This window comes from Microcebus murinus, chromosome 4 (assembly GCF_040939455.1).
Source record: "Microcebus murinus isolate Inina chromosome 4, M.murinus_Inina_mat1.0, whole genome shotgun sequence".
NCBI lineage: Eukaryota > Metazoa > Chordata > Mammalia > Primates > Cheirogaleidae > Microcebus > Microcebus murinus.
In genome coordinates, this window is record NC_134107.1 from 32,978,952 (window position 1) to 33,034,753 (window position 55,802).

The 55,802-nt window shown below is 42.3% G+C and overlaps 1 long non-coding RNA gene across 1 annotated transcript; it reads right to left on the reverse strand.

The window, feature by feature from the left end:
- Positions 1–3,886: 3,886 nt before the first annotated feature.
- Positions 3,887–28,888, reverse strand: LOC105857497 (uncharacterized). Its single transcript, XR_001147703.3, has 2 exons — positions 28,402–28,888; positions 3,887–4,611 (listed from the first exon to the last, which is right to left on the reverse strand). It is a non-coding gene; the product is annotated as an uncharacterized LOC105857497 (long non-coding RNA).
- Between the last annotated feature and the right edge of the window lie 26,914 nt (positions 28,889–55,802).

Sequence of the window (55,802 nt, forward strand, 5' to 3'; positions counted from 1 at the left end):
CTTCCTTAGGCAAAACTCCTAGAAATGACATTGCTGGGCCAAAGGAGCATGCCTATTTTTATGCTTAGGTCAAAAGTGCCAAGGTGTCAGCCTGAAAGTCACCAATTTACACATTCGTGAGTGAAGTTTGAGAGTAGCCACTTCAAAAGGAGTACTGTTTTCAAATGGTGTGTATTTGGCTGCAGAGAAAATGGGCTATTACACACACTTAGGTTGGGATCTTGGATCTGCCTCTCATAAACTTTAGATATTGCAGGTAAGATACTTAACCTTAAGGACTCAGTCTCCTCATCTGTAAAACAGGGGAGATAATAGCATTTGCCTCACAGGACTGATGCAAAGATTTAGAAAAATAGTTCGTGGAAAGCACTTAACATGATATCTGCCCAGAGTATGCATTTTATGAATATTAGTCCTATAGTTCTCTCTCTCTCTCTCAGTGTGTGTCCTGTGGGTGTGAATTTGAACACTCTCTTGAGCAAATGAAGAAAGGAAAATTCCTGTCTCCATTATCACATCTTTTAGGCATTGAATAAAGTGTTCACCTACTTTCTCCTGACAACTAAGAGAGTGATCTCCATACTCAAAGGAGAAATTTCTCCCATATGGATATTTCCTTTAGAAAGAGAAGACAGGACATCTTTGGCTAACACTATCTTAGACTCTATCTGTTTCTCACTTAAATAGTTCTTTATTTGCTCATATTATGAGCCTAAAATGTGACGTGGGAGTAAGAGCCCCTGAACTCCTGGTTAGAAGGCCAACGCTTGGGACTCACAGAAGTCCCAAGTCACTCACACTCTCTCAGCCTCATTTTCTCCTCCTGTAATAAAAGATAATAATACCACCTCTCAACATAGTTTTGAGTATTAAATGAGACCAACATAAGCAAGAGCACTTAACCTCTGCTGCATAGATCAATACATGTTGTTGCACTCACATCTCTCACCCACCTCCCATACAATGAATAGTGAGCACATAAAACTTCCTGCATTCATGAGAAAAGACATCTGCTTTTAGGTATAGTTCAGTCTTTTATTTCTACAGTGATCAATTGCCTCCCCCACTTTCTTACGCTGTCTAAAAAAATCACAGTGACCCTGACTTATAACCAAGATAAGAAAACATAAGTGATAGGACACTGATGAATCTCTGACATATTGCAGGGTTATTTGAACGATGAGGTTGACCCCCCTTTGCCAACCTAGAGAAACTCTGAAATGACCAAGAGGTTCAAGGCTGCCAGTAGCCCAACAAACAGAAGGGTGGAAGGAGTGCCTGAGTTCATGGTGGTCCTAAGAAAGTGTCAGCAAACAGAGAACTACTGTTTTGTAAAGTTTATTGTGCAAGGTACATTCAGTCCCATTGGGAGTTGATGGCCCTATTGCTACCATGGCAGAACCAACTTGAGCATACATAGATTGTATTTGGGGTAAGAGTGGGGAGCAATTAGGGTAGGCAAGGGGCCCAGATAATCAGAAAAAGCTTGGGAGGAACAGAAGTTTAAAAGTCATAGCTGAAATGAGGTTTTGAGATTTTCAATTTTTTTTTCATCCTTGTTACTTCTGGAAACCTCTTCCTCCTACCCTATAAGCAGGTAGAAATCCTCAAATTTCAAGTTCTGCAGATATTAGCCAGAGCACGGGCCTTGAGACCTACTGATCCCTGCAGCCTGGTTGCTCCGTCCCTTCTGGACGTCTAACAGATGTCTCACACCTCTGTGAGTGACAGCTCCCTTCTTGCATCAACGGGAGCCAGAAACCTTGGTGTTCCTCTTGTCTCCTATTTTTTCCTTTTATTTTTTTTTCCTCACACACCCTGTCCAATCTGCTGGGAAGTTCTGTTGCTATACCTTTGAAGTATATCCAAGCCAATACAACCCTTTGTAACTACTCTCATTGCCATCCCCTTTTCCCTCTCCCTTCAGCCTATAACCGACACAGCAAGCAGATCATGTCAGAACCTTCCAGTTGTTTCCCGTCTCCCCGAGAAGTATCCTCACTAGACCGTTGGAGACACAGGCACTTGGGACCCATTACCTGCCTGCTTTTCTTCCCACTCACCTCATTCATCCCACTTCTGCCACGCTGGGCTCTGCTGCTCCTCAGACACCTTAGCAGGCACACACCTGCCTCAGAGCCTCTGTGCCTGCCCTCCCCTCTGCCTGGAAGGTTCTCTCCCCTGATGCACACCTGGCTGGCTCTCTTACTTCTGTCACAACTTTACTTGTGACCTTCTCAGTGGTGCCTTCACTGGCCACCCCTTCTAAAGTTGCCTCCCTGGCCAACCCCCACCCTGTGTTAGTCAGGGTTCTCCAGAGACACAGAACGGACAGGATAGGTAGAGACAGAGACAGATTTGTTGTTGGAATTAGCTCGTGTGGATTGTGGATGTTCCATGATCTGCCTTCTGCAAGCTGGAGAACCAGGAAAGCTGGTGGCGTAATTCAGTCCTAGTTCAAAGGCCTCAGAGCCAGAAGCACCGGTGTGTGAGGGCAGAAGATGGAAGTCCCAGCTCAGACAGGAAGCAAGTCTCCTTTTTGTTCTACTCAGGCCCTCAGTGGGCTGGATGATGCCCAGTCATGTTGGTGAAGGTGACCTTCACGAAGTCCACCAATTCAACTCTAAACTCTTCCAGAAACACCCTCATGGACATACCCAGAGATAGTATTTCACCCGATATCTGGGCATCCCTTAGCCCAGTCCAGCGGACACATGAAATTAACCACCACACCCCTTCTCCATCTAATCTCTTCTCCCAGAAATGTCTATTTGGGTTTCCTATAATGTTTTGTATTACAGTATTATACTCTAAGGTCATTAAAATTTAATTGTTTCCATAGTTTTGAAATAATTTATAAACTTTGTATAACTATAACCTGTAACTTTATAACTGTAATCTTATTACCTCCTAAGTATTCTCTTGGAAAACTAATCCTTTTGTTCTCAGAAAATTTTGTAGAATACACAAATAAATCCATAGGGATATTAAAGACTCATAGGCTGTCCCATAATTGAAAATATTTTATCCATCTACCTTATTTACTATTGTATGAATTTTAATAATGTTTATTTAATGGTTTGGTTTTGTTTTTCTAAGTGATGCATGTTATTCACAATTGATGACATGAAAAGTAGGTATTTTTTAAACTTTATCCCTCTTATGTTTATGTTTTTTTGCATTGTATAGAGCAGGGTTTCCCAGCCTTGGCACTACTGACAGTTTGTTGTGGGGGCCTGTCCCGTGCATGGCAGGGTGTTTAGTAGCATCCCTGGCCTCTACCCACTACATGTCAGGGCCACCCCCATCTCGAAGGTTGCGACAACCCAAACTGGCTCCAGCCATTGCTGGATGTTCTATGGGAAGCAAAATTTCCACCATGTGAGAACTACGGGTCTAGACTTTTCAAAACATTATAAAATAGTAACAGTGATATGGGCATCCCTAGTTTTGTTTCTGATTTTACAAAGAATAATGCTTCTGGGTTTTTTTCCATTAAATATATCAGATTAGCATAGGCAGTCTTTATGAGGTCAAGGAAATAGAATTTTAGTTTTATGTGAAAATAAATAAAATGTTAAATTGCAACGAGTATCGATTGGCGATAACATAGGATAAATTCCTAGTGGTCTAAAGGAATTTGTACAATTCACAGACCCTTAGGACCAAGGTTGGGGTGTGTGTGTGTGGGGGGGGAGTGTTGTATAACTCTTGACTCTGGACTTGACTCATAGAAGCAGAAAAGATTACGTGCTAAGAGAACACAGCCAAAGCTTTTGCACAGGGAAGGAAAGGAAACCACATACTAGATTATTGCTATAACTGAGAACTAACCCCTGGGTATTTTGAGTAGATGGATTCTTTAGCCACTCCTTCCAAACGGTAATTTATAGCTCTTTTTGTTTTTCTGAACTCATTTTATTGGGCTTCTGCTTTCAACATTTCAAATATAATAATGAAGTGAAGAGTCCCTGTTATTAGCTTCCAGTGGCCTTGAGAAATCTGCTTGTCTGATGGAGGTGATGATGGCAGACTTGGCAAGGAGCTGGGAGGTTCTGTTCAAACCTTCAAACGCAGACTGGAGCTGAGGCCACAGGCAGACGGCACAGGTGAGAGGAAGCATAAATTCTGGGGCTTAGTTGCTCAGACTCCACTTGGCCTGCATGGCCTCCCTCTGTGGAGGGGTCTGAGGTCTCCGGGGCTGGCGGATTTATGTCAGCAAAAGCAGTGTAGTAGAAAGAGATTAAGAGCGCTTTCAAAGGGTGCGTGAGTGGGTTGCTTCTCCGTCTGAGCAGTCTGGGACACAGGGCTCAGACTGTGAGGACCTGGGCTGGTGCCAGCGAAGGGAGTAGGGCAGGCCTGAGGAATGGAAGGTCACTGGCAAATTGGGTGCTGCGATAATTATATCCTTGTTTCCTTGAAGGTACCAGCGTCCTTGATTTCCCAGCTTCAAAGTGAACTGCCTCTGAAGTAGGGGACAGTCACACCTGCTCTGCTGCCGGCTGATTTCTGCCTTCCTGGCTGCAGACTCAACAAGACAACAATACGTCTGTTGACATTTTCAAGGCCGTATTCATAAACCAAGCATGGGAAGCTTCTCTTCCACCCTTTCTAAATGAAAACGAAAAGGTTAGTGTGCTTAGTGGGAATTCAGCAACAGACCCAATTTAACGGTTTTATCTTAAATTCAGATGATTTATGGGTCAGATACTCTAAACCATTACCACCACCTTTATCCTCTGTCCCTCCAATTCTCACCCCCTCCCAAAAGGACACTCACAGGACCAGCAGATCTAGTAATGACTAGAGGTGTCAGTCTACAATACACCTGGAATGGCTTTTTTATTTCTCTACTTTTTCTTATCCCATTCATCTGCAGAGAAGCTGTGCCAACAATGTTAAAAAGCATAAGCATGGTTCTGTCTTTCATATTTTCCCTATAACACTTCGATTCCTATGTGACCTTCAGGGAGTAGAGAGAAGGCCCTGTTTGTCTACTGAGTGCAATGCCTGTGATCTAAAAGTGGAATTTTCACTGACTAAACCTATATATCGGCTGCCTTTCCACCCCAACTTTCCACTGATCATCTGAACCCTCCCATCATTAAATGGGCAAATTTAAGACCATATTCTGATTTTAAAATTCCACTTGTTAAAGATCCGATGACTGGTTTCTGGCACTTAAAGGCTTCCCAAGAAGTAAGCTGGACATGACACGTAAGTTCCTGGATCCTGTCCTCTGATGTCTTTCTGCTGTTGCCATCAGTTTTATAGACCACACTTTCCTGCCTTTTCCCCTAGGCACAAGCAGGTACTGGTCAAAATCTAGAATTTGGAAAGAGGGAATATTTCTGGGTAGTTCTTGTTCTGACCATGACAGTAATAAATATTGGTTTCATAAACAAAATATTACCTAACTCTTCTTGACCTTGCTCTGAGATTGTAAAAATAGGCACTGAATTCCCAGTTTAGTGATACATAAATAACTAAAGTCTTTTCACATTGAAGGAAGATGCTCCCCTAGCTCTGTCTTTCTCTCCCTCCCTCCCTCCTCTCTTTTCTTTCTCTCTCTCTCTCCATTGTTCTGAGAATTTTCCCCTACTTAAGATTGAGGGTAATGACCGCTATGACACCTAGAAAGGAACAAAAGCTCCATCCTCCAAAATCAGCTCCTACCTGTCACCCGGGACTCTGGGATTCTGAGCTCTTGCGTGTGATTTAATGACGAGACCCAGCGGTGCAGCCCAGGTGCTGTATCTCATACCCTCGCTGATTGCCAAGGGAACATTTAATCTGTTGACTTTATTCAGTTATGCTCGTCTGGCAAACATACCTGGAGCTGTAAATTATTTAAATGCTTAATTTATTTGGTGTAGAAGGCACTCTCTTATACCTTAGCTGTCTAATAGCAGAAGATGAAAAATCAGTTCGTTTGCAAGTCATAAAACCTTTAACAGACTTGTGCCTTAAGGAGTAAGAGAGACCTCGCTGTCCTTAAAAGTATAGTAGGGTCCAAACAGGCATCGTTAGCACATTTTTCCCTAGGAGAAAAATCACGGCATAAACCTGACTGGATTAGGAGTGGAATGGAAACAAACACTGACCTGACTGGAGCCAACCCATCAGGTGCTCAGGAGCACAAGAATAAGCTGCAAATGAGGAGTAGTGGGGCACAGCAAGGGCCTGTGTCACAGTGTCCCTGCTCCGCCATTATCACCTACTTCCCAGTGACCCAGGGGTGGGAGAAGTTTAAAACTATAGAGCTGAGCACCAGTGGCTCACACCTGTAATCCTAGCACTCTGGGAGGCCAAGGCGGGAGAATTGCTTGAAGTCAGGAGTTCGAGACCAGCCTGAGCAAGAGTGAGACCCTTTCTCTACAAAAAATAGAAAAAATTAGCCGGTCATGGTGGCTCATGTCTGTAGTCCCAGCTACTCAAGAGACTGAGGCAGGAGGATCACTTTGAGCCCAGGAGTTTGAGGTTGCAGTGAGCTATAATGATGCCACTGCACTCTACCCAGGACAACAGAGTAAGACTCTTTCTCAAAAAAAAAAAAAAAAAAGAAAAAAAGAAACAAAAACACTGTAGGAAGTTTGATGTAACTTAAGCCCTGCTAGTATACAAAATTACTACGTAATAGTCAAATATGTCATTGTTTTACTTACTGAGTTTGAATTCAGTACATTTTATTTAAAAAGAAACTTAGTACATGTTCCGCTAAAATCCAAACAAACAACAAAAATAAATCATTTCATGGAGTGACCGACCACTACCACATCAGATTATGGCGCCAACCTTTCACTATTTCACTCCTTTTCTTGATGAAAAAGGGTTGATCTGAAGCAAAAATAAGCATAACCTATAGCAATACAAAAATACAAACTATAGGAGTACAGAACTTCTTAGGAAAATTTTTCTAATTGCCTTACTTTAAAGCTACTTCTGGAATCAGGTGACATTATTGGGCTTTTGTTTATCATCATCCAAAAGTTTTTAAAATTTTTCTTCATTGGTGAGAGGGCAGTAGAGTTTTAGCTAAGACTGCTGGTTCTGCAGTCTGGCTGCCTGGGTTTGAAGTCCTAAGTTTTATTAGCTGTGTGACCTTGGAGGATTTACTTAACTTCTCTGTGCCTCAATTTTCTCATCTGTAAAATAGGGATGTCGTCTTGTTCATACTTCTTCATTACTTCTTTTGTGGTAAAATATATAAAATAGCACCTGACGTGTGATAAATGGTGCACACATGTTAACTTATTGTAACTAATCCTTTACTATGTGCTTTGGATTCCTTTTCTCATAATAAACAATTCTATGAAGTAGTTATTGTTATTCCCATTTTACTGAAGAAGACCTGCAGATCCCACAGCTAGAAATAAGAAGAGACTACTTTGGAACTCAGGTCTGTATATCTCTGTGGCAGGGCTGGGTCCCCAGGAAGCCAACCCTGAGACAGAGATCTCTGTGCAGAACATTAACTGGGGGGTGCTCAGGGGAACATGTGTGGGCAGGGGGAGAAGCTGCCCTGCAGTGCAGTAGAGGTGGCCGCGACAAAGACCTCAGCCTGTGCTGCAGGAGCTCTGGTACTGATATGGCCCTTCACAGGGGGACCCACTGGGGCCAGGGGCTGGCCGGCCATTAACCCTCCCGTCCACCGATTCTCCAGTCCTTAGATATAGGCAGCTCCAGAAAGGTATGTGGCTTTGGGGACAGCAGCTCCCTTTAGCCAAGGACTAGCTCCAGAGGGGGTCTTAGCTAAGAACCATCAGCAGCCGATATGCCCAGCAGAGGGGCCATAAGCACTTTAGTCTGGAGGGGGACGCTGGGCCGTGTGTCACAGGGTCCCCACCCCCTTGCAGCTTGGCGGGAAGGTGTTCAAAGTCATCTCATGGACCATGGGGGTTGTGCTCACTGCTCTTTTCATCCTGAATCTCTCAGACCCCATTTGTGTCGGGGAGTCCAGGAAGCACGTGGATGGACTGCTGCTTCTGTGAACTCCAGAAGGTGCTTGGTGACTGGAAACAAGCACAGCAGCTGCTAACCACCATCAAAAACAAGTAAATCACCGATAGGCCGTGGCTGCCACAGTTTATATTCTCTTTATAGCCAGGTATAGGATTGATCGTTTACAAAACACTTAAATAGCCCAAGTTTTAAAAATTCAATCCCTCTAACAAGTACTTTTTTATGGTGTATGTCATGATCCACAGGCTAGAACCACAGAATTTTAAAACTGGAAGGAGTCCGAGAGACCCGACCCCTCCATCTGAGTCAGGGTGGAGGGAAAGATTTAGTCAAGGTCACATAGCAAGTTAAGAGTTATACACAATGGGATTGGGACCATAAGCATGAAAATTGATATCTCAAGTAGAGGTTAGCTGTTTGCCAACTGCAGAGAAATTATAAAAACAAATTCTTGGCTGAAAACTTGAAAGGATAGGTTTGGAATGTTATCTTAATGCACATTACAATCTTGAAGTTTCTTGTCATATCCAAGATAAAGTACCGTGTTTATATTTTATTCATTTCCATGCAAAATGGCTTCTAAAACTAAATGCCAAGAATTCTCACTGACATAGTGTGGTTCGCATTTCTTTGACTCTATTTTGTTTCTCTTCGACAATAAAATATTTTATGGTTAAAATACTCCTGTACCCTTAGCACTATAGTTTTTCTCCATATAAATGGTACAATTACATAAATACTGTATGGTGTTGGAAATCTTTAAAGAACTTGTTTCAGATTTGAGAGTAAAGTCTTATCTTTGAAATACTTTCAGAAAACTTATCATACTTATGGAGCTGTCGGGTTTTAAACAGTACCACCAATTTTATAGTAACTTATTATCTAAAGTGCAATATTCTCTGTCGTATGGATATATGCATAACCATAAAGATTAGTGCTCAGCCAAAAAAAAAGTTTTTAATTTTTCATTATCTCCTTAATACACTACCTGGCTAAAGTTAGAGACATTTAAAAATCCCATATGATGGTTCAGCTGTTCAGAGATGTTAACCCTTAAATTTCCAGCACAAAATCTACAGGTCAATATCTGATATTAAGAATAGTGGCAGTGGCTGGGCACAGTGGCTCACACCTGTAATCTCAGCACTTTTGGAGGCTGAGGCAGGAAGATTGTCTTGAGGTCAGGAGTTTGAGACCAGCTTGGGCAACTAAGTAAGACCTCATCTATACAAAAAATTAAAAAAAAAAATAGCCGGGTATGGTAGTACATGCCTGTAGTTCCAGCAACTGTGGAGACTGAGGCAGGAAGATCACTTGAGCTGAGGAGTTCAAGGCTACTGTGAGCTATTTTTGTGCCACTGCACTCCAGCCTGGGCGAAAGAGTAAGACCCTATCTCTAAATAAATAAATAAATAAAAATGGGGTAATATATGCAAAATGCTTAGAAAAGTGCCTGCAAATAACAGTACTCAGTTGATGCCATATCATAATTTGCTTTTTAAACTACAAAGGACTGAACCTTTACAAAGAAAGTTAAAGATGAAATTTAAAAAGTAGATTCATCTAAGTGATCACATTAAATATTTTATTCTTACAATGAAATGAACTCTTTGGTGGAACAGAATCATAGACCTAGATAGACCATAAGTTTAGATTCTAAAGATTCATTCCATAACTTGATACACATAATGAATGAGACAGTAGAGTAACAATTTTTAACCAGAAGAAATTTGATTCTGGAAATCAAAGAACCATGTTCTGATAGTGAGCTCTAGAAAACCATTCTAAGCTGGTAATTCCATGAAAGCAGTGACTATGCCAATCTGTCTCACCAGAATATGCCCAGCATATTCTGCACGCAAAATGTATGCAAAATGACTGAATGATTGAATATAAGAGGCATGGCCCTTCAATTCATAGCATTTTAGAGTCGGAAGGTGCTGCCTGCTTATGATATCACAAATAAGGAACCTGAGCATAAATGACTTAAAACTAGGGGTGAGTGTGGTGGTTCACACTAGCCACTGAGGCAGGAAGGATGACTTGAGGCCAGGAGTTTGAGACCAGCATGGGCAACATAGCAATACCCCATCTCTACAAAAAATAAGAAAAGTTAGCCAGGTGTGGTTATATGTGCCTGTAGCCCTAGCTACTTGGGAGGCTGAGGTGGGAGGATTGCTTGAGACTAGGAGTTTGAGATCAGCATAAGCAACACAGCAAGATCCTGTCTTTAAAAAAAAGAAAAATCAGCTGGTTGTGGTAGGGAGGCCTGTAGTCCCAGCTACTCAGGAGACTGAGGCAGGAAGACTGCTTGAGCCCAGAAGTTTGAGGTTGCTGTGAGCTGTGATGATGTCACTGTACATTGTTCCTCCACACCCTTCCCTGTGCTCGTGAGAAGTCTGTTGACAGTCTGTCTGATTGTCAGTCCTTTGTAGATGATCTTTCTTTTCTCTCAGGCTGCTTTTAAGATTTTCTCATTGTCTTTGGTGCTCCCCAGTTTCCCTATAACATGTCTAAGGCATAAACCTCCTTTTATTTATCCTTCCAGGCATATGCTATACTTCTTAAGTCTGTGGACTGAGATCTTTTCATCAGTTCAGAAAAATCCCCAGCTATTATTGCTCCAAATATTATGTCCCCTCTAATCTCTTTCTCTTCTCCTTCCAAAACTCCAATTAAATGTATATTAGAACATCTCATTCTATCTTCCTTATCTTTAAGCCTCTTGTTCATATTTTCCATTTTCTTTTTTTCCTGTGCATCATTCTGAATAATTTCTTCTGTTATTTCTTCAATTCATTAATTGTCTTTTCATATATTTAACATGTTCATTAAATGTCTACTTTCAATAATTTTATTTTATTTTTTATTTTTAGGAGTTCTTTTTTATTATTTCTCAATTTACCCATGAGGGTCCTTCACTTACTTATATTCTACTCCTTAATTCTTTAAATTTTCGATATGTAGCCAGTCTTTCCTAGGAGGGCAGAAAGGTGTGGGCTCTAGAACCAGACTGCCTGAACCCAAGTTGTAGCTCTACCATTTAAGGCAAGTTAGCCTAGAACAAATGACTTAATTTCTCTGTGCTTCAGCTTTTTCCTTTATAAAATGAGGATAATAATAGTACTTGCCTAGTAGAGCTGTTATGAGAATTAAATAAGTTAAAATTGGGAAACAAATCTTTATAGTGTTGCCTAGCACATAATAATTGCTCTATAAACTTTTTTTATATTCTATATCTGAGAATTCCGACATCTAAAGTTCTTGCAGTCTAAACTGGTTGGTTGTTTCTCCACTGACGCTCTCTCTCCTTAGCTGGCCTCTTTCTGTGCTTGGTGATCTTCGATTTCAACTCAAACTTTGTGGATCTCGACTGCTTTCTTACTGTGAGGACTGCATCTTCTTCTGTTGGGAGGCAGGGGGAATTTACCAACCTGAGGCCCTCTAGCCCTTTTGGAGTGTCCTGGCCTAATACAGAAGTCTCAGACTCTTGGCTTCCCCACCTTCCTGTTGTTACAGGGCTTGATGCAGTGCTACTAAGGGCATTAGCCCTCAGGACAACCCAATTTTCTTATGTTCTTAGCATTCTTGACTCCCAGTTCTGGCTTCAGCTCATTTTTGGGGAGAAGGGCTTTCCTTAGACAATTCCCTTACTACTGACAAGCCCAGCGATATACTTTTAAAATGGTTCAATTCTTTTGTAGTAGGAAGACCTTTAGAGTATCTAGTTGTCAATACTGCTAGAAGCTATCTCCTGATTTGGATCAATCGGGATGGGCAACCTTATGCTGCAGGAACAAACAAGCCCCAAATTTTACTGGCTTATAAAAACAAAGGTTTATTTCCCACTCATGCTACATGTCTGTCTCAGTCAGCAGGGCCTCTGCTCTGTGTCATCCTCACTTGGGGACTCAGGCTGATGAAGCTTTGCCCATCTGGAACATCATTAGTCCATGTAGTAGGGGAGAGAAAATATGGCAATTCATATCCTGGCTCTTAAAGGCTTCCATTAAGAAATATCTCACATCATTTCTGCTCACTTTTAATTGATCAAAGCAAGTGAGGGACCACCCCTAAGTCCAAGGGGGTGAGGGCATAAGCTCAGGAAGGAGGAGACTGAAAATATCAGTAAACATCACTAACAAATACTTCATGCTTTTTTCCACCTAACATTACCACAAACATTTTTATGATCTCATATAGAATTAGTAATTATATGTTCCTTAAAAGTTATATTATGGAAATCTCAAACATACAAAATATATAGAAGGATAATATAATAAACAACCATAACTATAAATTTAAATGCTTACAGAATAGTTCAGATGGGGAGGATTCAAATAAATATTTATCATTAAATATTTCAAACATACTAAATTTAAAATGTTGAAATCGTTTAAAATTGTAAAAGTACTATACAGTTATCATTTAAACTTTTTAACTATGGAAACAAATAAACAATGACTAGATTTGCAATACATGTGCATTCCAAAGATGAAGGAAGGATAACAAGGGATGAAAGGAGGACGTTTGCAGAAAAGCAGGTAGTTCTGTTTTGCTAGCATATAGGGTACTAATGGCAAATGAGAATAGAGAGTTAAATGGCAACGTACCATAAGGGGCTCTAAATGCCAGGGTGGAACTTCATTCAGTAGGGAATACAAAGCCATTGAAATTTTTTCAGCAGAAAAATAACATAAATTCAATTCAGCCTTTACTGAATACCTACCATGTACCAGGTACTATGTTAGGCATTGGGGGTATAAAAATGAATAAATGACAGTCCATGCCTTCAAGTAGCTTCTCATCCAGCAACGTAATTGAAAATGTACTTAGGAAGACTGATCCAGACCACAGTAGGAGAGATCAGATAGCAGTGTGAAAACCAACTTGGAGGCTACTGCACCAGTCTAGGCAAGAGCTCAGGAGGGCTGGAACCAGGGAACTAGTAGTGGAGATGGAAAAGGAGGAGTGGATGGAGAGGCCTTTTGGAGGTTGAGTCTTAGAATGTTCCAACTACCCATGCATGAGGAGTAAGGAAAGGAAAGGTCCAGGGATCATACAGAGGTTGCAAACAGGGAGGCCATGGAGAATAATGCCATTAATAGAATTAGAAGTATCAAGAAGAGTGCTTGGTTTGGGGGAAAAGATAACATTGGTTGTATACACATTGAATTTGAGATTCCCTTAGTATAGTAATCGGTCAATAGCCACAGGGAGAGGCAAAGATATAAAATGTAACCAAAAAAAGAAAAAAAAATAGCCACAGTGGATTGATTCCAGGACCTGCTGCGATATCAAAATCCACAGATGCTCAAATCCCTTATATAAAATGGCATGTATGTGCATGTACCCTATGCACTTCCTCCCGTATACTCTAAATCATCTCTAGATTACTTATAATGCATAATGCAATGCAAATGCTATATAAATATTTGTTAGGCTGTGTTTTTAAACATCTGTATTATTTTTTATTGTTGGGTTATTTTATTGTTTTGTTTTTTTCAAATATTTTAGATCTGGGGTTGGATGAATCCACAGATATGGAACCCACGGATATGGAGGGCCAACTGTATACCCTGGTGGAAGTACCGGCAGCGAGTTGGATGTGAGGGAGGGCGGCAGAAATTGGAGTCTTTGGCGCAGCGGTAGTGTTTACACCCTTTGCAGAAGATAAGATTGCTGAGGGGTAGGGTGTTTCAAGGTAATGTTTTTCCTTTAAATTTCAGGGAGAACATGGGAAAATCACAGGACTTTCTCACAGGATCACAAAGTGAAGCACAGAACTACTCCTCCAGCCAGGAGTCTTTTCTCCTATCACAAGGAATGAAACTCCTTCTTCACAGACCTGTTCCTTTATGTCTTTGAGACTTCTTAGTCTCCAGTTACGAGACAGAGACCCCCAGATAATCCTTGGCCGGGGCTTATGAGGGAACTTCTATGCAGCTGGCAGAGGGGGTGCCCAGAGTGGACGCCGGCCTGGGGGGTTCTGTGGGGTGAGGGCTACTCAGGAGATCAGGAACAGGAAACAGGACTCCGAACAGAAGCTTGTCTGGTACCAGATCAAACCACTGAGGCCTTCAAGGGTCTCCTGAGGCCCAGCCGTAGGATGTGCACACAAGTGCACACGCGCGCGCACACACACACACACACAATTATGTCTTTACCAAATGTGTATGGTGGGAATTTGGAATAAACAGCTCAGCATGGACCAACTGGCACCATTACTTGGTTTGACAGTTACGATGTTTCTGTGGCAGGATGGCTGACTGAAATATCCAATCGGCTCCCTTCCCCTTCATTTCAGTCACTTGGACTGTCTAACGCTTTGCCTGGAGAATGTAGGCATGGCGAAAACCAGATGCAGCCTCTCCCGATGAAAGTTTTCCCCGTCGGTACTTAATGCCGTTGAACAGTTAAAAATGGTTCAGATGGGAAATTGGATGTTGGGCATATTTTGTTACAATTTAAAATTTGAAATTAAATGCAAAACAATTTTGTTCTGAGTGTTCTGATACATGAATGACAAGAAACAAAGATAGCATTCATTATCTTAAAAAAAAAGGTTTGCATCTTGAGGGACCATGAAGGGTGTTCTGGAGAGGGAGGGCCGAGGGGCGGTGCCTTTGAGAAGTGATGAGTTTAGAAGAAGAGCTATCCTCTCAGGGAAGAGTGCAGAATCCTCTAGATAGGATCTGCCCCCTGCTCCTTGGCAGGGCCGGATGGGCAGCACCTAATGGGGAGGGGCTGTGTGTCTCCCAGGGAGGCCTGAGGCCTGCCTCACCCGAGAGTCACCCCTCAGCCCCAGGCGAGGTACAGAACTGCCTACCCAGCCTGGAACAGAAGCAGGGATTTCACCTCTTTTTGTTCATCACTACTAATCGGCTCCTAGAGCAGGGCCAGGCATGTGCTAAGTATTAAATAAACAGTCTAAAAATAAATGAATGATGATGGTGAGGCAGGGCCTTGATGTTGCATAAAACGTCGGGACTTTTGCACTAGCCTGTGGACTGAAGAAAGGAAGGTAGATGGTTAACTTTCTCAGAAGCCTGGAGGCATCAGGACTTGGAGTCAGACAGGCTGATGTGTGGAATATAATAACATTTCTTGTACACCTGAGAACTTTTTTTTTTACTATTTCCCTGCATCCCTCATAATACATTATGTAACTCAGTCTTGCAAACAAATAGTAGATATTTATTTGCCAGTGGATAAAGCATTTTCCACACTATCTCATGAACAGAGTTAAGAGCTATAATCCTCAGCCAGGTGTGGTGATGTGTACCTGTAGTCCTAGGTACTGGGAGGGGCCCTGAGGCAGGAGGATGTCTTGAGCCTAGGAGTTCAAGGCCAGCCTGGGCAACATAGCAAGACCCCATCTCAAAAGAAAAGCTGTAATTTTCAGAATGGAGGTACAAAAGCTTGTTCTTCTTGGGATTCCCCTACATTCCTGGTAGCCAAGAACCCAGAGACAAGTGGAGAATCATACACCCTCCCCATGGGCAGCTTTGGGTGTGAGTCTAGTCTGGAATAAACCCAATCAGGTCCTGCACTTGCCTTACATGGACTTTGAGGCCAGGGGCTGCAGTGGAGAGGGTGGGATGGTGAACGCAGGAGACGTGGGGGTTTCTTCTGCAAAACTAGAGGTTGGATTTGCTGGTGACAGGTTTGGAATTCAGCCTGTGCACACTTGGTCTGGCCTGCCCCAATGTCTCCAGACTATGTCATTTGATTAGTCAGGTATCTACTGTACAGCAATTAAATATTTTGGATACCAGCCTTATACTTGGGTCTCTACCATGCGAGGACACGTCTTTTGCAGGTCTTCAGAAGACAGGTAATTTGGCTGTCCAGAAACAGAAGAATCACAGGAATTCATTCAAAGCATTGATTTATCCTGATTATAAACAATGTCCAGATGACTCCAGAGCAATTGCTATGTGCATTATACAACTGACTGTTGTATAATGTTGCTTGTCACTGGCTTTGTGTCCCCATTTTCCATTTTCTAAAATTCTTTTGTCCTTTTACTGTAATATTTTCCTTGGCTTCAAAACCTGTGGACACCTTTCCCATCAATGTGGAAAATAAGGATAGGTGGCTCGAACCCAGAGTTTCCAAGGTTCTTCCTTGAGGGCTCACCACTCTTCCTCGGGAGAAGCCAAATACAGAGAGAAGATGCTGCTTAGGACAGCGAGGCCGCCCGGGAATACAGACGGTCCCCAGCTTGCTGTGGTTCTACGTAGGATTTTTTGACTTTACAATGATGAGAAAGTGATAGGTATTTTGTTAAAAAAAAACATCCTTCTCTCCTGGTGCTGGGCAGTGGCAGCGACCCACAGTTCCTAGGCAGCGGTGCATTTTCAACTTAAGATATCTTCAATTTAAGATGGGTTTATCTGGAGGCGTCCCCACCGTAAATCAAGAAACATCTGTAATATGTGTTCTCTCGCCTCTTCTTACTTTTGCCGTTGTTTCCCCCATCTGGAAAATCCTCTCTTCTCCTTTTCCCGTGGTGAGCTGCTATCCACCCTTCAACACCGCAGTCTATGGTTATTCTGTTTCCATAACACGTGTGCAAAATGAGCTAATCATTTTGTAACGTAAGGATTATTTATAAGTCTATTTCTTACCAGAACTCCTTGAGGCAGGAACTGGGTTTGATTCTCTGTGTGCCCCGTTGCCCAGTATGACACTTGGCATAGAGAACTCAGATGTGCTAGAAACATCAGTCATGTCCTCAGTACACTAAGCCCATGGCCCTGGGCACAGCTAAGTGAACAGGCACACACACATGAACTCGGATCCACAAGTCAGATTTCCTCGCAAGATTTTGAAGCAGGAGTAAAAGGCCCAGGAGTCAGAAAACGTGGCCACTGGCAGGTCGCAGAGAACTGTGACCTCCAAAGCCTGACCTTGAGATAAGGACGTGAGTATAGGAAGTTTATTTGGGAGGTAGCCCCAGGAAGTCTAAGGGATGATGGGGAAAGTGAGACAGGGAAAAGATAAAAGTCAGTAAAAGGTGCATTAACAAGCAGGATACCACCTTGGGAACCTGTGGCTCAGTTCCTCTTGAGCCCTTTGAGAAGCCATGTGGGACACACCTCAGAATTGTCCCACCGGGGAACAAAAAGACTGGGGCATTTATCCAATGACTCCCATTGTCCACTGGCTGTGGCTGCACCTGCCTGCATCCCAGCATGCTCCCCTGCAGCAGGAGAAATCTGGCAGAGAAGCAGATAGAGGTGGATGCCTGGGGCGGGGAGTTGTCAACCTGTGGGGAACTGTCTACCACAATTGCAGGTGACCTCCAAGGTGGGCCAGAGAGACTAGGCAGGACATCAACAACACCTGCTGCAGTGACCCAAAACCAAGCCCACGTTATGGGGTGGCAGGAACCAACAGCCCCACAGAGAGGAAAATGTGGTAGAGAAGCAGGAGAAGTGAAAAGATCATATAGTCACCCAGACGAGCAGAGTCTGGCTGTCATACCCACGGTCTCCAGCGGCAGCCCTCAGGAGCCCACCTAGAAGAGTCACCATGGAGATCTGACCCAGGATTGATACACCGGCAATGGCTCTTCCATTCTCCTGTAGTCATTGCTCCCAGCTCCCGTGCATACAAGCTTTGGTCAACTCCTCCAAGCTGAGCTGACCTGTGTGAAGCTCTAAAGAATGTCAATGGATTCCTGCCTACCCCTATTTGCTTTCTGAACTAGACTCTTTGCTGCATCACCTGAAGCCTCAGAGGACCTAGGACTGCTGGAAAACCTGCCTCCTGACACCCAGCATGATACTTTCTCTTTTATGTCTTTGCAATACGTCTGGTATTATCTCCCACATCCCCTGGTCAGCTAGTCTGGGACAAAGCTGTTTGCCAGAACACAAAAGTGATGGCAGAAAGGGAGGCCAGGGCAGAATAAGCAACATGCATTGTAGGACACATTCAACACAGGTGGTGCAGTAAAGCCCTCACCCACTGCCTGGAAGCAGCTACAGTACTGTACGTTGGTGCTCATCAGCTGGGAATAGTCAGTTTGGTTTCTTTGCTCCAGCCTTCATTGGCTGAGAGCAAATGATGACACTCAGACACTGGGGAGAAGTTATACACACAAGCAGAGGATTTTTATTTTGGAAAATATTATAGTATTTCAGATACAAATGGTGCTACAATGAATTGGTATTAAGGAGGTTAATATTGAATATTAAAATTATTTCTTTTAAAAGCATCCTCTTAAATTAGTTTGAGAGGTTTTCTGTACCTTTGCCACAAGACAATCCTATGCAAATGGTGTGCCACCTGTGTTAGTTGGGCTCTTCCAGAGAAACAGAATCTCCGGGAGGGATGTGTATATTGGGGAGGTGAGTGTTAAGGATTTGGCTCAAATGATTGTGAAGGCTGGTAAGTTCAAAATCTGCATGGTGGGCTGCAGGCTGGAAACCCAGGGAAGAGGTGCAGTTCAAGTCCAAAGGCAGTCTGCTGCCAGAATCCTCTCTTCCTTTGGGGACATCAGTCTTTTTTTTTTTTTTTTTTTGAGACAGAGTCTCCCTCTGTTGCCCTGGCAGTGGCGTCAGCCTAGCTCACAGCAACCTCAAACTCCTGGGCTCAAGCAATCCTCCTGCCTCAATCTCCCAAGTAGCTTGGACTACAGGTGCATGCCGCCATGCCTGACTAATTTTTTTTCTATTTTTTTTTGTAGATACAGCATCTCACTATTGCTCAGGCTGGTCTAGAATTCCTGACCTCAAGCAATCCTCTCATCTTGGCCTTCTGCTAGGATTACAAGAGTGTGCCATCATACCCAGCTCAGTCTTTTTTTTTTTATTTTAAGGCATTCAATTGATTGGATGAGGAATAGCCACATTATGGAGGGTAATCAGCTTTACTCAAAGTCTACTAATTTAAATTTTAATCTCATCTTAAGAATACCTTCACAGAAACTTCTAGAATAATGTTTGGCCACAGATCTGGGTACTGTGGGCTAGCCAATTTGATATGTACAATTAACCATCACACCATCCATCTCTGATCCATAGCAGTGATTGCCTTGAGGACTATGTTACAAAGGATTCTGAAACCATATCTGGATTCAATAGTAAAGAACAACCTTATAAACTAGTAATGTCTGCTCTGAGCACAGAAGGGAGGAGAGGCAGCCTGTGTCACATATTTCCTATTCCTATAATAGAAGTTTGGTTTGTGTTCACTAAGTGAATGAACAAGTGACCAATCTTGCTGATTTTGCCATTAAATTTAGGCTAGCCTTGATTCAAACTGTGTTCAAATAAGCTTGACCTCAACCAGACAGGCTGAACAAATTGTCATGTGCGTCAGCATTCATGCACAAGAATGCTCCCAGAACGCTGATTAGTCACATCCTCAAACTGGAAATAACCCGAATGTCCATCAACAGTACAAATAAAAAATTACTGTGCCTCGATGAATATGAACTACTGTCACATTTAAGGTGGACAGTTCTCACAAATGTAAGGTTGAGCAAAAGAAGCCAGACCCAAAAGAACAATGCATTAATTCCATTCATATAAAGTTCAAAACCAAAATTAAACCATATGCTATATGGATACAAACTTAGGTACTAAGTAATTATTTTTAAGAAGCAAAGGATTGATTCCTATCAAAGCCGTGCTAGTGGTTATCTCTAGGAGCATGAGAGAAGCTTTGGGGCAGAGTTAGCGATATTATACTTCTGCACATGAGTCTTAACTTTATAACAATGTGTCAAACTGCATTTTTCTGTATAAGTGTTATACTTCACAATCAAAAACATTTACAATTTTCCCCAAGGTCTCCTTATGCCAATACCTGAAAAAAAGCAAAAGTGCAGGGAAAGCTACAAACTGCTGACTCAATTTCCAATTAGCCTCTGGCCAAAGAGGCCAGTACCTTCACTCCCTGGCCTTCCTCCCTGCTAAGGTCCACTTAGGACCCTTTTCTGTTTTGCCTCTTCCTCCAGAGCAAATGTCTTCATTTTAGTACAGTGACAAGATTTACAATATAACCAATTCAATAGTTGAAAGTCCTAAAATTCATCCTCAGCAGAATTTGCAAGGCAGCTGCAAAAAAGATGAATGTCACTCGCGGGATCAAAAGCCTAGGTTTTCGGGGGAAAGTTCAGTAGTGTATGCACGCAAAGCCTATTCTTAGCAGCGGCCCCGTTAGGGGATAGAGTGTCCGTCTGTCTCATAATCGGCTGGAAGCGCCTGGGATGTCGGAAGGCTCCCCGTTCTTGTACTGAAATCCTGGTACAAAGGGCAGGCTCTCATGATCCGCCTTCCAGGATCCTCAGCTTAAAATTCAGAATCCAGCTTCAAGGGAGTTAGAGAAAAAGGCAGAGTGATTTTAAGGGCAGGTGCTGGAGGTTTACTTTTGCCTCTTTCATAGCTTTTAGTACTTAGAAATGTGTAGTTCAATATGCTTTCTTCCCTCTGGAAAACAGATTCCACTCCCCCCGACCCCCATCTCTGCCTGGGGAATAACAAATTTCATATGGAAACCTGAAAACCCAAAGAGAAATATGCAATGCTACAGACACCTTGTGTCGGACTGGCTGTCACAGACCCTGATTTGGGTCAGGCTGTTTAAACTTCTTTGGAACAAGCATTTATCTACAGCAGGGTCATTTTATAGATCCATTAAATCTACATTTTCTCTTGGGCTCCTTTCCCCGGCTCCCCTCAACCCCGCTCCAGTCACACACTCTAAAAACCCCCTTAAGCCCCAGAAATAAATCTCTATAAACTGCCAAGTGTTCAATCAGGCTTTTACTATATCTCTTTGCAATTAGAATAAATTTACTGCTTGGAGAGATGGGGGGAAATATGCAAGGTACTCCTTGGATAAATATACCCGCAGTGAGAAAAGTAGAGGCTCTGTAAAAATTATCTCTGTGAATTCAACAAGAATCAAGGTCACGGGAACCGCTACGTCCCAGGGAATGTTAATTAATGGGCCTGCAGCTGGTGGTACCACTTGGCTGCTGCGCCCCAGCTGCCTGCTCCATATTTCTCTCGTTTGCAGGACCATTTTTGGACCAAATCCCATCGCTTTTTTTCCTCCAAGTACAAAAAGTACATAAGTCTATCCTGGAAGGATGCCAACCTTTCAGAGAACTAAGGAAAGTGTTGTTTCTTAGCTATTTTTATCTCCTTTTTAAAGAAAGGACACTCTATCACCTCTGGAGCTGGATTTTACTTGTAATCAGCGTTCAAGCTGTGGTCTGAGGTCACTGTTCTGGCACCGTGTCTACGGGGAGATGTCCTGAAGACGGAGAACAGAGAGGGACACTTGTAACTTCTCCTCAAACTAAGATAGAAACGCCCAAAAAGATAACACTTATTATCTTCCTTGACTACACGGTTTGCATTTTAGCCCAGGCTGAAGGCAAGGTAAAAAATGCGTCTCTGAGTTGCAGAAGGAGAGGGAACGAAATGAGAGAGTTAGGAGAAAGGAGTCTGATGGAGGAGGCAGAAAGTGTTTCCTCCAGGGTCAAGGTGGTTTCTGCCATTTACATCTCCCAGGAAGCATTAAATGAGACCATGCATGTAAGCCACTTAGCTGGCACACTTTGCTGAGACACAGGTAGCTATTGTTAATTATAAAATTCTGAGTGGAGGTACAAAAGAAATGATCAACGTAGGTCCACCCCCCTACTGCCTAGGAACTGTACTTTTATAGCTGGTTAAGCACAGACTTCAGAGTCAGAAAGATCTGGCTTGAAATACTGCTTCACCACTAAGTAGTTGTGACCCTGGGCAGCTTAGTTAGCTGTCTGCACCTCAACTCTTTCATCTGTAAAATAGGGCTAGTGATAGTATCGCTATGGTTGAGGATTTAAAGAAGAGATTTAAAGAGATACTGCATGTAGGACCTTTGGCACAGTGCTGGGCCACATTGTTAGTCTCAATAAATATTCATTGTTACAACTGGGGCTGTTTTAACTGTTTCCATGTGGCTGTAAGAGAAGAATCAGGAAGAGTTTGCCTCTGAGCGGGTGAAGGTGGCTTCAGAAGAAGTTTTCTGAAGCAGCAAAAGCAATCTCACTTGCCTCTGTTGCACCCCAGCTTTGTTTTTCTTCTCATTTGGAAACTTTCTTGCCTTGAGTGTTAGGTAGTGGAGGGACTGGGCGTTCTTCCACACAACGACAGACATGAGAATCACACCCAGAAATAACAGGAAAAATGCCTGACTCGGCTTCTTGAAGGAATTCTCCAGGTAGTCATTAGCCGTGAACTCCAGGCTCAGGGCCCCTGGGGGTGGCTGCTCCGTCCCACCCCTAAGAGAGCAGGGCCACTGTCCACTTGGGCCAGTTCCTTTATGAAGGAGACCCGGCTTTACTGAAGCTCTTTTGTAAGAAAGGAAGAATGTTCTAAAAAGCTGGAAATGTTCTCTATTACTACTTCCAAACTGTAAAATGATATTGGGGCCTTTTAAAAGACTTGGGATATTTTCTGAAATTAAGGAATATGGATTAAGGACGCCTTGGGGGATTAGATTTTTCTTCCTCTTTGAAGCATTTGAAACAACTTTAATCTGCTTTCAGAGTGCTATCCAATTTGGCATGGCATTCTGGTGAAGTAGTGCTGTCTTCTCCATGGAACTGATACTTGTGTGCCTCTTTTTAAACCCATTTGCAAAAATATTTAGGGTATAGAAGGAACTAAAGCTTGAATGTAAAGAACAAGACTATTTAGAGTGAAGAGATGTCTTCTAAAAGGCTCGAAAGAAAATTTTAAAAGTTTTGTTCGGCATGTAAGAAAATTAAACAAACACAAATCTAGTTGTATATGCAGCTACAAGAATATTACTGTTACTTAATCTCCCGGTTGTTGGTCCTCCTATCATATATATAGTGCTTTATCATATGCAAAAAAAAAAATAGGTACTGTCATGGAATAGCACTGCTCTGGGAGGTGGATACTAACAATTCTTGTTTTACTGACAATGGAATTGGAACCTAAAGAAAATATGAGGTAATGGCAAGAATCTGTGCTTGGGACTCTGAGTTTTGATCCCAATACGTTTTCCACATCACCCCATCACCTTTTACCTACCATGTGGCCCAGGCAGATGTGATCAACCCTAGGTGCCTCAGTTTCCCAGCCTACTGGATTAGAATAATACCTCTCTGGCTTCCTTTCAGGGGCTGCTAGATAAATTTTCCAGGGCCAAATATATTTGTCATATGACCAAGATCTCCAGGAACAGTGTCTGATGAGCCTAAATGAAGTTCACTTGGCAAAGACCAGTGAAATACTAATACCCTGTCCACAACAGGAGTGCTTCAGACAGAGCTCCACGGGAGATGTGGGAGATGCTTTAAAATGACACTGCAAAAGACAAGAGAGGAATGGTTACAAAAAAACAGCAGGTGGCCTGGAAGCTATAAGTCATTGTGAATAGCTCATTATCCCAGGAGCTGGGGAACCTGGAGAAGTAGCAGATAGGGACGGAGGGGCACATACTTGTCACTCTGGGCCCTTAATTTGCTGAAGCTATAAAAAAGGAAGTAAATGTAATATCAAAATGAATAAAAACTCCATAACTATGCAACTCTAGACATAGAGTCTTGAAACATCTAGGAAAATAATTATACATTTTCCCTTTCTATTTAGCTATTACAAAAGCAGTATCTGTCCATTGTCAAAATAGTCAATAGTATAGAATTACAGAGACATTCATTTGCCCCTCCTCTAACTCACTTGCTAGACTCCCCAATGTCAAAACTTTGTGTATCTCCTAGAAATTTTTCCATTCAGCTACACTATACTTATATGTATATATATGTATATGTGTATATATATATACATATTATATAGATTCACACACACACACATATATATATATATATATTTTTTTTTTTTTGGAGACAGAGTCTCATTCTGTCTCCCAGGCTGGAGTGCAATGGCCTCACCACAGCTCACTGCAACCTGGACTCAAGTGATCCTCCTGTCTCAGCCTCCTAAATAGCTAGGACTACAGGCATGTACCACTGTACCTGGCCCCAAGTCTAATTTTTCTATTTTTTGTAGATATGGGTCTCATTCTTGCTCAGGCTATTCCGAACTCCTGGCCTCAAGTGATCCTGCTGCCTTGGCCTCCCAAAATGCTGGGGTTACAGCTGTGAGGCACCATGCCTGGCCAGATTCACATCCACATTTTACATGGGGTCACATGCCATATATTGTTCTGCAATTTTGCCTTTTTTTCTGTAACTTGACAGTGCGTCATAGACACCTGCTCATACAGATCTCTCATTGTTTTTAAAGGCTTGAGAGGTTTCCATTGTATAGATATACCACAGTTTAACCAACTCCTTACAGATATACATATAGCCTATTTCTGTATGCTATTTAACTATTAAAAATAATGCTACAGTGGATAATAATGATGATTTATTAATATGGAAGGAAAAAATCTAGGGATAAATGGACTAGAAAAAATCTGGGGAAAATGGTACATAACAAAACCTTGACCACTGAGCACAGTGTGGGGAGTCAGAGATGAGCAGATTCTCCTTGGTTCAGCTCCTCATTATATTAGGCTGATAGCTAGCATCCAAGAAAGAACCCCCCAAAAGTAAGTTAAAGGGAAAAAAAAACAAAGCACAGCAGGATTTTTGAGAGGCTGGGTGAATTGAATTATATGCACATCTTAAAGAGAACTAAGAAAGTATTATAATTGAGTGTGCAGAAACTATAGAGAAACAGTATGTGTGATGTAAAACTCAGATTGATGGCATTATAAGAAGAAAAATGTTTGACAGTGTAGTCTTCATGTCAGCCCCCATAGGACAGGGGCTGTGTCTTACTCCACTTTGTAGCCTTGATAACTGGGCATAATTCCTGACAAGAGAAAGGTGTTAATAAGTACTTGAAATAATGACAAAGAATACTACTCTTAGCTGGGTATGGTGGCTCACACCTGAAGAATCAAGTGACCCCTGGCATGTCCTCAGCCTTGTTAACAGAGATTCCAGGGCAAAAGTTTAAGACATTATCCTCTGTGTGATGACCCTCTCCACTGAGGACCCATTGTCCAGTCAACCAGAGACTCAGACAGCTAGATGTGTGTGTGCGTGCACACATTCCATGCTAAGTGAAGATAAGCAAACAGATATGAGGAATTTACTCTTTTGAGAGAGAGAGAGAGAGAGAGAGAGAGAGAGAGAGAGAGAGAGAGAGAGAGAGAGAGAGAAGAGCCAGTTTGGTCACCCTCCACTTCTACATTAAGGTCAGCCAATTATTACCAAAAATATGCTAATGGGAAGATTGCTAACCCTGTTCTCCAACAACTGAACTCTCCAGAGTGGTGATTCATCCTCACTGTTACGACCTTGAGGCACTATGGGAAGAAAGACTGAATTAAATTCAACAGAATTGCTGTTATTATATTTTAATGTTCCCCATATTCATTCATTCAACAAACATGAGCAGAAGCATTAGATGCTTCAGAGATACCATTCCCTAGTCATTCCGAATCAGCAGGGTTGCTTGATGGAGCCTTTTCTCAGTTCCGTTCAGTACCCAACCAAAGCTGAAGCCTCTCTCCCCATCCTGGCAGGTGCTCTAGCTCATGACGAGGCATGCTTTAGAGCAGAGGTCCCCAACCTTTTTGGTACCAGGGACCAGTTTCATGGAAGACAATTTTTCCATGAACTGGGAGAGGTGGTGGGGGATGGAGGGATGCAGAGCTCTGTGGTCTTGTCCCTAATAGGCCACGGACCAGTACCGGTCCACAGCCTGGGGATTGGGGACTGCAGCTTTGGAGTGTTGGAAATTAGTTTGCAGACAGAATTACCTGCTGGCCTTGCAAAAGAGAGGAGTGATCTGTTTAAGAAGACATTTCAAAAATCATGTTTCGGCAGTGTGGCTCAGAGGGCAGAGAACTAGACTCGAGTTGGGGGCCTTGGGTTCCAGGCCTTTATTACTACATTGCTGTATGGCTCCGGGCTTCAGTTCCTTCACTATAAAATAAAGAGTTCAGCTAAGTGATTTCCTGGCATGGACTACAGTGCTCTCTATTAGCACATGGGATAAAGGATGCTGATAAAATCAAATTAAGGTAAGCTTCCATAAGACAAAAAAATCCTGAGGATGCTAAGAATACTTCTCTTGGACACCAGTTGTAGGTGTGGATATTTTTCCTTCAAATCAGGCCTTCCTTGTACTCAGGCATTCTGGTAAGAGCTTCTCCTTCCTAAACTGGATCATCTGTCAACCCTGTCCTTACAGAAGGCCATGAGAACCTGCAGTTTTCATCAGGGACTCACAGCCATAAACCTGGTCCTTTGCCAGTTCTCTCCAGAAAGTCCTTTATTTCCAGCCCTCTAAGCACTGTGAGGTCCACCCAGGGCAGCCAAGCCTGGCCAACCTTCCCATGGCTCTCATGGCAAAAGGCAGCTTTAGGGCATCTCAAAGAGAAGCCTTCATAGGGCCACGGGCTGGGATCACTAATTAAACTATATTTATGGTCCTTACTAAAGCCATCATTTGTTTTGTAATCATGACTATCTTAGTCTGTTTGGGCCATTATAACAAAGTACCATAGACTGGGTGGCTTATAAACAACAGAAATTCACTTCTCACAGTTTTGGAGGCTGGAAGGCCAAGATCAGAGTGTCACATGGTTGGGTTCTGAAGAAGGCCCTCTTTTGGGTTGTAGACTGCTAACTTCTCCTTGTATCCTCACATGGCAGAGACAAGGGGAGAAAACTCTTTGGGGCTCCTTTTTTAAGAGCACTAATCCCATTCATAAAGGTTCCACCCTCATGACCTAATCACCTCCCAAACGCCCTATCTCCTAATATTATTCGAAGGCCTCACCTCCTAAGACTATCACATTGGGAGTTAGAATTTCAACATACGAATTTTGGGGAAACACGAACATTCAATTCATAACAATGATCAAGTTAGAGAAGTTAAGAAAATATCAACTCCAGGGCTCTTAACATACATAACAGTCACTACCAGGCAGGTAATGTCTTGTGTTACCTTTTGGTACTTTAAGGTACTTAGAGTGGTTCTAAAGGAACAGATTCAGAAGAGCTTTTTGAATTGGTTCTGGGGTTTCTGGAATTAGTGCTCTAATCTGATCTGACTTAAAGGCACTAATGACTGTATTTTCAGTGGTAAAGAGAGCACTGAGAGTGCACGGTGTGTTGTAGCAATAGAAATACACACAATATCGCCATTGGATACGCCTAATCAAATACTTATAATAGGCAAGGCTCTGGGTGACCATGAATGCCTCTTCAAGGGAAATCCATTGCTGGCTCTTAGGAGAAAGGGTTGTCCTTCCCTTCTTCCCCTCCACCTCCCACACTTTCCTGTTAATATAAAGACTTAATACTGGCTTTGGAAACGGATGGTTTCCCTTTGCTCATTGTTATAAGCCCTGGGACTGGGAGCAGTGGCCTGGAGGCGGCACTTCTGTGTTACTTGGCCAGGAGAAATCTCTTGAGGCAAAGGGAAATGGTGTCTCTCTGGGTCATTTGCTTTTTTCCTGCTTCTCTGTCCCATTCTTAAGAGGCCGTAGAGGAATAATAACAACCACAACAATAGCGGACTCTCACACGGTCCTTACTACATGCCAGGCACGTAGCTCTCAGTGCTATAGACAGATTCATGTTATTTCATCCTTGCCACAACCTTATGGGGCAAGTATTAACCCATTTTACAGATGGGGAAACAGAGGCAAAGTCAAACAGCTAACAAGGAAGGAGCTGGGGTTTGAGCCCAGGAAGTCTGGCTCCAAAGTCTATGCTCTTAGTGTGCTTGGCTGTTAAACAGGTGCATGTTGAATTCTGGCCCTGCCACTCAGCGGCAATATGATCTTGGACTGCATCCTAAACTCCCTGAGCCTCTGCCACCGAATGTTATCATCCATGAGAAGGATGAAAGCATTCACCTGGTAGGATTGCTGGGTGATTTAAGTGGGATGACAAATGCGCAGGGCTCAGTACAGTGCCCGCCACATTGTTAGGGTGCAGTAAATGGGTTTTACATCCACCGAGATGCCAGCAGGCTGCAGGCACAGTTGTCTCAGCCCAGCCCTAAGGCCACGGATAGAAGAGAAGGTGGTTGGCAGGGACTAAGTTCCTGGTGACCGTAGAACCTAGAACAGCTCTGAACTCAGGAGCAAAATGTGGAGAGGAGGAACCCTCAAGCAAAGTGCTCCTCTTCCAAAAGAGATTGGGAAAATGTTGTTTTGGGAAAGACATTTAGTGCTTAGTGTCCTAGAGAGGCAGGTCAGGCCTGTGCCTAGGAGGCCACTGCACCTGCCCTGCCGCTTGGCAGACAGGCTGCTAGTCTCCGCTCCCTCCCACCCCACAACGGTTCGTTCTGCTGGCCTGCCATCTTGGGTGGGCCGCATGGAGACCCTCACCTGTACAGATCCTGCGGTTCCCAGTTAGTTACTCACCTAATGTAGCACGGTTATTTCAGCAGGTGATATGGGCCGCGGGAGAACTGCAGCTGATAGCCTCCATAATGCCCCCACAGGTCCGCCTTGGTGTGAATGGGGAGAGGTCAGGTCACTAGTTCAGGCTGGAGAGAGTTCACTAGACTAATCAGATGTAAAAGAGACTGTGCAGGAAGAGAACGAAGGAAATTTTTAGTAAAAACAGAAAGTAAAGGCTGGGCGTGGTGGCTCATGTCCGTAATCTTAGCACTTTGGGAGGCCAGGGCAGGAAGATTACTGGAGGCCTGATGCGGAAAATGTCGGGTGCCGGGACATGGCCGCTTGCCACCTCCCCGTGGTTCCGCATCTGGGGGGGGGGGGGGCCAGTGCTGCGCGAGGCCGGTTAGAGGCACGCCGCTGGGGCTGGGCCCCCCGGCACCCAGCCACCCCCGACACCGCGTGCTGCCGGGAACCCGCATGCCGCAATGCCTCAGGCCCTCGTGCAGCGGCCTGTTTCCGGCCACGCTGCTTGCATGATCCTGATTGGGTAATTTTTGAATCCCTCTGTTTCCGATTGGATGTTAAAGCTTGTTGCTGATTGGATGTTAAAGCTTGTAGTTGATTGGACGCTTCTTGAGCCCTACCAAGGGTATAAAAGCAGGGGCAGAAGGACAGGAAGGGGGAGAACATTGGAAGAAAGGAATAGAGTTGTATCATTAGGCCTGTTGAGTCTGCTGTAGAAGAATAAAGGCCGTTTTCCGGCTCTTCGTGTGCGGTTCTTTCCCTGGTCAAATGAATAAGAGCTGTACCAAGGGCTGTAACACTAGCTGTACACACTGCTGCAACAGCCAGGAGTTGGAGACCAGCCTGGGCAATAGTTAAACCCCGTCTCTAAAAAATTAGCTGCACCTGGTGGTGCGAGCCTGTAGTTCCAACTACTCAGGAGGCTGAGGCAGGAGGATTGCTTGAGCCCAGGAGTTTAAGGTTGCTGTGAGATATGATGACACCACTGCATTCTAGCACAGGCGACAGAGCAACAAAACAAAACTTAAGCACAACAGAATATTATTCAGCCATGAATAGCAATGATGTGTTGATACATGCTACAACATGGATGACCTTGAAAATAATATGCTAAGTGAAAGAAGCAGACACAGATGGCTGTATGTTGTACGATTCCATTTATATGAAATTTCCAGAGTAGATAAAGGGACAGAAAGGAGATTAGTACCAGGGGCTTGGGAGAGGGGAGGGCACGGAGTGACCAGTAATGGGTATGGGGTTTCTTTTTGGGGTGTTGATAATGTTCATAGTGGTGATGGCTGCACAACATTATGAATATATCAAAACCACCACTAAACTGTACACTTAAAAATGCTTAAAATGGTGTTTTATGTTATTTGAATTATATCTTGGAAAAAAATAAAAAAACAAAAATTAAGCAATAAATTCAAGTATTCCAAAACAAATACCAAAACAGTTAAGAATTTAAAGGTAGCCTTCTTTATATTTTTCTGCATATTCTACATATTCTACATAAGCATGAATGGCTTTTTGAAAACACTTTTTTATTTTGAAATAATTATAGGTTCACAGGAAGTTGCAAAGATAGTACCAAGGGATCCTGTGCACTCTCAGTTTCCCCCAATGGTTACAATCTTACATAACTATAGTACACATGGAAACCAGGAAGTTGACATTGGTACAATGTGTGGGTAGAGTTCTATGCCCTTCTATCCCAGGTGCAGGCTGCGTAACCACAGTGTAGCAAAGACACAGAACTATTCCATCACCACATGATCTCTGTCATGCCACCCCTTTGTAATCACACCCATCCCCCTTCTCCCTACCAACCCTAACCCTCGTCAACCACTCATCTATCTGTTCTCCATTGCTGTGATGTTGTCATTTCAAGATTTCGAGACTGGTCTATAAATGGAATCACATAGTATGTGACCTTTTGAGGTTGGTTTTTTCACTTAGTGTCATGCTCCTTGAGGTCCATCCATGTTGTTGCATATGTCATTGGGTTGCTGTTTTTATTGCTGAATAGTACTCTACGGTGTGGATGTACCACAGTTTGTCTAATAATTTACCTATTAAAGGGTATTTTGGCTGTTGCTGGATTTGGGCTTTTACAAATAAAGCTGTTCTGAGCATTCATGTGCAGGGCTTTTTAATTTTTTTGTAGGTGTTTTTATTTCTCTGGGATAAATTCCCAGGAGAACAATTGCTGGGTCGCATGGTAAGTATGTTTAGGTTTTTTTTTTTAAAAAAACTACCATACTAGTTACCAGAGTGTCTGTACTGTTTTGTACTCCACTAGCAATGTATGAATGATCCAGTTTCTCTGCATCCTGCCATCACTACTCTTTTAAAATTTTATTTTATTTTTTGCTTTGTTTTTTGGGTTTTTTTTTTTTTTTTTGAAACAGTATCACTCTGTCACCTGGGCTAGAGTGCAGTGGCGTCAGCCTAGCTCACAACCACCTCAAACTCCTGGGCTCAAGCCATCCTCCCGCCTCAGGCTCCTGAGTAACTGGGACTACAGGCATGCACCACCACACCTACCTAATTTTTTATTATTTTTTGTAGAGATGTTGCCGAAATGTATACAGCTAGTGTTATAGCTCTTGACCAGGGAAAGAACCGAGAGGCACACAAAGAGTGGGAGAACAGTCTTTATCCTTCTACAGAGGGCTCAGCACACCTATTGCTACAGCTCTCTTCCCATCTTCTGACCCTTCTGACATCCCCCTTCCTTGGTCTCCTCCTGCTTTTATACCGTTGGTAGGACTCAAAAAGCGTCCAATCAACAACAAGCTTTAACATCCAATCAACATCAAGCTTTAACATCCAATCAACATCAAGCTTTAACATCCAATCAAAAACAGTGGGATTCAAAAATTACCCAATCATGGTCACGTAAGTAACGGTAATCTAGGTGGCAGCACGTGGGTCCGCTGGCCACATACCAGCACAGCGGGCCTGGCCCCAGCAGTGTGCCCTCTAACTGGCCACGTGGAGCCCTGGCCCTCAGAGCTGCAGAGCGATGGGGAGGTGGCAAGCAGCAGTGTCCCAGTGCCAGACATTTTTTGTATCAGAGACAGGGTCTCATTATATTACTGGCTGGTCTTAAACCACTGGCCTCAAGTGATCATCCCTTCTCAACCTCCCAAAGTGCTGGGATTACAGGCATGAGCCACGGGGTCCAGCCCACCATTTCTTAATCCAGCTGCTCTAATAAGTGTGCTGTGATATCACCTCATGATCTTAATTTATATTCCTTATTGGTAGTGATGTTGAATATCTTTTCATGTGCTTATTTGCCATTCATACCGAGCAGTGAAATCTCTTCACACCTTTTGTCCATTTTCTAATTAGATTGTTTGTTTTCACTGTTGAATTTTAAGAGTTCTTTATAAGTCCTTTGTCAGAATGTGTAGCTTGCAAATATTTTCTCTGTAGCTTGTCTCTTCATCCTTTTAACAAGGTCTTTCCCCAAGCAAAATTGTTTTTTGATTTTGATGAAGTCTAATTTACTGATTTTTCTTATAGATTGTGTTTTTTTGGTGTTGTGTCCAAGAACTCTTTCCTCCTCAAACCCTAGATCCTGTAGATTTTCTCCTGTGTTTTTTTCTAAAAGTTTTATAGTTATGAATTTCTTTTTGAAAAGGCATTTTTTTAAAATATAAAAGAAGTGCATGCTGATTGCGGACTCTTTGGAATATGAAAAAAACTCAAAGGGAAAATTTAATTAACTATAATACCAACATCCAGAACTATGTTTTGGTGTTAGATGCCCGATCTCGAAACCTTAATAAAAGTGTGACCTCTCTTATAATGGGAAAATAGAATCCTCCAAACAGTAAACTGCGCTAGTGAGTACCAACTGGGAGTGCTGAAGAAGAGGTGTCTCTCTTAATGCTGATATCAGCTGGGGGAGTTGCCCTTCAGAAAAGACCAAGAACTACTGACCCAAACGGTAAAACTCTTGTTTATGAACCGCAGCTGTTAGTCACAGACCGTAATTACCCCACCAGATAAAGAAGCTATTTGGGAGAGCAGGTTGCTACAGCTGAAAAGAAACAGAAAATAGAGTCTTTTTTGGAAATCACTGGATTGTAACTAAGGGAAATGTCAGGTTTGAAGGTGGAATGGATCTTTGTGTATTTTTGCGGGCTTGAAGACAGACGGGCTGATCTAGCAGGATGATGGCCAAACCTGTCTGTTTTGTTGGGGAGTAATCTGTTGAGTTTCCCTTTTTTCAAGCCCTGGCATGTGAGGGCTTCTGACAGCCAGCATCCTCCTAACCTACCCACTTCTGATCCTGGAACTCTGCTTCTTACCACACATTCCTCCCCTACCTGACTTGTGTCACATGGTAACAGCTGTGATCAAAGTAGTAACTCCAGCCACAGCCCTTCCCCCTCAACAAACGTGAGCCAGTTTTAAAATGAAGCATTAGGTATTTCAGAGACATCATTCCTCACTTCCCACCCCCAACCTTGCAAGAAGCTGATACTCCGGTGAAATTTGCTATTTAAATTCTTTTGTGAAGTTATGAAACAATCCTGAACTTGATTTGGTCAGTTGAGATGTTCACATATCAAGTTTGTACCCAAGAGAACATTGTTTGAATTATTTGCCTATGTACTTGCAAAGAAAATCTTACTTTTTCATGACCAAGTAATAATCACTGTTGTTTGTTGAATATTGAAGAATCAGATGAAACCCCTGGATGGTGACAGACACAAAAAATTCACAAATATTAGGTTAAAAGTTAATTATATGGTGAAAATTGCCACGTGCATGTCCATCAAAAGGGAATTGGTTAGCATATGTTATGATATACCCATTCAAAAGCTCAGCACTTATTGCCACGGAAAGGTTCCTACATATGTTGAATTAAAAAGCAGGTCATAAATTAACATGGAGAATTTGATCCCATTTTTAAAAAAGGCATTGGGAAATAAATATACCAAAATATCATTAGTGGCGATCTCTGGGTGATTAAGTTTACAGTGAATTTTATTCTTTCCTTAGTTTTCCATATCTGATTGTATTGAGCTTATACTGTATTACATTAATAATCAGAAAAAGAAGATAAAGAGATTTTGATTAATGGGTACAAGTATTCAGCTAGATAGAAGAAATAAGTCTTAGTGTTCGATAGATCAGTAGGGTGACTACAGTTTGTAATAATCTAATGTACGTTTCAAAATAACCAGAAGAGAATAATTCAGATGTTTCTAGCATAAAGAAAAGACAAATATTTAAGGTGATGGATAGCCTATTACCTGATTTGACCTTTACAAATTATATGAATGTATTCAATTATCACATGTGCCCTGAAAATATGTACATCTATTATGTATAAATAATAAATAAATAATAAATTTAAAAGTAATCAGAAAAAGAAAAGAAAAGAAAACTAATTCTCACCAATGGTCACAGGCTGGCATGTTAAACATATTAAACTGCATAGGTAGTTTACCATTTTTATTTACTGGTTTTACAATATAACTTATAAAACGTTGATAGTTAAAAACACCCAAGGGAGACAAGGAGTATACGGTGAAAAGTAAGAGTTCTCTTCCTTGTGAATCCCCAGAACCCCCACCACATGTAATTACTGTCAACAAAAATGTGTATTTAGAGCAGAAATTGAAAAGTGAGAGCAGATGGGAAATACTGGGGCTCATGTGAAGGGACATGAGACAGCTTTGCCAAGAAGCAAGGGAAATTCACCAGCCCTCTGCTGCCATTGCCCCGGCCACTCTCGCAGCATCCCCTGATAATGACATGCCCTTCACATAAGGGAAGTCGCTCTCTTTAAACTCTGAACACATGGGTTCCTACAGACAGTGACACCCAGCCAGGCATGCAAATTAGCACGGGCTCTAAAACCCAAATGAATCAAGTCAGGTTAGAATTTCATAGCACATTTCAGCAGCGAGTCACAAAGACAGCGGACACCGCTCCCCTGCCCGCGTTTGCTTTATAAATAGTGTAATAGCTGACTCCTCATGCTCTATACTTCAGCTTAAATGTCACTTCCTCAGGGAAGAGATACATTGGCTAAATTGGTGTAGCCCGTCTATTCCCTGATCGTATCCATGGGAGAACTTATTACAATTTGTAATTTTTTATTTAATTTATTTATGTCTGACCCCTGCTTTCCTGCCCTCCCCAGATTGCAAACTCCACCAGGGCAGGGACTGTGTGTGTATGTATTTAAATTAACCTTCGTTTAGTCAGTTTAGAGCCCCCAATAGGCATTTAATAAATATATCTTGAATGAATGATAGCGCTAACAAGATGGAAATTTTTCTAAGTCCATCTTTGAAATGAAACTCTAATTTTAGTAATGTTTTTAGTTAATGGCTGACCCTAAAAGGGTAGGTCTGTTCGTGCCTTCATTCTTTCTTTCTTGGAGTAATCAACAAACTTTGATTAAGAGCCTACTATTTGCCAGACCCTGTGCTAGGTGCTGGGGCTACAGGTGTCTTGGGGAGTGCTCAGTCTAGCAGGGGAGACAAATAAAAGCAGGTGACTGTGATCTAGGGAGATGGAAGTTATGATACAGGTAGTACAGGGTTTGGGGGAGCGTCGACACAGCGCTATTTCCTGAGCTTTATGAGAACTGCAGCTGATATTTTTCTCTGCCCAAGTCACCCTGTGCCATCCGTTCAAGCTCAATCACTTCATACCCAAAATGCTGATTGGAGCTATCCGTATATCTGTAAGTTTGTATAGAAAGAACATAATCCACTTTTTCAGCAGAGGGTAAATAGTGTCAGAGATTGACACCATAACAAATAAGAAACCAAAGGGACAGTTTAAAAAACTATCTGCAAAGTAGGGTTTTATAAAGTGCAGTCTCTTTCTCTTTATTCCTTTTTCCTCCATCCATCCCTCCCTCCCTCCCTGCTTCTCTCTTGCTTCTCACACACACAGCTCAGACAGGAGACACTGAGAAGCAAATGTTTTCTGATTCGATGACTTCAGAGGATTAGTGCTCCTTTGAAAGTGATATTGTTAAAGCCATAACGTGTTTATGTGTAGCACAGACATCTTTATGTATAATGCAGACGTGTCCGTGTGGGGAACGTTAACATCCTGGCCTTGTCATTTAGTAAGGTAGGAAGTTCAGCCTAGAACTATAGATCCCTAAAGCTTTGGGGAATCATGATATGGGGGAAGGAGGGAACTAGAGAGAAGAGGGGAGATTTCTTAAAGGGTTATTTATCTTTTCTTTTCTTTTTTTTTTTTCTAATTCTCCTGGGCTTAACTCCTACTCTCTGAGAAACAATCCCTTTCCAACACAGCTGGGATGGCTGTCAGGCAGAGGTATCCTTGTTGAGGATAGAAGTAATCAAAAAAAAAAAGGGTCAGGCAATTAGAAACTGCTGGTAAATCACAGAGACACCACAGTGAAAGTTCCATTTTATAATAAACTGATGGCAAAACATTTATTTGAGACCCTGACACACCATCACAAAAGAAATAAATTAGAGGGAATATTTTTTCCAGTAATTTTCTTAGTATATCAAAATATAGCACAAAAATTAACTTTTTATTTTAACAATTTAAAATCATTTATTGTTCTTTGCAAATTATGAAAGTAACCCATGCTTACTGTAACAAAATCAAACAATACAAAAGTATATAAGGTAGAAAGGTAAAGTCTAGCCCCTTCCTCCATACTCCCAAGAGTGGCACTGTTCAATAATAATATAATTAATAACATGAGCCACATATGTAATTTAAAATTTTCTAGCAGCCACATTAAAAAAGTAAAAAGAAACAGATGTAATTAATTTTAATTATGTACTTTATTTAAATCAGTGGATCCAAAATATTATTTCAATATGTAATCAACATTATCAAGTTATTAATGATATAAAATTATGATTGAGATTTTTCATTTTTTGGGTACTAAGTCTTCTACATCTGGTGTGTATTTTACACTTACAACACATCTCAATTTGGATGCTAACGTTTCATTGGAAATACTTTAATTGGATCTGTATTTATATTTCATGAAACATTTAAAAAGTAGGTACACATGCTCAAGTTGTTGCAAACATACTTAAAAGGTTTCTGATAACTGAGCCAAGTACCAGTTTTTACAATAAATATAAAGTAATTAAAATTAAATAAATTAAATATTCAGTTCCTCTCTTTCCCCAGCCACATTCTGAGTACTCAGTAGCTACATGTGACTTGCGACTACCCTACTGAACTATGCAACTCTAGTGGGAAGCACTCTTACTTAGAATTCTGATGTGGAATCTTCTCCACCTTTTCTGCCTTTATCTCCATATAAATATATAATTTGACAAATGTGATATTGCACATATCTGAATTTTATTTCAGAAAAAAATGTGATCATACAAGATGTTTTATTCAACTATCTAATTTTTTCAAGTAAAGTTATATTTTAGATATTTTTTCCTTTTCACTACATAGATATCTGCACTCCTTATAGTGGTTGCCTAACAGATTTATTTAACCTCTTCCCTCCTAATGGGCATATAAATTGTTTTTGATGTTCTGCAGTTATAAACATCCATGTTCGTGTACCTAAGCTAGTATTTCCATAGACTACATTTCAAAAATAGACACTTTTGGGCCAAAGAGTATGCCCATTAAAAAATTTGAAAGCTAATACCAAATTCCCCTCCCAATAGTTGTGTCAATTTTTATCATATACTCTTTGCTGGTGTTCCTCTCCAGCATCTGTAGGTGCTCCAAATGCCAGAATCATAAAATATTGGAAAGAAAAAGCCTCAGAGATGATCTATGCCTGTTCTTCCATTTTATGGACCAAGAAAAGCACGCCTAAGCTGAGGGAAGGGGCTACACGCGCAGCATGTTCGGGCACAGCTGGGACACAGCCGCTCTCCAGGCTCTTGCCCTCTGTCCAGGGTGTGCAGAGGGCCTGGCAGAGCCTTTCCCAGGCGTGCTCCGGAAGGTCATTCCTCCTCCTGCTCAGCCAGCCTCCTCTTGCTCCCCCTGGTCATTATCAGCCCAGCGCTGGTGAGATCAGCAGCCTTTTCAATGGAGCATCGCACCACGCCTCAGTAAGCAAGGAGCGGGGAGCCAAGGAGCTTCTTTCCTCCACATTTGTATCCAAAATTGAATTCAGTCTGCTCAAAGGCTTGCTACACTTTCAAAGTGTGCCTTTCCTACCTCCCTTCTGCTCAGCACAGCCAAGTCATAGACCTGTGCAGAAGGAGAAGAGAAAAAAAAAAAAAAGAGGTATTTTGTTGCATGCAGAAATGACACTTCGGTGTCCAGCGTTTCTTGGTAGGCCAGCTCAGAAACACTTTGCGTTTAATAGGAGTCACTTTGGGAGGACACAGGCAGAAGGCCCTTCTGGGGCCACCCTCAAGCTGGTGGGGCCGACTCCCCAGAACGTTACAGAGTCCACGAACCCACATGCCATCTCATCTCGTGGATTCCTTGCAGAGTAGGCTGAGTAGGGAGGTTGTGGGACTTGCCATGCTCAAATGCTCGTCGGTGGCAAAGCCGGGGCTAGAAACCATCTCTCCTGACTCTATCTCCAGATGTTTCCTCTTTCTCATCAGTCTCTGCCCCATTTTCTACTCTGAACAACCACAATGGACCTGGGTCCTCTCTTCTCAGCCTGCTGCCCATACCTTTAGCCCAATCTCATTATGGGCATTAAAATGATAATAATAATAATCCAACCTCATTTGTTTATGTTACCTACTTATTTAAAAAAATCAATTAAGACACTTTAATTCTATTTATTTTTCTCCCTCTGTTGTCTTGCACCCCCTCATTCTAATTACAGTGCTTTCTTCACATACTGGCACCAAGAGGCCAAAATTCAAATAGAAGAAAAGTCTCCTGTTTTTGCTATATTTTGCCAGACAGTTTATGCTGCTATACTGGCTGCCTCTTTTGGTCCTGCTTTTTATTTTTCTGATGTTCCTTTATTCTGGAAAGAAGGAAAAGATCTATCACAGTAGGAAAAGATGGTGGAAGGGAAGGAGGGAAGCAGAAATACAAAGGGAGTTATTTCATATTGTGTTAACATGGCATTATAAAGTGTCATCGTGAGGCTTCTCACCCTGTCATCCTTGGCACATCCTCACCCCCATATGCACTTCAACAGGCCTTGTTGATTTTTACCTCTGCAATATTTCTCAAGTTTGTTTCTTTCCATTTCAACCGTCATCAACCTAATTCAATCTTCCCCCAATTGGCTCCTGTCAATTGGCCTCTCCAGTGTGTTTCCCGCACTGTAAACAGAGTGATCAAAAATGGACTTTTACGCCTCACGCTAAACCCTGTAGGGAATAATAATGATAACAATAATCATCACTGTTGTTAAAACTTCTGAGCACTTACTAACTGACAGGCACTATTTTTAATGCTTTTGTGTCTAATTCATTTAATCTTCACAATAACCCTAGAGGTAGATGTTATTACTCTCATTTTAGAGCTGAAGACATCAAAGCTCAGAGATGTATGTGATTTGCAGAAGGACAAACAGCAATTTAAGTGGCAAAACTACTTTAAGAACCTAGATCTGAGTTATCAAAAATACTCCTGTAATTAATATCTGTATATATGGCAATGTAGGTGGAGTCACAATCAAGTGTAAATTGTCATACAGACCCCACAGGACAGCAAGTGAGTTGCTTCGCACTGGTTGATTGGAAGTAGGTATCTGGACTGCTGGTTGAGAAGTATATATGGCAATGCAGGTGGGGTCACAATCCAGGGGGAAACTGGGAGGGATTAAGAGGGTGCCTGTTTGGGCTGGGTCCTGGCTGGAGTGGGGCATGTACTTGTTTTCTATTGCTGGTGCAATGCATTTCCACAAATTTACTATGGTTTATTTACGGTTATGGAGAATTTATTTACGGTTATGGAGATCTGAAGTCCCAAATGGGTCTCATGAGGCTAAAACTGAAGTGTCGGCAGCTTTGCATTTCCTTTGGGAGGCACTTGTGGGGAATCTGTTCCTTGCCTTTCCTAGCTCCCCGAAGCTGCCTGCATTCCCTGACTTGTGGCCCTTTCCGGCAATGACATCGTTCTCACCCCACTTCTCTTCTCACACCTGTGACTCTGATCCTCCTGCCTCCTTCTCCCACTTTTCCTTGGGCCTGCCCGGATAATCCAGGATAATCTCCTCATCACAAGATCCTCACCTCCATCACATCTGCAAAGTCCCTTTTGCCATGTAAGGTAACACATTCACAGGTTCCAGGGACCAGGGCAGGAGTACCTAGGGTGGTGGCATTATTCTGCCTACCACAGGGGATGATGGCATCATGTGGTGTGAGTGCCTCCCTGGAATCAGGCTCCAGCTCTGTGAGCAGAGGGACCCTGGTCTTATTTACTTTGGTATCTTTCATGTCTGCCACACAATAGGTGTACAAACCTTTGGTGAATAAATAAGCGAAAGAACTGAAAAACAAACACACAGAATAATAGGGTATCTCTCTTAGGAGTGTAGGGAAATGCTGCCATTTTTTAACATGGAAATTTGGGGAGAATCTTTTTTTAAACCTTAATGGGGTCCTACACTTTGGGCAATGCCAAAATTTATGGCAGTAATTGAGATTATTAACATTAAGCAGATCTCAGTGCTGAATGAACTTTTGCATTTGCCAGGCTTTTCTTGATATCATTGTCTTTTAACTGCACCAGAGGGCAGAAGTTTGTTAAAGAAGTAGGTGGGATCCATTTATTCCTAAAGAAGATGGTGGAAAGGAGGGGTGAGTTAGAAGCCGAGCAGAGGGCTCAGTCTCCCATGCAGAGAGTACTTCTTCTTCCCTGGCTGTAGCAGTTGTGCATGGAGCAACACCACTCAGTTCCAGATAAGTTAGATCTTCCAGGAGCTCCCACTTTGCTCCAGATTTAGTTGAAGACTCTTAACAGCATTTACAAAGTCCCATCTGCCCTGACCCTTTTTTTACCTCTCTAGCCTTGCCCCTCTCGCCCACCCCCACGCCTGTCTCACTGGCTTCCCTTAGAAGATCCACGGCCAACCACGCTCCTGCTCAGAGCCTTTTGACATGCTATTCCCTAATTCTGGAATACTTCTGCTACCTTCTTTTGGCTAATTAATTCCTACTTATCCTTGAGGCTTAGCCTAAAATCACATCCTGAAAGATATATTCTTTAACCCTCAAATCCAAATGAGCACCCTCCATTCTCTGCCCAGGTCATTAAAAAAAAAAAAAAAAAAGGCATAGTGTCAGGAACTTGGGCTGGGGACTCACACTGCTTTACTTTGCATTCTAACTCCTCCACTCGTTAGCTGCGTGACCTTGGGTAAGACACGTCGACCTCCATGACTCTGTTCCTCATCTCTAATATGGGGCTGATGGTAGCAACTACAGCAGAGGATTGTTACGAGGATTAAATGAGATAATCCATGCAGAAAGTTTGGCAGACTGCCTGCACTATTTATTTTCCTTTATGGCATTGATCAAAATTGTGACTGTAAAATTATTTTTGTTATTATTTGTTCAATATCTGTTTTCCTACATGCCATACGGTGTCTCTTGTTCTCTACTGTACCCGCAGTGCCTAGCACACGGCCTGCCATTGTTGTAGATATTTCTTGAATGGAGAGATGGATGGATGGGTGGACATATGCCTGGTTCCTGGGCTGGGTCCCATAAATATGTGCCCTTTTGTCAGGAAATAATCAATATTATTAAAGAACACTGTGTAGAAATTTTTTGATTGTCATATTTGAAGCTTACTAATGGTTTAAAGTTAGACCTTATTAGGTCCAACACTCACCATCTTTCCCTTTCTGGGGCCTGTTCTCATGCAGGGCCTCATGATGCTCATTGCCAGGCAGATTTATGAAACATCTCAACAGAGCTTACATTCCATATGTTACAATTTACACATTCCTGCTGGGGTCAGGGTGGGGAATGGCATGTGTGCTAATGGCTGCATTTCTCACATGAACTTTCACATAAACCCTCTTTCCAGCTCGTTTTACTGATGCATTATAATATAGTTTTATAAACGGTTTTTTCAAGGTCATGAATGAACTCTTCCTAATTTCCAGTTTTCGAGGATTACAAGTCTAGAAAGGGCAACTAGAGGTTTCTTAGCCTAGCCCTTTCCACCAGCTGGAACTCCGTCTGAACCATCCTAGCAGATCTCCAGGGAAACAAAGGACAATTTCCAGTGGAGTCTCACAACCTCTCTCCAGTTCTGCCTTCCTTAGGTCTCAGGGACACTACGGCTGTATCTGTCAGTCGTGCATATTTTATTCTAAGTATGCTTGAAGTCCTGGAAAAAGTGCCCTTTTGTAGAGAAATCCAACCAAATCGCCAAATCCAAAGAGCCACTGTTGAACCAGTTTGCATGTTGCTGGAAAACTCCCACGGACTGCTGGCTTCCTGGCAAGGAGGCGGACCAGCATCAGTCTTCCTGAGCCTTAATTCTCTTTCTGACCTGAATTGTCAGTCAAACTCTATCTTTGTTCCATTTGTCAAAACACCATTGTTCTCTCTCCTCCCTATGGCAGTTTCTTTTCTATTGTTAAAAAAAAAAATATATATATATATATATATATATCAAAAGTCAGAGCAGCCTTGGGTTGACAGAAACAGTCTTCGTGACCGTGCAGTCTGGTCTGTGGCCTCGAGCCAGTCTCGCTTTGGTGTTCACACACCGTGGAGATGATCGCCTGCCAAACAACTTTGGCTCCATCGGGAGACTACAACTCATAAAAGAGTTTCTGTCACCAATTGTTCTGTGTCAGGGCCACAACGTATCAGATGGCGGGTTCCTACAACAGAGCGATCCCTTCTCCCAGCTATAAGATCTTTATGTAAAATAATAAGGTCATTAGGAATAAAACATCATTTATCTAAGAGAAACATCTGGTAGTTCTGCTTTCTGAAGGGTCTGTGGCCCCAAGTTGTTATTGAAAAGACACACGCTGTTTCGTGCTAACCTGGGCCTACGTTGTTCAGAAATCTCAGTAGCGATTTTCATGTTGGGGATGGAATAACTAAGGCATTTTAGATGCTGGGGAGAAATATAATTCTGGATGCTCCCACAATAATGAATTGTTTTCTCCTCTTTGTTAATGTTATTTGCCCAAAGAATGAATTTTAAAACAGAATTTAAAATCCAACACCTATGTTAGGTTGGGTTCCAAATGCTGCTTAAGGAAAAAGTGATTTCTCCAAAAATTGGTAAGTAGTTCCTTTTCCTGTTCCTATAAATTGTCATCCTAAAATTTGCCGGGATCACTTATGAAATAGGTTGATTTTTTATTTTAACCAAGATTACTGGGAATTGAATCGGGCACTTTAGGGGACTCCTGAAGAAAAGGTCCTATCAACGTCCAGAGGGGGAAAAAATCTAGTTTCACATATGGGCTCAAGACTCAGAATGGCTTTTGATTTCCCAAAAGCAATGCTAGAAGCTAAAAGCAAAGAGCAATGACTTCAAAAACTGGGAAAAAAATTATTTTCAGTATACAATTACATGACCAGCATTAAATACTAGTCAATAGAAGGCTAGAATAAAATCATATGAAGATATACCAACCCCTCAAGTCCCCCTCCACCTTTCTTCATCCCACTCTGGGCCCCACAAGGCTGACCTGTACCGACTGCATCATGGGCTTCTTTGCTTCTGGTAGGTTTGGCCAATGGGAAATACTGACAGAGGTTGGAGGGAGAAAGAAGTATGAGGTTAGGCCATTTGTTTCCTGGCTCCTTCCCTGCCAAATCAGCTCAAGTTGACTGTGCTCCTTTCAGAAGGTCAGCGTTTCTATAAGGTAGACCTCTCCACTTTCTCTAACAACTCAGTTCCTCTGTCTGGGTTCTGGGAATCACTCCCTCCTCTTGTCCCCTCTCTCAGCCACAGGGATGTAACTGGCTCCCTGCAGCGTCTAGAGCCAGGGGACTTCACCACCGCTTGCTGGTTTCCCTTAACCCTGCCCACACCTTTTGTTTTGTTTTGTTTTGTTTTTTGAGACAGAGTCTCGCTTTGTTGCCCAGGCTAGAGTGAGTGCCATGGCGTCAGCCTAGCTCACAGCAACCTCAAACTCCTGGGCTCAAGCAATCCTTCTGCCTCAGCCTCCCAAGTAGCTGGGACTACAGGCATGCGCCACCATGCCCAGCTAATTTTTTTTTCTGTATATATTAGTTGGCCAATTAATTTGTTTCTATTTATAGTAGAGACGGGGTCTCGCTCTTGCTCAGGCTGGTTTCAAACTCCTGACCTCGAGCAATCCGCCCGCCACAGCCTCCCAGAGTGCTAGGATTACAGGTGTGAGCCACCACGCCCGTCCTGTTTTGTATTTTTGAGACAGTGTCTTGCTCTGTCACCCAGGCTAGAGTGCAGTGGCATCATCAGAGCTCACAGCAACCTCAACTCCTGGGCTCGAGTGATCCTCCTGCCTCAGCCTCCCAAGTAGCTAAGACTACAGGTGCATGCCACTATGCCTGGCTAACTTTCTTTTTATTATTATTTTTTGTAGAGATGGGGTCTCTCACTGTGTTGCTCAGGCTAGTCTTGAACTCCTGGGCTCAAGTGATCCTCCCGTCTTGCCTCCCAAAGTGCTGGGATTACAGGCGTGAGTCACCACGCCTGGCTCCTGCCCACAGGTTTTTAAATAGACCCTGTATTAAATGTTCCTCGATAACCCCATTTGAGTGTGTTCCCTGCAGGATCTTGACCAACACAGTTGCCTGGGTGACCAGTGGATGTTTTCACTCACTCCTCTAAGGCAATATGGCAGTTGGGATCAAAGGCTTTAGAAGCGTATCATCCTGAGCTCTGCCATTTTCTATCTATGTGACTTTGGACAAATGACAAGCTGTCCATGCCTCATTTATAAAATGAGGATTGGCCGGGCGCTGTGGCTCACGCCTGTAATCCTAGCTCTTGGGAGGCCGAGGCGGGCGGATTGCTCAAGGTCAGGAGTTCAAAACCAGCCTGAGCAAGAGCGAGACCCCGTCTCTACTATAAATAGAAAGAAATTAATTGGCCAACTGATATATATATAAAAAAATTAGCCGGGCATAGTGGCGCATGCCTGTAGTCCCAGCTACTCGGGAGGCTGAGGCAGAAGGATCACTGGAGCCCAGGAGTTTGAGGTTGCTGTGAGCTAAGCTGAAGCCACGGCACTCACTCTAGCCTGGACAACAAAGCGAGACTCTGTCTCAAAAAAAATAAAATAAAATAAAATGAGGATTTATGACTTTTCACCCAGGGTTTCTGGGAGGATCAAATGAAATAATCTAAGAAAACGTGTAATGCCAGTCACTTAACCAGCACTCTGTAAAAGGTAGTTATGTTTTCTCATTATTATCCTTTTGCCATTACTAGACTGCCAAGAGCTCCCTGTTCTATAAGGGAGCCAAATGACCCAAATGAAGCCTCAACCCTTCATTTGTGTACTCTGAAGGGGTTCAGAAGAAAGCTGAACCAAGTGGGAAGCTTCACACCTGGCCCTCGAAGTGTGTCTTGGCTTGAGAGCACTCCTTGGTTGAACCCTGACAGGCAGGGTGGAGTGTCCTTTGGCAGCTGCTTCTGAGTTCTGCCCACAGCCCTTACTTAGTTCATGATCATGGTGCTCTTTGCCAGATATAAAGAAGTGACAAGAACCAAGACACATTTTTTTAGAAGAGTTGTGATCCCAAATACCTAACCAAGGATGTATGGCTCTCTTCCTAAGCTTTTGAGTGTTTGACTCCCTGCATGGGGTATCTAACCCCACTCTCTCTCCTACCAACTGGATGAGAAGCCCCAGAAAGTCAACATCAATGGAAGTCTGTCCTTTAGTGTATGTGGAAGGTGCCAATTTGCTCCCATGAAGCCATATTTCCTTTTTTATGGGTAATATTCCATTAACTCAACACTTCAGGATTGCTTGTTTGATGGAAGGCGTAGAAGAGAGAAGAGAGGTGAGCATGAGAAGGCCCAGCTCAGTAAATGAGAGGTTAACTGGGAAGGGAAGAGTATAAACAGGATTCATGTTAAGGGCAGAGAGGGGAAGATAGAGACTTCAGCAATACATGATACAGCTTCTTTAATTCAGAAGTGTGTGTGTGCGCGTACACATGTGCACGTGAGAATGTCTGTATGTAATTATGAGCCTCTGGGTTTTATAAATGCAAAAGCCCCCGTGTTTTCTTCTTCCTGTGCCCATCAGAAATGGCCTAGCCCTGAGATCTTTTGAAAGCCACCTTGTTAAAAACCTGAGTGGATGCTTCAGTAGATTTGCCTTTTGCTCTGCTTAGACACCATATGGGTGTGCTCGTACATTCCACCTCCGCTCTACTCAAACCTAGCACGTGAAAATGCAAGTTTGGACAGGGAGGGAGGGAGGGAGGGAGGCGGGTCAGAGAGAAAGATGAGTGATTCACAAGGAGGAAAAATCACCTTGGGATTCCCTGAAGTGGCAAATTCTTTTTGTAACTCCCCTACAGTGTCTTGACACTGTGGTTCACTGTATTTAACAAAAAAATAATAATTTCAAGGACATAACACAGCCATTGTAGCAGCAGGGTGTGCCAGAATTTGATACAGACAGGAAGTAGGTGGGTGAGACTTGGGTTGACGTTGTATGGTGGAAACGGAATCTGAGCGATGTAATTTCACTTTGGCCTGTGGGTCTTGACATGATTGGGCTGGACAAGAATTTGATTCTGAGGATAACCTAACCCTAGGGCTGGTGCCCAAAGGGATCCCCAACATTTAGCTATCCCCATTTCACTTCCTCTCAGAACTCTGATGCTACACCATCCAAACCGATGACTGCTACTCTGGCTACACCACTGCACAGCTAACAGTGGGCAAGCCAAACCTCCCCGCATCTGTTTCCTCATCTAAGAAATGGTGAACCTCTAACTGAAATGTTTGTTGTGAGAAGTAGAGAGAATATACGAGACAGCCTAGGCATGCAATAAGTGATGGCCAGTAATAATAACTATTATTATGAAAAATAAGAGGAGGAGGGAAGAAGGAGGAGGAGGAGCACAAATTCTAATTACATAAAGAAGTCCCCCCACAGAGCCATCTGGGCAACATAAGAGTGATTTTATAGTATGCTTTAAAAAAAATCTTATTAAACATTCTCTTAAATAAGCTTGCTAACTTTCCTGATAGGGTTATTTCTTTGTTTGTAAGCTTCAGCATTTTATTCTGTTTTAATTATACAATATTTTAGCACTGACATCAAAAAGTGCATCATCTGTTTTTATCTTTTTCAGCCTCATCCACATCCTTGGTTACTGTTGCCCAGTAATCCTGGGGTCACCTAAAGTACTTATGTTCTAGAGACCTTTCAAAGTAAGCCAAGGCAGTGGTTTGAAAACTTGTTTGTAGACAAAAATACATTAAAACAACCAAGGGAGTGATTCCTCTCTGGGATAATTATTTTTAATGCCTTACTGGACACGTTTGAAATGCTTTTCAGGTCCTTTGGGAGTCAAATTAGGAGAAATTCTTTTTTGTCTTATTTTTACATCTTGGAACTTGATCTTTGGTAAATGTCTGCATGTTCGCACATTGTGTAATACTCACTTCCCCCCACCCCTAAATGCTGTCAGGATTTCATCAGTGTCAAGTAGGCAACAAAAACACAGGGTGGAGAGGATTAATAATTTCTGTGTGACTTTTGGGTCATCTTCCTTTGGCTATGCTACTAAATGCAGCTCTAAAAGACTTGTGTTTTGGGGTTTGATCAGCCAGTCACTTCAAGTCAGTTCCAAACCAGAAGAGCTCCCCCTTCGGGCATCCTTGCTGCTAAACCTCTACGAGACATTGACTAATACAAGCAAAAAGATACTGTCTGCATGTTAGATGTCTTTATATGTCAGATCCCCCATGAAGTACAATGATGCTTTCCTAATTTCAACAATGTTGTGATTAGCTAATTATTTACATACCCACCAGAGGCCCTCTCTGTAAAACTTAATGAACTGGCTTTTAGCCTCCCTAAATAACACAGGGAGGAACTGAAGAGAATTCTTGGACCTGGTGTAAGTGAGGGTTGTTTTAAGTTCTTATAGCAGAACTCGCACATCCTGTCTCGATTAGGACCAAGTCCTACAGGTACAGCCAGACTGTAAGTCAGTCGAGAGTCAGGACTGTGTATCTCTGCTTTGGTGGCTGGGTCTGTAAAAGCAAGCGTACATGAATGACTAGATCACACACTAGGTGCCTTTAAGGAACTAGGGCAAACTTGACCTAACAGATGTTCATGTTTATCCAGTAATAATAATGATACACTGTGTTTATCTGGAACAGGAGTAAATCGTTCATGCCGACTTCTAGATCCCAGTGCAAAATCCTGGATTCAGATCCTGTGGATTTATCACACCCACCGGAGGACATTGGCTTTATAAACCTCTGAATGGATTATCCTCTTCCATTAGAGTGGGCTCATCCTTTCCAAAAGATAACATCTTGCTTTTCTGGCCTGAATTTCCCTTGACTTCTTTCAAAACACAATTTGCAAAAACAATGTGTGAGAACACATGACAATGGGAAGTGCTCAGCGGGAATGCGGCAATAAATATGTCAGGTATATAAACTCGCTGATGATATTTATTTGGTTCTTAAGAAGAAAGTATTGGGATACGATAAATTACAATAATTTTTCAACATCTCAGATTTCTCCATAACACATATATGTTGGCAGACCTTAGTGAATCATACTAATTTATTTGTAAATCATCAAAGGAAAGCATAAAATATATGTCTCCAGGCAAGTGAATGGACTGGGAAGCTGAATTGGGCAACAGCAATATTTTCTTACACAGAAGTAAACATGTCGACATAGTGACGAGGGTTTTGTCCCACTCCTGGCTGAACTTTGAGGGGTGAGATGGCTAATATCAAGGGACCCAGCTTTGTAGTCCTTTCTCACAAAGCATTTCATGATTCAAGAGAGGGACAATCTGCAGTGTGACATGGAGAACAAGGCCAGAATAATATTTCTTAATGGACAGTCCTGTGATGTATTAATTACAGCAGTGGTTCCGAATTTTCTGTGCCTTGATAGGTTGTATTCTTTTTAAGTAGGCACACATTTTTAAATTTAATGTGATATAAAACTGAGTTCCAAGGAATTCCGATTATGTAAGTGGTAAAAAATGATGTGGGGGAGAAAAAGCAAAATATGTGCATATGCATAGATACACCATGAGCCGGTATTCGAAAGATGATCTTTGGGAACATAAAAGTTTATGCTGCCCTTGATTTGTGTGGTTTTAAAAAATACTAGCAATATTTAGAGATCCTGGAGCACAACATCAGAACAGAAACTCTTTGCCCTAAATTTGTGTGTCCTCTGTGGCTTTCTTTCTTATTGCTCCACATGGATTCTTCCTCTTTTCTCATTAAACCAGTTTACCTACAATTCCCTTTGTGGACTGCATGCCCGCAACATACCTTCCCTCTCCTCATCTCCTTATTGCTTCTCCTGACATTTCTTAAGCCCGAGGAGAGACATCCTCCAGCTCCACTGGGGTGGCAGGGAGGAATCTAGCCCCAGGCCTCTTCCCCCAAGAGGTTTTTCTTTTTGCCCCACTAGAAATGATGTCTCCATCCCTTTACTAACAGTACGCTAGGGCACAGGTTTCTCAACGTCCACCTTAGGCTGGATAATTCTTTGCCATGGGGGGGCTATCCTGGGCAGCATCCCTTGCATCTACCCACCACCCACCAGATGCCAGTAGCACTCACAAGTGTTGGCAATCACAAATGTCTCCAGCCAGTTGCCAGATGTCCCCTGGGAAGCAAATCATCTCAGTTGAGAACCCCTGCCCTAGAGCCCTCCCCAAATCCTTCACGAAGAACAATGGTCAGGTCCTTAGCAGTGTTTTGGTTCACGCCCAAAGTTAACTGATGATTAATGAACAAAACATGCTTTTTAAAAATTACTAATAGGGAATTTCTGAAAATTAACAAATCAGGTTAATTTGAACCCAGTCAGATCCCCCAGAAAACTACAAAAAGGGAGTGTATAAAATATATACACACACTTTATATGTATATAAAATATATACACACGGGTTTTTTTGAAGACAGGTCTTCACTCTGACACCCAGGCTGGAGTGCAATGGCACAATCATAGCTCACTGTAGCCTCAAACTCCTGGGCTCAAGCTATCCTCTCTTGTCAGCCTCCTGAGTTGCTGGGATACAGGTGTGAGCCACCAAACCTGGCTCAGAAAGGGACTGTATTATTTCCTTTGTCCTCTTAGAAATGAGTTTATAGAACTATAATTTTAATACTATGGACATTGGGTTGAAATGAGAAACCACCAGTCAGAGAATGTCTTTGCATCTTTTGAAACATCACTGTTGAAATCACTAACCATTGTCTGATGATGCTTAATAGAAAGGATGGTATAAGTTCCTTTGAGAGTTTAGTACTAGAAAAGTTTATTTCTTCTGAAAAACTAGTTTCCTTTTTTATTGTATAATGTGAGATATGTAATTAATATTATTTTCCCTTTTTGACTTGGCTATCAGGAAGCCCAGAATTAAGTTTTATGCTCAATTACAGTAACTGTCCTTCTCCTTTGATTTTTAATATTAATCTAATCTTTTCTTCTTCTCACTAGCTCCACTTAACTCTTGTCTTTCATCCTTGCTCTAATGGCTTTCTTAAATATCTTTTTTATAAAATAAAATTTTAAGTAAGTGGAATCCTTACCATTTACCATCAAAAGTAGGATACTTTTGAGAGTAAAAGAACAATTAATAATTAAGTTGGGACAACAGCTTAAACTGAGACTGTCCTGGGCAAAATCAAAGTGTGGTATCACTCTAAATATAAATAATAAATATAACAGATAACATTTATTCCATTCCCAGGTTGGGGATAAGCAAAGATAAACATGTGCCCTACATAGGGAATCAAAACTAAATTATGTGCTTATTTATCTTGTGTCACATCTGTTGATTAGAGCTTAATATTTATCATCTCTTGGGAAATTTCGTAATTAGCCTCTGTATCAGTAGAAGAAAAAAATATTGGGCTTTCTGAAATGTATTTAATTTCTACCAAAGGGGGGGTCACTTAGATCTGGAACAGTGATCACAATAGAAGTTTCATTGGTTTGTGATTTATGGAGACTTGAGATAAAGGTACTATTGAGCAGTATCAGATTTCTAATGACTCTATCTTGTTTTTCCTAAGCAACTTCTCATAAACTTTTGTAATATCTTGAACAGCAAGCTGATACTGTGTTCTAGCCTGTTTACAGAGCTATTAATAAAGGCTATGTGGTAACTCCAGGAAGAGGATCAAGCTGCTCTTTCTCTCCATTGGCTAAAAACAATTTCCTCCTTATTTTTAAAAACATGGAATTACTAAAATTCTTGATATATGCTGGGTATTCTGCAAAGAAACTCACTAAAAATACATGGGATTCAAAGTGCTAACCTAAAGGGTCATAATCAAAAAGGAAACTTGTGAATGCCTTGATGGCAAAGTCTTTCACATATGAAAGAATACGATTTCAGTGTGGTGCACGTGAGTTTAAGAGAAGATGGAAATTCCTTTCTGTGTCTGCTCAGAATCATGCATAAATTCAAGCTCTTGCTGGCTGATCTGTTTCTTGAAGTCATGGTTAATACTGTCTGATCGGAAAAATAAAAAGTTTAATAGCTACCAGTTATTGATTTCCTACTACGTACCGGGCATCATGTAGGCGCTTTGCATACGTAGTTTTTATGTGTTTTAAAAGCAACTCTGTGAGGTGACAGCATTATTCGCCCCATTTTACAGTTATGAATATCAAGGCTCGGAGAGAATAAGGAAGTCCCCCAAAGTCATACACAAAATAAGGAGCAAAGAAGGATTTAAACCCAGCCATCAGATCCCAAAGCCCAGCTCTTTATACTATCCTGTACCTGTAGTAAGAAGTTATCCATGTGAAAATTCTAAGGCTCAGCTCTGGGCCCAAGGAGATGGCCAGAGAAGGGTAATGGTAACAGTGACAGTGACACTTACACAGCACACATTCTATGCTAGCTAATATTCTGAAAATGTACACATAATAATCTAACTTACTTCTTACAACAGCCCTGCGACAAAGATACTACGCCCACTTAAAAAAAAAAAAACCCATGAGGGCCAGAGACGTGCCCCAGTCCTCTGAACATATTCCTTTCCACATGTTCACGTGTAGCAGATGTCATGATGGTCCTCTGCATTGTCTAGCACTTTAGTTTTCAAATCACTTTAGGATGCTTTATTTCATTTCTCATTCATCCTCATTTTACAGAAAGTTACTAAAAAATTCAGAGCTTATTTTCCCAAGGTTATAGTCACTGGCAGAGACTGGGCTTGAACCCAAGTGTTTTATACCTAGCCCAAGATTCTTTATTCTGGACCAGGCTGCACACCTGAAGAGCAGCTGTAAGGAACAACACAATCCCAAGTTTTTCAAGCTGATGTAACCTAGACTTCTGTATTGAAAAGAAGAAACTAAGCTTGGTTTTGAAGCAAAAGCCACACTTTTCCTGTTTTGTGGCCCAGGTGTAGTGCAAAATGGTTTAAATTCCCTTTAAGGTGGCAAAAACCTCATTTAAGATCAGATTCATTGCCAAAGGCTTTTCTTCCTGCCTTTCTTCCTGATCTAACAAGAATGAAGATTGCTACCTTTTCTTAACTCACACCAATATCGCGATAGTAGGTCTAGAACTTATCAATTAATTAGAAGTAAAGTAAAACATAGAATCCATCTCTATATAGATAATAGCCACCATTTATTGAGTACTTTCTATGGGCTAAGAAATTTGCATGCCTTACATTATCTAGTTCTTACAACTTGAATAGGTGCTGTTGTTATTTTTACCTTGAAAAGGAAAAATAACTGAGCTTTTCAGGGGTTAAGTAACTTTCAGAGTCACTCAGCTAGTGGTGGTGATTTTAAGCCCAGCTCTATATAAACAGCTGCCCTGCTGATTCCATAAAGCCCAGTCTTGTAAGCAGAGATTTATCCAGAGCAAGCATTCCAAATCCTTCAAACCCTTCCTGCTTCTGGACAGTAGAGTGGAATACTTACCAAGCATATTGAAACATGATAGTGTGGTAGAAGGTGAAAAGAAGTGAGGGCTCTGTTGCTCCCCATCCCCATGTCACCCTTAGTCATTCTCTAGTCTAACAGATCTCCTTGTTCCTTTATAGCAGTTATTACTATCTGAGAGTATCTCATTTGTTTCCTTGTAATTTGTCTGTCATTCCTGCTGGAATATAAGCTCTGTGAGAGCAGAGCAGAGCCTGTCATGTCACTGCTGTAGTCTGACTCCCTGCTATAGTGCCTGACAATCATTGTCGTATGATGCATGAATGAAGGATGCAGGATAAAACTAATAGAAAGTTGTCCACCTTTTTCTGGTGGACAACTTGATTTAAAAAAAAGGGGGGGGGTTGAGAACAATCATTTGTAAAAGGCAAAAAAATGCCCTGATTTGCCAGGATTTATACAGAACCATGATGATGAGCTTTATGAGCAATTGCTTCTTAAACATTTTGTCTGATTTTTGTCTTGGTAAACCTCTAACAGGAATTCTGTCAATTCTCCTCCCTCCTTCCCCTAGCCCTCTCCTCATCCACCTCTTGTGAACACACATCTTTCTCTAGCCCTGACTGGCAGCTGCATGCCCTTCGCAGAAGGCCCAGGTGGCTCTTCACTAACGGCTAATCTGTTATTTCTGTGAAGAGCCAGTGTCTCTTCTGGTTGGATTTTTGTGAAGCTAAATTAACTTCTGAGGAAAAAAAAAATGCATTCTACAGAAAGCAATGCCTTTTGCCTTCTATTTATCTCTTTTTTCCTTATTCTTTTGCTCCTAATCAAATATATCCTGCATACATTTCTTTAAAAAAAAATCTACAGAAGACTCCAAATGCAATCTGTTGAGATTTTTCTTTTCCATCCTACTTTTTGAGCCACCACAATGTGAACAGGCTGCTCTAAGGAATATTTCCTTCTTGCCCTGCCTTGCTGCCACCCCCCCTCCCCATATTCCTAACTCAACCTTGGATATTTTCACAACATATATTTAGTTTTAAAGATAATACTAATACCTTGGTTTTATATGAACATTTATACACCAGGACCCTAGCGAGGGACTGACTTCATTGGGATACTTTATGGCTTAATACATCTGAATGATTTATATCTCGTTTTGTCTAAGCATTTATGCTAATAAATTTAACAGATTCCCCAGTACTGCCTGGTCCTTCGTTTTCTTCAGGGGGTCAAAGTGAGAGGAAAATAAAGCAGCGTGTTACTAACGAAATTGGCCCAACTCATTTAGAACACAAATAAAATCACAACACAAATAAAATCTCTGATTACAGTTAAGTTGCAGCAGCAGTCAAAAAAGAAAAGGAAAAAAAGTTTCTAGATCTAGGTAGATTTCTGTAATTAAGCTATTTCTCAAACGGGAAATCACAAACGTTGCAGAATATTTAGCAAGCTATTTTACTGAGGAATATTTTGTTCCTATATAATTAAATTCAACACTGAAGAAAAACTGACAACTATTAAACAGAGTGCAGTCCGGAGAGGGAAGGGGGATGAGATAAAATCCAGTCTATAAAACATATTCCATTATCTTTTATAGGCAAAAAAAAAACACACACACACACACACAAAAGAAATACTTGGAATGAATTTTCTAAGATGGAAAGATTTTAAGATTGTGTGGGGATTTTTTTTTTACAGGTGCAGAATAAGTTTTTCTTTTCTTTTTCTTGTTTTTTTTTTTTTTTTTTCTTTTCCCCATTTTTCCCCTGTTGTTTGCAAAGTTGAATCTGGGGTCAGGAGTTCTAATTGTAACCTCAGACTGGAATTCCAGATGGTGCTTAGGACTGGAAGCAACTCTCAGTTCATCAATTTCATGGGCCTACGTATCTGCTCTAGCCACCGCCTGGCCTCCATCCCCACTGTGGCATTAATGCAGAACAAATTGAGACATATCCTCTATATAATTAGTTCCAGAATTTAAAAAGATTTACGGTATAATAATAGAGGCAGCGCCGCGGAATCCTTTCATTGAGGACTCTCGGGGAGCTCGGGCCATCTCGCGGTGGCATCAGAACAGACGGGTAACCCCGGCGGCTCTAGGCCCTGCGAGCTGGAGGACAGGGGGCATTGCGCGCCGGCTGTACTCAGTGGTTCTGGGTCCCCAGACCGGGTTGGAGAGGAGAGTCTCACCATTTGATGCGGGTTTAGTAAAAAAGATCGAGTTAATTTTGAAATGATCAGAGGAAGCCCATCCCTTGCCTTTTGTTTTTAATTTAAAGAAATTAAGCAGTAATGTTTAATGCCAGCGCGGGGCAGATTCCTGAGAGCTGGAGTCGGCGGTGGCGAGAGTAGCATCGGTCGGGCTGTCTGTCCGGTGCGTGGGGCTCCGGGCGCGGGCCCTTGGAAAGACGCTAATGAAGTGCCTGTTCCTCCCCGGCGATTGGGCGGTCTGGAGGTCGAGCCACTCTTCATCACCGCCTACGGCCCTGGGCGCGGGTAGCCCCGGCCCTTGACAGATCGCAGCGCTCTGGCGTGTTTATTCAGTTGTTGGCGGCCGCGAGGAGACGCCCGGAGCGCTGCCAGAGCGTGCGGGCTGGTCCCCTGGGCCGCGGCTGCATTGGCCCAGCTCCGCGCTCGGTCAGACACAGTTGACAGCGCCGGGGAGAAAGCAGGGGTTGAGAGGTCCTCATTGCCTCCTCCCACCCAGCCACGGTTTTTTCATCTTGCAGTAACGATGCACCTTTCGGGCCCGGATGCATGCGCTTTAGCAATGTACCAAAGCCCCATGGCTTTCCAAAGGTCTCTCCTTTCCTCCCCATTCCATGAGCCCTGGAGGCAGAGGGGTGGACATCGAGAGACCTGGGTTTCAGTTTGGCTTTGCCACTAACTTGCTACCTGCTCTTTAACAGTAATAGTAGCAAAAATTGTAAAGTTTATTGAGTGAAAGGCCAACATAACTTGCCTATCTAATCCTCATGACAACCCCGTGGGATGGGCGTTAGTGTCCCATTATCCTGTTTGACCAATAAGGAAACTGAGGCTCAGAGAGACTGCGGAAGTTGTCTAGGATCCCACTGCTGTTGGTTACTCGGAGAAGCTGAGATTCCACTCTTGGGCCACCAATCCCTTGCTCTTAATCACTGCGCTCCACAGCTCACCTCTCCTTTCTCTGTCTAGGCCTCAGTTTCCTTCTCTGTAGAACGAGGATTTAATCTCCAGCTTTGCAATCGATGATTCAGACCAGGATCTTCTGTGCCACAGATCTCCGCGCAGACGGAGGCGGGAAGGTGAAAGGGAATGTCCAGTCATCTGCAGCGTTCATTTTCCTGGGACCTTGGGCGGGCCTTGCCCGCTGGACTGGGGCGCAGGAGAGCGTCTATCTAACGGGACGGGC